Source organism: Loxodonta africana, chromosome 27 (genome assembly GCF_030014295.1).
Source record: "Loxodonta africana isolate mLoxAfr1 chromosome 27, mLoxAfr1.hap2, whole genome shotgun sequence".
Taxonomy (NCBI): Eukaryota; Metazoa; Chordata; class Mammalia; order Proboscidea; family Elephantidae; genus Loxodonta; species Loxodonta africana.
Genome location: NC_087368.1, coordinates 10,019,045 through 10,090,780, shown reverse-complemented (window position 1 = coordinate 10,090,780; position 71,736 = coordinate 10,019,045). Strand labels below are relative to the sequence as shown.

The window sequence follows — 71,736 nt, the reverse complement described above, 5'->3', positions numbered from 1 at the left end:
TCTCATGGACTTGCTCTAATTTTCTTCAGTTTCAACTTGAACTTCTGTATGAGCAACTGATGGTCTGTTCCACATTCAGCACCTGGCCTTGTTCTGACTGGTGATATTGGGCTTTTCCATCACCTTTTTCCACAGATATAGTTGATTTGATTCTGTGTATTCTATCTGTTGAAGTCCACGTGTATAGTTGCTGTTTATGTTGGCAAAAAAAGGTATTTGCATTGAAGAAGTCATTGGTCATGCAAAATTCTATCATGTGATCTCCAGCATCATTTCTATCACCAAGGCCATATTTTCCAGTTACCAACCCTTCTTCTTTGTCACCAACTTTCACATTCCAATCACCAGTAATTATCAATGCATTCTGACTGCATGTTCCATCAATTTCAGACTGCAGAAGTTGGTAAAAATCTTCAATTTCTTCATCTTTGGCCTTAGAGATTGGTGTATAAATTTGAATAACAGTCGTATTAACTGGTCTTCCTTGTTGTTGTTGTTGTTATTAGGTGCCGTTGAGTCGGTTCTGACTCATAGCAACCCTATGTACAACAGAAAGAAACAATGCCTGGTCCTGCGCCATCTTTACAGTCGTTGTTATGCTCGAGCTCATTGTTGCAGCCACTGTGTCAATCGACCTTGTTGAGGGTCTTCCTCTTTTCCGCTGACCCTGTACTTTGCCAAGCATGATATCCTTCTCCAGGGACTGATCTCTCTTGACAACATGTCCAAAGTATGTAAGATGCAGTCTCGCCATCCTTGCTTCTAAGGAGCATTCTGGTTGTACTTCCTCCAAGACAGATTTGTTCATTCTTTTGGAAGTCCGTGGTATACTCAATATTCTTTGCAAATACCACAATTCAAAGGCATCAATTCTTCTTTGGTCTTCCTTATTTGTTGTTCAGCTTTCACATGCATATGATGCAACTGAAAATACCATGGCTTGGGTCAGGCACACCTTAGTCTTCAAGGTGACATCTTTACTTCTCAACACTTTAAAGAGGTCCTTTGCAGCAGATTTGCCCAATGCAATGTGTCATTTGATTTCTTGACTGCTGCTTCCATGTGTGTTGATTACGGATCCAAGTAAAATGGAATCCTTGACAACTTCAGTCTTTTCTCCATTTATCATGATGTTGCTCACTGGTCCAGTTGTGAGGATTTTTATTTTCTTTATGTTGAGGTGCAATCTGTACTGAAGGCTGTGGTCTTTGATCTTCATTAGTAAGTGGCTCAAGTCCTTTTCACTTTCAGCAAGGAAGGTTGTATCACCTGCATAACGCAGGTTGTGAACGAGTCTTCCTCCAATCATGATGCCCTGTTCTTCTTCATATAGCCCAGCTTCTCGGATTCTTTGCTCAGCATACAAATTGAATAGGTATGGTGAAAGGATACAACCCTGATGCACACCTTTCCTGACTTTAAACCAATCAGTATCTCCTTGTTCTGTCCATACAACTGCCTCTTGACCTACATAAAGGTTCCTCATGAGCACAATTAAGTGTCCTGGAATTCTCATTCTTAATGTTATCCATAATTTGCTATGATCCACACAGGAATATGGATATTATCCTATCACTGATAGCATTGCATTTCAGGATAGATCTTGAAATGTTCTTTTTGAAAATGAATGCAACGCCATTCCTCTTCAATTGTTCATTCCCGGCTAGTAGACCATATGGTTGTCTAATTCAGAATGACCAATACCAGCCCATTTCAGCTCACTAATGCCTAGATACCGATGTTTATGCATTCCATTTCATTTTTGACGATTTCCAATTTTCCAAGATTCATACTTGGTACACTCCACATTCTGGTTACTAATGGATGCTTATAGCTGTTTCTTTTCATTTTCAGTCATGCCACAGCAGCAAATGAAGGTCCCAAAAGCTTGACTCCATCCACGTCATTAAGGTCGACTCTACCTTGAGGGGGCAGTTCTTCCCCAGGCGTATTTTGAGCTACTTCCAACCTGGGGGGTGCTCACCTTTCGGCACTATATCAGACAATGTTCTGCTGCTGTTCATAAGGTTTTCACTGGCTAATTCTTTTTGGAAGTAGACCTCCAGGTCCTTCTTCCTAGCCTGTCTTAGTTGGGAAGCTCAGCTGAAACCTGTTTGCCATGGGTACTCCTGCTGGTATTTGAATACTGGTGGCATAGCTTCCGGCATCACAGCAACACGCAAGCCCCCACAGTACAACCAACTGACAGTACTGTGTAATATATCTCTTCCTGTTTCTTACTTTTATAGATTGTTGTTTTTACTAATTGCTATCGAGTCACTTCCGACTCATAACAACGCTAAGTACAAAAGAATGAAACACTGCCCAGTCCTGTGCCATCCTCGTGATTGTTGCTATGTTTGAGCCCATTGTTGCAGTCACTGTGTCACTCCATTACTTTTTTTTCACTGACCTGCTACTTTACCAAGCATGATGTCCTTCCTCCTCCAGAGACTGGAGATAACATGCCTAAAGTACACGACACAAAGTTTCACTAGCCTCGCTTCTAAGGAACATTCTGGCTGTACTTCTTCCAAGATAGACTGTTCTTTTGGCAGTCCACGGTATAGTCAATATTTTTCGCCAATGCTGCAATTCAAAGGCATCAATTCTTCGGTCTTGTTTACTGAAAGTGAAGAGGACTTGAAGCACTTATTGATGAAGATCAAAGATTACAGTTTTCAGTATGGAATCCATCTCAACATAAAGAAAACAAAAATCCTCACAACTGGATCAATAAGCAACATCAGGATAAACAGAGAAAATATTGAAGTTATCAAGGAATTAATTTTACTTGGATCCATAATCAACACCCATGGAAGCAGCAGTCAAGAAATCAGACGATGAGTTATATTAGGCAAATAGGCTGCAAAAGATCTATTTAAAGTGTTAAAAAGCAAAGATGCTACTTTGAGGACCATGGTGCACCTGACCCAAGCCATAGTACTTTCAGTCACCTTGTATATATGCCAAAGCTGGACAATAAATAAGAATAAGGAAGACTTTTATAGATAACACTATATTTTAAGATCTATCCACACTAAAATCTGATTTGTTACTTCTAAGTGCTGCACTGAATATGTAAATAGCATCTGTCACATTTTATTTGCCTATTTCCCTGATGATGGATACATAATTTTTCTTGAAATTTCTGGTACCGGAAATAGCACTGAGAAGATCATCCTTATACATGCACCATTATGGACTTCTATCTTGGGGGTGTATATTCAGGAAGGAAAATAATAGCTTAGAAGCTACATCAAGAGTGAAAGGGATATCACTCAGATCAGACATTTGTTTAGCAATTTGGGGGCCCTGGTTCTATCTGAAGGAGTCCTGGTGGCACAGTGGTTAAGCACTCAGCTGCTAACCATCAGCTGCTCTGTGGGTGAAAGATGTGGCAGTCTGTTTCTGTCAAGATTACAGCCTGGGAAACACCATGGGGCCGTTCAACTCTGTCCTGCAGAGTCACAATGAGTTGGAATCAACTTGATGGTAGTGGGTGGGCTCTATCCTTGGGACCTGTATGTAATCCCCTAAAATGTAAATTCTCTGGGGATAGGGATATTATCTAGTTGGTTCACTGGACTAGTGTTTGGGCTATAGCAAGAAGATAAACAAGCATTTCTAAACAAATGTTTAAAAATTCATGTACAACTGGCCTTCTCTTCCATAATACATCAGTGTTGCTTACCAAAATATTGCTATTGTTTTTGCCAAAGTTTTAAAATTTTAAGTCAAATGGACATTCCTAAAACTCTGTCCTTTTTTCCCTGTGGTTTCTCATACCCTCTGGCCTGCCCATAACCCCATGGAAGCAGGTACTCAGGTGGTGACACAGGGAAAAGAGGGTTCCGCTTCCTGACCCTGGAGGTGAGGGCACCATTTGTTGACTCAACTCAAAGAAGTCCCAGGGGAACCCTCCCCCCACCTCCCAGGCAGCTGGATGCTAAATACAGGGCATCTGGCAGGACTGTGCCTCCCAGTAAACAGTTCAGATGAGTAATTATTCCAAAACGTATCCATTTTCAAGTCTTTCTCCAAAGTGTTTTGGGGATGACTCATTCTGTGAAGTGAAATAGCTTGTTGGGTTTTTCCATGATGTCTCTGTGTGTTTGTTATTATTGTTTTCATGGTCCTTTTGTTGTCATTGAGACGTTATCATCACTGACATGCAACTTCCTTCTTGTCCTCAAAGGGCACAGTTTCTCTTCTCTGACCAAGGAGGGTCTGAGTGTGTGCCCATGTTCTTGCCTTCTCTATGAGTTTGATCTTCCGTTTTACATTTTAACTACGGTGGAGCGGACAAGGCATGGATTTTTGAGACAAGCAGAGCTGGTTTCTGACCTGTCTCTGCTACCACTGGCTATGTAACAGTGTGCAAGCAATGTAACCTCTCCCAGCCTCAATATTGTTGTTAGGTGCTGTTGAGTCGATTCTGACTCATAGCAAACCCGTGTGACAGAGTAGAACTGCCCCTTAGGGTTTTCTAAGCTGTAACCTTTACAGAAGCCGATGGCCCGGTCTTTCTCCTATAGAGCTGCTGGGTCAGTTTGAGCACCTAACCTTTTGGTCAACAGCTGGGGACTTAACCATTGTGCCACCAGGGCTCCTTAGCCTCAATATAAAACCAAAAACCAAACCCACTGCAATCAAGTTTTTTTTGACTCATAGCAACCATATAGGACAGAGTAGAACTGCCCCATAGAGTTTCCAAGGCGGAAGTCTTCACAGAAGCAGACTGCCACATCTTTCTCCCATGGAGCAGCTAGTGGGCTGGAACCACTGACCTTTCGGTTGGCAGCTTTAACCACTGCGCCACCAGGGCTCCTCAGCCTCAATAAAACAGGTAAAAACAGGAACAATCATATCCACTTTCCCGGATGTCTAGAGGACTAAACGAGATTAGGTATGTAGGAGCACCTCACACAGTGACTACTGCAGAGTTGACACTCAATAAATGTGGATGTTCATTTCCTTTCTTCTGCTACAGAGAGCGCTGGTGTAGTTCTGAGGACTGCAACCCTGGCATGTTGTTGGTGTCTAATAAAGAAGCAGGCACGATGAAATCAGCAGATGGCCACTCCTCATTGGACGACCAGGTCTGTGCCTTTTGCGTTGGTAGTTCTAGCTCCCACCCAGCACAGGAAATGGCCCATAGTAGGTATTCAACAAGGGTCTGTTGAATGAATGCATAAATGGATGAATGAATGAACAGATACATTCATCCAGAAGAGTAAAAGATTTGAGGTGAATAAGTGATGTCAAAGTAATCAAATAATTTGAAATATGTGAAACTTGTCTCCAAAAATTTCCCAGACCTCTACACTCTGACCCTGGATAATAACAAGCTGGAAATGAGCATCTGTAACATTGGGGGTGGGGGTGTGGAGAGGGGGTGGACAAGACCTTGAGGAAGTGAAGCGTCCCCTACAGCAAGAGCAGGTGGGCTGAGCAGTCACTCCCTTGCAGGAGTTAATTGTTAGGGCAATTAGGAGTTAGCAGGAAAGGAATCAAGAGGCCTTTCCCTATAATTACTATTGTTTCAGTGTAAATATGTTTTGTTCTGACAAGTAATTGCTGTTTTTCTGGGTTGCAGTGATAGGTCCTAAGTATGGCTATGACTTTGAGGAATGACTTAGATGACTAAGCACAGCCTCGCATCACCAGCTTGTTTGCTGTGGACCATTGTATTTGGCCTCAGCAGCAGCCTCCCCACTGGTCTCCTGTTGCCATGGTTGCTCCTTCAGCTCCATTCTCCATGCCACAGAGACCTTTCCAAACCAGAAATCAGATCTTAGGAATCTCCCCCATGCTTAAAAATTTCAGTTCCTATTTCAATTAGAATAAGAATCCAAACTCCTTAGCACCTACCAAGCCCCAATGTGATCGAGCCCTTGCCTACCTCTCCAGTGCCTCTGTTCCCTGTGCTCTATCCACACTGGCCTTCACATGGTTCTGTGAACACACCCAACCCACTCCTACCTCATGGATCTGCGCTTGCCATTCCTTCCATCACAAGGCTGGCTCTGCCTCCTTACTCAGGTCTCAGGGCATTTCATTTCCTCAGAACATCCTCCCCTGACTTCCTGAGTTAAAGTAGCTCTCCTCTTTCTTTTCCTCTACACTCTTATTTGCTCCGTGCCACGTTGTTGTTATTAGCTGCCCTTGAGTAGGCCCCTGACTCATGGCAACCTCATGCAAAACAGAACAAAGCAGATTTCCCAGGTTTACAGAACTGATCACTGTGATCCACAGGGTTTTCACTGATTATTTTTCAGAGGTAGATCGTCAGTCTTTTCTTCCTAGTCTTAGTCTGAAACCCATTTAGCAACATAGCAACACGTAAGCCTCCAGTGATAGGTGGCCGGTGGTTGCACGTGAGGTGCATTAGCTAGTAATCAGACCTGGATCTCCTGTGCGGAAGGTGAGAATTCATTCTACCTCTGAACCACCACTGCCCCCATGGCATTTATGGCTATATAAAATCACTTTATTTGCTTATTTCAGGGCTTCGAGCTGGTTCTGAATGGCTCAGTCATGGCCAATGGAAAAAAAGGCATCGTGAGCACTGCATAGCTATCAAATCTCTTGGCTTCTGACCTGAGTAGGAAATAGGCAGTGGTGTCCCACTCAAAGATGGCGGCCAACTGCGCTGCTTCGAATGTGTGCTGCTCTCCCCAGACCTGCCAATAATCCAATCTCCTGCATCGGGAGATCTTTGAGCAGGAAACCACTACCCGTATCCTACTTCGGTCAAAAGCCAACGCTCGAGAGATTTTGTTGCTCTGCAGCAGCACTTACGCTGTCCTTGTTTCCATGGGCCATGACTGAACTGTTCAAACCAGTTTGAAGCCCTCATTTATTTATTTAGGGCTGTGTTTGTTCGTTTTCCTTCCCCTGATGGCATATATGGTTCATGGGGTCTACATCCGTCTGATTCTCTGCTCTGTCCCCAGCACAAAGTGTCCCATAATAGGTGCTCAGCAATGACTTGTTGGGTGAATAAATAAACTCTGTTCCACTGAGAATAAACAAGCTCATGCAGCAGAATCTTTGTCAACTTCTTCCCATTCTTTGCTAGAAGATGACGGTGACATTGTTCCTGCAAGAAGGTGAAAGAGTGCTAAGGGAGTGGATGCTCACAGGCTGCCACATCCTTCTCCCAGGAGCGTAACCTCTGGGAGGCAATGACTCTGCACAACACATTTGTTTCCAGGAGCACTTTGGTGATCTCTGAGACCTCCTGGTGACCCTGAAAAGCTGGCAAACTCAAAAGCTGATGATGACCCCACATCCCAGAATCCTACTACAAGACCCAGAAAATGAATTTGTTCAGTAATTGTCACCATGACTGATAGCAACACCAAGTTGGATTTCTGGGTTAGTCATCTCTCTTGGTTAAGGGTAACTGTGTTGCTCAGGAATGGTTTAATAGCAATGAAAATTGACTCTGAATATCTAAGCAAAACGGGAATTTACTGGAAAGATATGAGAGGGTCATACGCCAGTTGGAGGGACTGGCATGATTAAGCCAAGGAATTAAGGAAATGCAGGGCAGAGCAGATGACCCATGGGGGGATGCAAAGACAAGCCAAGAACGTCACAGGGGCAGGAAACTCGTCCCGTTTCCCAGGCACATTAGGTGGGCCGCCTGCCTTCTCTCTTCCGCTCCTTTCAGGGTTGAGAAAGGGCATAACTGTCTGAAGCAGGATATCCAAGAATTAAGGACGCAGCAGTTTCCCTGCCAGCTCTGCCTGTCGAAAAGTGAGGTGACGGTAACTCCTTGTCATCTACCTCCAAAGGCCCTGACCAGGTCTAGATCTTGCAGGGCCACTGGGGCAATGTGATGGACAGGCACATTGTTTATCTGGCACTCAACCTTTCTATATTCAGACCACTTTTGTGATGTGCTCAGCCTTTCTCCATGACCCCTGGGGGAAAGCGATCTTATTAAGACACCAGTGACTGTAGGAAGCCACTAGAGCCCCATTGGGCTGGAAGAGCACAAAGGGGAGAGTGGTTTCACCCAAAGCCCATAAGCATGCATGCATTCGCTACAGATGCTCATGGAGGGTTGCTGCTGTTGCTGCTACAACTGTTAAAATCCCCACCTCCCCACTAAGCAGGAAGACAAGAGCCACCTGTTTATGTCCCTAAAACTGCCGCTTGAGCTGCTGGAGCCATTAGTGACCCATAGCCAACACTGCTGCCCCCGCCCAGTACCCCAACATTGCAGAGCCCATGAACGCCTGCCACAACTGCTGTTAATGTCAAAAACAGGTCAACAACAACAACAAAAAAAATGCTTCTCTCTTCCTCCTGCCTTCCAACCAAGCTCACACAAGAGCCTTCCACTAGCAGAACCTAACTGGCAACAACCCAGCTGGCAAGGAAGTTTGGGAAACACAGTTTCCAGGCTTTCAGCCCCCTGAGATACAGAACAGAAGACGGAAAAGCAGGAACAAGTTTGAGTAGATACTTCTGGGTGTAGCTACTAAGAGGAGAAGGGAAGCAAGAACACAGCACCCAAAAGTCAAGCCTTGGGATTCAGACACATGCCACCAATTAAGTAAGAATCAGCAGCCCTGAAGTATCACAGTGTCCCTCTGGCACAGCCCTTTTTCTCTGCACTTTCCCCCCAAACTACTTAGCCCAGAGGCATTCTCCCTTCCCGGCTTGGGTGGTGGGAGGGGGGGAATGAAAGGAGCTGACCAGCCCCTGAGGAACAGTTCCACATGTTAAAAGTCTTCTGTTAAAGCAGGAAGAATCAGCCGAGAAACCCGAGGTTCCCATAGCCCCCCATTCCAGGTTAGGAGCCAAGTGGATATGACTGACACCAAGAATAACAGAGCCCTGATCAGGAATATGCTGAGTCACTCCTACCCTCCCCCACTGCTAGTAGAAACTCATATTAGTTTGTTTTTCCATTTAGTTATCACAAATATGTGTTGAGTGACAGCTGTGTGCTAGGCACTGTGCTAGTACTGGGGACATGGTTGTTGACATCAGGCAGAGGGTTCCCGTGCAGTGTGCCAGAGACATGCTCACAGTGCTTGAGGCATGGGTGGCCAGGAGAGGGGCTCCCAGCCCAGGCTGTTGGTAAGAGGCACTACAGATGCCAGGAAAGGCTTTCTGGAGGAGGCTACCTGGGCGCCCATTCCTGAGATTTGAGAAGGAATTAACCACTCAAAGAGGGGGTTTGTTTAACCATTAAGCCTCCAGAGGGTCCCTGTTTGCCTAAGCTCATACTGGAGGGGAACTTAGAGTTTATGTAAAACTTTTCTACTTCAAGTATAGTCCACAGATCAGGAGCACTGGAATCACCTGGGAGCTCCTTAGACGGAAATACAGAATCTCAGAGCCCATCCCAGACTTACTGTATCAGAATCCACATTTTACCAAGATTGCCAGATGATTTGTGTGAACATTAAAATTTGGGAAACATTGGTTCAATGCCATCCTATTGTTTCATAACTGGGGAAACCGAGGCCCAGAGGGAGGAAGTGATCCTTCCAAGATGACACAGCATTTAAAGCTAAAAAAAAAAAAAAAAAGTCTCAAATCTAAGTCCCCCACCTACAAACAAGTCTATTTTTTCATAGACTGACACATTTGCCAGTTCACATTATGATGCTGTTCTTTCTACCCAACAAGCCTGCAGGCCAAGCCTGGAGGACTCATTAGTAGCTCTAGCTCATCAGGTGACAACACGGGCCCCAGCAATGACCCCTACTGATGCCATTCTGTCTCCTGTTGTAGATGGTTTTGACTGCTTTATGGTAGGCTCCCACGATTTCTATGTTTTCCTGGCAGTTCAGCATTCTCCCTGCACCTGTTGGCGTAATTGCTGCTGCTGTCTAGAAGATGTTAAGTGCACCCTGCATCCCGGAGCCCCAGATTGCACCCTTGCCCCCATCTTCCATATCAAATGTGTGCGTGTGTGTGTGTGTGTGTGTGTGCGTGTTTTTACCTCTTGTTATCTTTGTTTATTTCTTTATTTGGCAGAGACTGCTAATTGCTTGGGTCAGGGAATATCAACCCATAAACTTGGTTTAAGGTGTTTTATGATTCTTAGTGGCCCCGACACCTCACAGAAGAAAATAAAAATATTTCCTGAAGAAAGTTACCTTCAACATAAGTCTCAATTCATTCTTACACATAATTTTTCAAAAACAACATCCAGCACACCGAGATAACACATAGAGTCTAAGGATGGCAATTAGCTTCATATGGAAGGAAAAGAGGCCCCGGATAAATAAGGCATTACTGAAAAAGAAGAACAAAGTGGGAAGCCCTACTTTACCTGATTTTAGAACCTATTATACTGCCACAGTAGTCAAAACAGCCTGGTACTGGTACAACAACAGATACGTGGACCAATGGAGCAGAATTGAGAATCCAGACATAAAGCCATCCACATATGAGCAGTTGATATTTGACAAAGGCCCCAAAACAGTTAAATGGGGGAAAAGACAGTCTTTTTAACAAATGGTGCTGACATAACTGGATATCCATCTGCAAAAAAATGAAACAAGACCCATACCTTACTCCATGCACAAAAACTAATTCAAAATTGATCAAAGACCTAAATATAAAATCTAAAACGATAAAGGTCACAGAAGAAAAAATAGGGACACCATTAGGAGCTCTAATACATGGCATTAACAGTATACAAAATGTTATAAAGAATGTAGAAAAAAAACGAGATAACTGGGAGCTCCTAAAAATCAAACACCTATGCTCATCCAAAAACTTCACCAAAAGAGTAAAAAGACCACCTACAGACTGGGAAAAAGTTTTTGGCGATGACATTTCTGATTAGCACCTGATCTCTAAAATCTACATGATACTGCAAAAACTCAACTGCAAAAAGACAAATAACCCAATTAAAAAATGGGCAAAAGATATGAATACACACTTCACTAAAGAAGACATTCAGGTAGCTAATAGATATATGAGGAAATGTTCACGATCATTAGCCATTAGAAAAATGCAGATCAAAACTACAATGAGATTTCATCTCACTCCAACAAGGCTGGCATTAATCCAAAAAACACAAAATAAGAAATACTGGAGAAGCTGTGGAGAGATTGGAACACTTCTACACTGCTGGTGGGAATGTAAAATGGTACAACCACTTTGGAAATTGATTCGGCGCTTCCTTAAAAAGCTAGAAATAGAACTACCACACAATCCAGCAATCCCACTCCTTGGAATATATCCTAGAGAAATAAGAGCCTTTACACAAACAGATACATGCACACCTATGTTTATTGCAGCTCTGTTTACAATAGCAAAAACATGGACGCAACCAAGGTGCCCATCAACGGATGAATGGATAAATAAATTTTGGTGTATGCACACAATGGAATACTATGCATCGATAAAGAACTGTGAGGAATCTGTGAAACATTTCATAACATGGAGGAACCTGGAAGGCATTATGCTGAGTGAAATTACTCAATTGCAAAAAGACAAATATTGTGTAAGACCACTATTATAAGAACTTGAGAAATAGTTTAAACTGAGAAGAAAACATTCTTTTGTGGTTACGAGAGGGGTGGGGAGGGAGGGTGGGAGAGGGGCATTCACTAATTACGTGGTAGATAAGAACTACTTTAGGTGAAGGGAAAGGCAGCACACAATACAGGGGAGGTCAGCACAACTGGACTAAACCAAAAGCAAAGAAGTTTCCTGAATAAACTGAATGCTTTGAAGTCCAGCGTAGCAGGGGCAGGGGTCTGGGGACCATGGTTTCAGGGGACATCTAAATCAGTTGGCAAAATAAAATCTATTAAGAAAACATTCTGCATCCCACTTTGAAGAGTGGCTTCTGGGGTCTTAAACACTAGCAAGCAGCCGTCTAAGATGCATCAATTGGTCTCAACCCACCTGGATCAAAGGAAAATGAAGAACATCAAGGACACAAGGTAATTACAAGCACAAAAGACAGAAGGGGCCACATGAACCAGAGACTACATCATCCTGAGACCAGAAGAACTAGATGGTGCCCAGCTACAATCGATGACAGCCCTGACAGGGAACACAACAGAGAACCCCTGAGGGAGCTGGAGAGCAGTGGGTTGCAGACCCCAAATTCTCATAAGACCAGACTTAATGGTCTGACTGAGACTAGAAGGACCCCAGTGGTCATGGCCCCCAGACCTTCTGTTGCCCCAGGACAGGATCCACTCCCAAAGCCAACTCTTCAGACATGGATTGGACTGGACAATGGGTTGGAGAGGGATACTGGTGAGGAGTGAGCTTCTTGGATCAGGTGGACACTTGAGACTATGTCGGGATCTCCTGCCTGGAGGGGAGATGAGAGGGTGGAGGGGGTTAGAGCTGGCGAAGTGGACACAAAAAGAGAGAGTGGAGGGAGAGAACGGGCTGTCTCCTTAGTGGGAGAGTAATTGGGAGTGTGTAGCAAGGTGTATATGGGTTTTTGTGTGAGAGACTGACTTGATTTGTAAACTTTCACTTAAAGCACAATAAAAATTATTAAAAAAAAAAAAAAGAATGGCAATTAGCAGAACAGAAAAAAAAAAAAAAGAAAGAAATAGAAACAGACCTGCAGTGTTCAGATATTGGAACTATCAGATGCAGACTCTTAAAACAAATATGTTGTTTGTTTTAAGACAAATTTGTTATTTTCAGGGAATGAGAAACTATAGAAAGCAATATAATTTGTTTGAAAAAGAACTAAATAAAGCTTCTGGGGAAAAATATAATAACCAAAATACACTCATGCATGCATACATACATATGTGCGTACATACATCGTAACATCAATGGATGGGTTTTAACAGCTGAAAAGGAAATCAGGGGATTGGAAGATTGGTCTGGAAAAATTATCCAGATGTAGTTCCCAGAGATAGAAAGATGAAAAATACAGAAGAGAAGATGCAAAAAAATATAAACATATGAGAAGGTCTAGCATATGTTTTATCAGAGTTCTAGAACAAGGAATAAGAGAGACTGGGGTAGGGGTACTATTGAAGATGTAGTGACTGGAGGGGGCTTTTGCAGCATTGACCATGGGTGAGGGGCCTGTTATAAGAAAGCAGGAGTGGTCTCCATGCTTGTGCTTGCAGGTGGATCCCTTCCCCTTGGAGTCAGAGAAGCAGAATCAAAGCACTGAGTTCCACCCCCGGTCCCATCCTTGGCTACAACATTTCCTTCCCCTCCAGATGTCTTTTTACTTCTTTTTCATCTATTTCTAGTAGCTTATGATTCTATGTGTGAAAATTAAAAATCCGGTGTTTATTTTGGATTTCACACACACGGCAGACATGGTTTCTAGGACAGAAATACATAATTCAGTAACAATAAAGTGTTTTCTTTTTTCTGGCACTGTTGATGTTAGAGGCATCTGGGACAGGAAACAAATCCCTTTGGAGGCTAAGTGGCAGGCCTACCACCTAAAATTGTGTGGTTTGTGCACTGCACAAGGGCCTAAAATCCAGCCACGGCCCTACTTGCCGAGCTGTGCATCCTGTGTGTGTGTGTGTGTGTGTATGTAAGGATGTGTGTGTGTAAGAAGTGTGTATTAACTATGTACGCATGTGTCTATGTAAGCATATATGTGTGTATATAAGTATACATGCCTGCACTATGTACATATGTGTGTTTGTAAGTATGCATGCATGCATATATGTAAATATGTATGAGTATGTATGGCTATGTCTACCAGAAGAGTAGCCTTCACACGAAAGTGCTACACCAAGCTATACACACTACATTTGCCCATAGCTCACTCCTTTTCTATTTTGCCTAAACGTGCTATATCTGCTAGTGGGGTCCCACCAAACCATCCACTGAAGAAGTATCTAACCAAAGACAAATCCATTTCCAGGCACCTCACAAAGGCCAGTCATGACTAGGTAACTGTGTGTGATAGAGCGTGGCTCGCAGGGTGACCAACTACCTCTGTTGGCTAGGACTGAAGGGCTTCGTGGGATCCTGGACTTTCAGGGCTTAAACTCGGACAGTCCCAGGCAAACAGAGATGAATGGTCACGCAATTCTTGGGAACTGCCTAATCCGGGCAACTTTTGACTGTCAGTACATGAAGAACTGAAATTCCTAATTATTTCCCTTTTCTCTCCCTGATGACTCCCTTGCCTCGTGCTGACCTTACGTTTAAAGGGTATAGACCATGTCACAGCAGGAGGAAGCCTTCCTGTACAAAGCATGTATCGAAGTGGGTGTTCCAGCTTCAATTCCTTAGACTTCTTGGCTGACTCAGAAGGTCACTTCTTTCCTCCCCACCCAGCCCTCCCAAAGGTGCCAGCTTGTCTGCTACTCTTTCTCTTCGCACTATTCTTGTTTTTCTAACTCCCCTCTGCACTCCCTCAGAGCCCTATTTCTCTGCTCTCTGGATCCCTGAAGAAAATGGACTCCTTTCCTAAGCTGACACCCAGGTCTACCTCTGAGCTTCCGGTTGCTTTATTGAATCGCCTTTCTCCCCTCCTAATTATGAAAGTACATATATTTTGTTGTAAAACATTTAGAGAGTTCAGAAAAGTATTAATATTTTGTATTAATTAATTTCTTGCCAGTATTTTTTTCTATGCATATTTTTACATAGTTCAGAACAGGCCATAAATTTTATATTTGGCTTTTTAAAAAAATGGACATTCTACTAAAATGTTAAAAAAAACATTTTCCTATGTAGAATGTTCATTGACTATAGAATATTCCATTGCGTGGCTGTACTTAATTGTTTTAATCATTCCCCTACCAGTCATTAGCAAGCGGGGATGAGCAAAATTTTTCTTAAAAGGCCAGAGAGTAAACACTTAAGGGTTTGCTAACGAGTCTTTGCCATTGTAGCGCATAACGAGCCACAGAAAATAGTACGGGGATGTGGCTGTGTTTCAATAAAACTTTATTTACAAAAAACAGGCAGTAGGCTAGATTTGACCTCTGGACCATAATTTACTGACCCCTGGTTGCCATCGGTTGGAATCAACTTGATGACAACTAACAACAAGTATAGGCTATTTCTAATGTTTGATATTATAAATAAAGCAGCTAATGAATGTCATTGTGTAGAAGTCCTTGTATATATGTCAGATTTCCTTTTAGAAAAAGATTCCTGCAAATGACATTACTCGAACAAAAGTATAGCCATTTTTAAAGTCCTCGATAAATAATCTGAGATATGGATTGGAGCAGTTCTCTGAAGAGCGATCTGACTCTGACTCAACATTATTCCTGGATTCTGCCCATTGGAATCCCTGGAACGAAACTTTCCTTGATTCTAAGAACACACAACCCTGAGCTGCCTCCACCCATCCAGATCCCTCAGCCCTTTTACACCTGACAGTCACCATCGTGCCGATCTATTTCCACTCAAATCCCCATCAGTCTCCGTGTGTTACTTTTTCCCTCCCAATCCAGTTGATTAAAGATGACAGACTGAACAGATACACTTATTTCAGGTTCTTCTGGAAACCCCACTCAGATGTCAGTAAAAGGATTTCTTAGGTTATACAGCCACAAAGAAGACGATAAAATTTGGGGGACTAGAAAGCAGAAGGATGAGTAGCAACTAATTTAGCAGACTTGAGAAGCTGAGTCTTCAGCCAGCAGTGATAAAAGACAAGAAGAGCTTCCCAATTTGCCTTGAGAACTCCTCAAGTTTTGGTAGCTCAAGATTTTGCAGCACCAGCTATCTAGAAGTGGTGGTAGAAGATGGGACTGGTTGAAAGTCTTTAAGAAGCAGTTAGACCCCCAAATTGCCTTCGCAAGTCCACACAGTCAGACAACTGTACATCCCCCAGAAGGAGACTAGAGGTTGAAATCAGAAAGTCTCTCGGTATGGGGACACCACGCAACATTGAGGGCGGGATGTTGTTGTTGTTAGCTGCCATTGAGTTGGCCCCTTATTCATGGCGATCCCATGAACAACATTGTTGCGATCCATAGGGTTTTCATTGGCTAATTTCTGGAAGTACATTGCCAGGCCTTTCTTCCTGGTCTTAGTCTGGAAACTCCACTGAAATCTGCTCAGCATCATAGCAACACACAAGCCCCCACCGACAGATGGGTGGCCCTTTAATAAAAAGTTTGCTGACCTTTGGTCTAAATGACAGGTAGGGAAATGATTAAGTCAATTAAGTACAGTCACACAAGGGAGTATTTTAAAGTCGACAAACATTATGTACAGGAAAATACTTTTACCATTTTAATAGGCTGTCCATCCACTGTGTGTGAGGTGCTGAGGAAGGGGCACTATCCTGAAAACTTTCACTGTAACCAACGAAAGCTTGCATACTGAACACTGAGACCCTCCCACCTCCCCACTGGCCTGGCTCCCAGATTGTGGGTAGCTAGGATGGTATCCACCAGGCAGGGGACTGGAAGGTCATTTTCTGGAGCTACCTCAAGATACCAACATGCGGAGCATCCATGCAGCAGCCCAGCCAGATCACCACACAGGGAACCAGCCGTCAGGTGCTCAGAGCTTCCAAGCAGCTTTTAGCTCCCCATTCTTCAGTATTTACAGACAACCAAGGGTCACCACACACCTGGAGAAAGCCCCTAAGAAGAAAGAGAGAGACGGGAGCAGGAAAGAAAAACAGAAGAGGAAACAGAAACTATGCAGAGAGAGAAAAAGTTAAAAAAAAAAAAAAAATCCGTAACGTCCTTAGAGCAGTGTTTCTCGACCATTTTTCATCGTTGCTCCTCTGAAAACAATTAAATTCAAATGAAATTTTGTTTCTATCTAACAAGAGAAATTCAATCCTAAAGAACAAGATTTTGCCAGGTAGAGTTGAGGTTTGAAGGGCCACAAGTCATTGTAATATCTAATATTTTGTCCCCCCCCCACCAAACTCATTTTTGCCCCCCCGAGGGGCAATATCATCCCCCATGGAGAATGCATGCCCTAGAGAGATGAGAGAAGACACTGCATCCACGAAACAAGAGTAGGTTGCTTTTGAAGAAAAGGAACGTTGAAAAACTAAGAAAAGTCTCTTGGAATGAAAAAATATATATTAAAGCAGAAATAAAATGCTAAATAGAAGAGTCATGAGTCAAATCTCGCAGACAGTAAAACACTGAGAGAGATGGCAAAAAAGGACAGAACAGATTATAAAATGAAAGCATCAGTTTAGGAAGTTCGGCATTTTAATATTCAGAGTTCCAGCAGAGAAAGTGGGTGTAAATTTCCCACAACTTGAAGAATATGCATTTCCAAGTTCATAGCAGCCATGGAGGGACCGGCCCCACACGTGAAAATAGCCCAATCCGCAGCACATTGCCATGGTATCCCGGAGCTGCGAGAACATTCTCTTATTTCTAGGAGGTATTCTCTTGCTCTTGGTGGGTAAGAATTTTAAACTTTGAAATGGTATTTGTAGTAGATTTGTCCCAAGGATTTTAGTTCCTTTAACTTACGAGCTTTGAAAAAAAAATTTCAGAGAATGTCAAAATACTTTTTTTCTTCTTAATACTCAGTTTTCTTAAGCTAAAAGTAATACCGGCTCACTACAGAAAAGTTAGAAATTTCAGAAAAGTATAAAGAAGAAAAAAGTATCAGATATAACTGAACAACCTTGAAATAAATACTATAACCATTTTGGATTGGTTCCCTCTTGTGTTTTTTTTTTTTTTTCTTTGCATATCTCATCTATCAATCCTTTTATTTTTATTATAATTAATTATAGTAAATAATTATATACTTACATATAGTTTTATATTCCTGCTTGTTTGCATGACATTATATCATGAACATTTCCTTAACATTAAAAAGTTTAAAAACATTATTTTTAATGACTACGCAATATTCAAACTCATAGTACTATAACTTATATGGCCAATCTCCCATTTTTAGACATTTGAGCTATTGGCACCTTTTCATCATTCTAAATAACACTGTGAAGAAAATCTTTCTATAAACACCACTGATTATTTCCCCAAGTTAGATACCTAAACATGAGATTAGAGGATCAAAGATTATGTATCAATTTAAGGAATTTGATACATGAGCCTACTTGTGTTCTAGACCTGCACCGTCCAATGCAGTAACCACTAGCCACATGTGCCTGTTTAAAAGTAAATGTGGCTAGTGGCTACCATATTGGACGTGCAGCTGTAACACATTCCTATCACGGTAGAAAATTCTGTGATCCAGAATCTTGGATCACAGTATATTGTTGGAGACTTCAACTCACTAACTTTGGATCTGTCATCAGGAGGGCCAGATTGCTGGAGAAGGACATCATGTTTGGTGAAGCGGAGGGTCAGCAAAGGCAAGGGAAACCCTCAGTGAGGTGAATTGACACAACACTCACAACAATGGACTCAAACATACTAACAATCATGAAGATGGCGCAGGACCAGCCCATGTTTTATTCTGAGGTATGTGAGTCGCCCACGAGTCAGAGCCAATTCAACGGCAGCTAACAACAACGAAAAGTTCTAGTGGACAGTGCCATTGTGGAGAGATTATACTTTTTGTACCTCCATAATCAATCTCTCTACTCCTTTGTCAGCATTGCATTTTATCATTTCTTTAAGCTTTTTTAATTTGATAGGTGGAAAAAAGGGAGTCTCAATTTGAGTTATAATTATTTCCAATTAGAACTGACAATTTTGCCCATTTTGTTAGCCAGTTATATTATTCCCTGTGGTAACTGTCTGCTTTTGCCAGAGTCTCGATCATTTTTCATACAGATCTAGGTGTGCTTGGCAAGGTACTCTGAGCTACGTGTCATGTTCTCGTCTCCATGGCTGTGTCCCAAGCAGAGCGTATGACGCCTCTACTGTGAAAATGTGGAAATGTTCTTTTCAAATGATGGTGACAGTTGCCACATTCAGGTTTTCTGTAGCCTTTCTTCCTCTTTTTCTTTCCTCTGGTGTTCCGAGTGTTTGGGTTTCGTTTCCTACCTATCTTGTCTTAGTGAAGACGTTAACTGGGGCTGTTTCCCTACTTTCCAGGATTTGTCCACACTGCTCTCCCCCCTACTCCTGTACACCGTCATCCCAATAGTGCCTTGGCCCAATGGGTACCTACTGAACACCTACCATTTAATGAAATGCCACACATTTGGAAGGGTAGAGAGGAAAGGTGAAAAAATATCTAATTTTATTTTTAATGGAAAATTTGGTTTCAGTAGGGGAGCTAGGTGCCATTGAGTCAGTTCCGAATCATAGCGACCCTATGTACAACAGGACGAAAACACTGCCCAGTCCTGTGCCATCCTCACAATCGTTGCTATGTTGGAGCCCATTGTCGTAGCCACTGTGTCAATCCATCTTGTTGAGGGTCTTCCTCTTTTTTGCTGACCCTATACCTTATCAAGTATCATGTCCTTCTCCGGGGACTGGTTGGTTCCTCCTGATAAGAGGGAGCTTATTTAAATTAACATGAAGTATTTGTTCCCCAACCGAAAACATGGTCTTGCAAAATGCTCTCAACTTCACTCAATGTATTTCAGTTTTCCGTTCCTTGGTTAACAACTGGAAACCAAATATTGTCAAAAATAATTATGAATAAAGTCTGAGGCAGGCAAATATCTGTGCTGCAGTCCCTTCTCTCGCTTTGCCTTAATCCCAAGCAATACTAAAAAAAAAATCCACAGAACCATTTAGGGGTGGGGGAGATGGAATGTAATATTTTATTTACCCACAGGAGAAAAAAAAAGGATCCTTGATTGGTGCCTAGCAAATGTTTATGCTCATCAGTGTGCCTGGGGACCTTCATTCAGAACACATCCCAGAAAACATCCCTTAAAAATGTTGCCCAAATTTAATCGAAAGTAAACAGTCTTCAGTAGGCAAAGCAGACAAACTATGCTGGGTGAAAGCACCGCCCTTTCCACTCCCCACAATGAGGCCAAAACTGATCTTACGAGCTAAAGTGGACCTAGAAGACATGTTTGTAAGCATTTCCCCTCCTTTACAATGACTATAAAAATGGACCTTCTTAGAAGTAGAATTAACACGGGAGTTAAAGGCCAATAAAAACATTTGGCATCTAGCGCCACCCTGTGGCGAAGCATCCACATTCCCAGCCCCTTCAAAGACCCCAAAAATGAATAATGAGCCTTCTTGAAGAGGAATTGGTTTGTGAACTGTCACCACCATTTGGACTTAACAATAATCATGAGAAAGGTTAATTTCTTGGGAAATACAAACTAATAAATCATTGGCATTTGACTGTCGCTTTGCAGTAAACAAAGCACTCCCATGGGAATGGTCTTGTTTAATCCTGGCAGGAGTCCTGTGTTTTGGGTACGAGAATCTTAGTCTTAGAGACATGAAGACTGAGGTTCAGGGGGTTGGTGGGTTGCACTGACCAAGTCCTGGCTTTGAATCTGTATGTTCATACTCCCAATTCTGTGATATAGTATTATTGGTACTAGACTATATAGTCCATAGCACCATTATAAGCCGTAGTATGCAGTATATATGCTTTATAATATGAGTCCCTGGGTGGTACATTTGGCTGCTAACTAAAAGGTTAGAGGTTAAAGTCCACCCAGAGGATCCTTGAAAGAGAGGCCCGGCAATCTACTTTCAAAAGATCAGCCACTGAAAACCCTATGGAACACAGTTCTACTCTGATACACGTGGGGTCACCCTGAGTTAGAACTGTGGTAGTGGTATACCGTATACTATGCAATAGTTCTCCTAGAATTTTCTATAGTGAAGTAATGTTAACAATACTGCTTTTCTGGGGGCACTGTTTTCTGTTTGTGAAGACAAGGCAATATTGGTTGACTCTATCTCTCTATGGAGCCCTGGTGGCACGGTGGTTAAGAACTCGGCTGCTAACCAAAAGGATGTCAGTTCGAATCATCAGCCACTTTTTGGAAACTCTGTAGGGCAGTTCTACTTTGTTCTATAGGATGGCTATGAGTCGGAATCAACTCAACGACAATGGGTTTGTTTTTTTTCTTTGTTTTTTCTAGTTTATATGATTTCACAAATGTGAATTTAATCAGTTTTGCTACTAAATTAACCAACAATGGTCTTGCTTCCCTGATTCTCTGGGCGCCCAAACAGTGGGAGAACCGGCTCTTCTGCTGTCTTAACTGGTGTGCACTAATGGAGGTGTTATGTTTCACACAGTCAAACGCCTTTGCAGAGTCAATAAAACACAGGTAAACGTCTTTCTGGTATTCTCTGCTTTCAGCCAGGATCCATCTGACATCAGCAATGATATCCCTTATTCCACGGCCTCTTCTGAATCCGGCCAGAATTTCTGGCAGCTCCCTGTCAATATATTGCTGCAGCCGCTTTTGAATGATCTTCAGCAAAATTTTACTTGCGTGTGATATTAACGATATCGTTTGATAATTTCCACCTTTGGTTGATCACCTTTCTTGGGAATCGGCATAAATATGGATCTCTTCCAGTCGGTTGGCCAGGCAGCTGTGTTCCAAATTTCTTGGCATCGGCGAGCGAGCACTTCCAGCACTGCATCTGTTTGTTGAAACACCTCAGTTGGTATTCCATCAATTCCTGGAGGCTTGTTTTTCACCAACGTCGTCAGTGCAGCTTGGACTTCTCCCTTCAGTACCGTAGGTTCCTGGTCATATGCTACCTCCTGAAATGGATGAATGTTGACCAGTTCTTTTTGGTACAGTGACTCTGTGTCTTCCTTCCATCTTCTTTTGATGTTTTCTGTGTCGTTGAATATTTTCCCCATAGAATCCTTTAATGTTGCAACTCGAGGCTTGATTTTTTCTTCAGTTCTTTCAGCTTGAGAAATGCCAAGCGTGATCTTCCCTTTTGGTTTTCTATCTCCAGCTCTTTGCACACGTCATTATAATATTTTTCTTTGTCCTCTTGAGCCGCCCTTTGGAATCTTCTGTTCAGCTCCTTTACATCATCATTTCTTCCTTTCTGTTTAGCCACTCGATGTTCCAGAGAAAGTTTCAGTCTCTTCTGACATCCATTTTGCTCTTTTCTTTCTTTCCTGTCTTTTAAATGACCTCTTGCTTTCTTTGTGTATGTCCTTGATGTCATTCCACAATTTGTCTGGCCCTCGGTCATTAGTGTTCAATGCATCAGGTCTATTCTTGAGATGGTTTCTAAATTCAGGTGGGATATACTCAAGGTTGTATTTTGGCTCTTGTGGACTTGTTCTAATTTTCTTCAGTTTCGACACCCAGGGAAGCTGCAGTCAAGAAATCAAAAGACGCATTGCATGGAGCTAATCTGCTGCGAAAGGCCTCTTTAAAGATGTCGACTTGAAGCCATGGCATTTTCAATTGCCTCATATGCATGCAAAAGCTGAATGATGAATAAGGAAGACTGACGAACTGACGCCTTTGAATTGTGGTGTTGGTGAAGAATATTGAATATACCATGGACTGCCAGGAGAACGAACAAATCTGTTTTGGAAGAAGTACAACCAGAATGCTCCTTAGAAGGTAGGATGGCACGACTACTTCTCACATACTTTGGACATATTATCAGGAGGGCTCAGTCCCTGCTTGGTAAAGTAGAGGGTCAGTGAAAAAGAGGAAGACTCTCAATGAGATGGATTGACACAGTGGCTGCAACAATGAAGAGGCTGAAGCATAGCGATTGCGATGATGGTGCAGGACCAGGCAGTGTTTTGTTCTGTTGTACATAGGGTCGCTATGAGTCGGAACCGACTAGATGGCACCTAACAGCAACAACAGTGGGGGTGTGGCCAGGGAGAAAGGACACAAGGACACAGGCAGTAGAGCTGAAGCCATGTTTTTATTATGCTCAGCCTTTTTTTTTTCTATTTCTTTCAAATTTGTTAAATGGGTCCACTTGCTCATAGCTAGCACCTTGATGGACTGTCACTTCATTCATTTAACTAGAAATATATTTTACAACCAATATCTTAAAGTAGTCTCTGGGTGGCGCAAATAGTTAAACACTTGGATACTAACAGAAGCGTTTGTAGTTTAAAACCACCCAGAGACACCTTTGAGAAAGGCTTGGAGATGTGCTTCTGAAACGTCACAGCCACTGAAAATCTCACGGAGTGCAGTTCTACTCTGACACACTTGGGGTAGCCACGAGTAGGAACTGACTTGCCAGCAACTTTTTTTTTAATCCCAGTTACCTTGCTCAGTACCAGAGGTGGGCATGTCATTACCTTAGCTTTACATATTCCAAGTGAAACGTTTGCAGTTAGGTTTTGTGGGGTAAGAACTTGGGGCCATAATTGCTCCTGTGGGAGGAGACAACTCCAAGTTGTGTTGGGAAGAAACTGTTGGCCCCGTCACAGCTATTTCCTCAACCTAGCTCTTGGCAAAGATGGGGAGACCTTCTCCTATGGTCAGGGTCGTCAGCCCCTTTTGATTTCTTTAGAGGGTGTCACTCCTATACCTTGCTCAGGCATATAGTGTGCCCTGGATCAGCAACCTCGAATAGCTGCACTTCTCAGGGAGTGTAACCTAGACTACCTGGTTCCTCGATTCACATCAAATGCTCAGCTGAGGGGAGCACCCAGGAAAGCAAGGCCACTGTGGGTGGAGGATTCCTGGAAGGTAAAACAGTCCATTGACTTTCCAGGGATTCTAATGCCCACCAGGACCGTCTCCTTTCACTGTTCTCCACCTACAGTAAGATAGTTTATTGACTAGGCCTTTGGGGTTATATCTGCATTAAGTAGCTTTATCAGAAACAAGTAATTGTGTTTGTTATTGGTGATGCCATTACAAGTGTGATTTGCTATTTTACAGTGCTCTGTGGGGCGCTGGAGGGAAAGATTCCTCAGATCTAAAGACAAGGAGTAGCTGCTTCAGGTTTATCTTAAGGAGCTTAGACTTGTGTGGCAGATCTTGTCTCTTCTTTACAGACCAGTAGGCAGTCAAATTTGGAATTTATCTCCACGTGTATAAGAATTCAAGTAATGCAGTTTGTGTGATAACCTGACTTTTCATCTTTTTTCCTTTACTTTAATTTCCTTAAACACAAGCATCTTGTAATTTATGTTTTTTTTTTTTTAAGTTGTCCTTAAATCCTTTTGGGGAGAATGAAAAAATAGAAGAGAAAGACTACTCCACAGTGTTAGAAGTCAGGATGGTGGTGACCACCGGGGAGAAAGACTGGGAGAATTCCCAGGAGACTTCCAGGGTGATAGTCATGCTATTTCTTGATCGGAATGCTGGTTACACAGGTGTGCTCACTCTGTGACATCATAAACTAAACATGTGACTTGTACACTTTTCTGCATGTATGTTAAACTTCAATAAAATACCATAAAAAAATGAGAGAATTGAAGGAAATGGCACTATGTGTATTAAGGGTCTATTAAGCCCACCCACCGCCGTCGAGTCGATTGCGACTCATAGCGACCCTATAGGACAGAGTAGAACTGCCCCATAGAGTTCCCAAGGAGCGCCTGGCGGATTTGAACTGCTGACCTCTTGGTTAGCAGCTGTAGCACTTAACCACTACACCACCAGGGTTTCCAGGGTCTACTATGTGCCTCAAATTATATATATTTACTTCCTTTAATTCTCAAAACACCATTAGGTCAGTAGTCATCCTCGTTTTACAAATGTAGGATCTGAGGTTCAAACAGGTTAAGGGATGAGGCAGAGATCCAATGGTGTCTCATAATGAAGCCATGCTTACCCTCCTCCACCATACTGCCCCCACTTTCCTACTTTACATACCCTGCTGTCTTCATTCAGCTCAGCCAATAAAGTCGAAGCACTACCGGTCAGACCAGTGAAGGGCTTCTGTGGAAGGCATTCTGCAGTGTTCTGGGGCTGAGGTTGGATGTGGGTTCATTTGGTGGAGGGGGCTTACAGGAAGGAGCCCTGGGCTGGAAGTGAGAGCCTGGGCAGGTCCTTGCTCTCCCCTAACAGCTCTGGGCCAACACTTAAAGGAATGTTGCTCTGTGAGGAGGCCCGTGAGCCTCCCTCTAGACCCACCTTCTTTACAAGTTGATTTCAGAATAAAAACCAAATGAAAACCACTGCCGTCGAGTCGATTCCAACTCATAGTGACCCTATAGGACACAGTAGAACTGCCCCGTAGCGTTTCCAAGGAGTGCCTGGCAGATTCGAACTGCCGACCTCTTGGTTAGCACCTGTAGCACTTAATCACTACGCCACCAGGGTTTCTGATTTCAGGATAAAGCGCTGCAAAGGACACACTCTACTATTCCTCATCAACGTTGCTCTTCTCTTTTATAGACATCTTCCAGCCCCCAAAGGAAGGGGAGAGAATATACAAAGCAAGAAGTAGGGGTTCCTCTTGCTCACTGTCTCTAACCAGAATAGCCCAGGGGTTCCTCTTGCTCACTCTCTCTATCCAGAACACCCCACCACCTCCTAAGGAGAAGTCGAGGACAGACAGCAGAGAGTTAAGACAGGACATCCAGAAAGCATACTGTCAAAGCCCCTTCTCTCCTGGAGCCAGAAGGATTTATTTCGATTGTTCAGAGCTGCTGTGACTATTACCCAGTCCCCTCCCCACCAAGGGCCCCTTCTCTACAGGTGTGGTTGGGGTGGAAGGGCCCTAGCTTGCAGCATGTGCAGTCCACAACTCAACATACTCAATACTCCCTAAATACATTTCTGCAGAAAGGAAAACATAAAGGCTTATGGGATCAACTTTTGTTCGTAGGCAAACAGAACTTTGATTTTATTTCATAAAGTAAAAGCCATATATGGTGTTCAGTTCAGGAAACAGCTCAACAGAACGATCCCGGGTATTCCCCATTCTCCAACACACCACCAGCTATCTGCTTTTGGCCTCGTCATTTACCACCTAGCCACTGCTTCCTCTTTTCTGGACAGGAAGCTGGGACAGTCCATTCTAATGCCCCTCTCAGTTCTGAAACTCATCTCTAGACATCCACTGTACTGGTGACATGGTATTAGACAGATGGGGGATAGGTGGTGGCCTTCCCCTCCCTCTCCCAGGAACTGGCCCAATTATGGAGGGTCTCAGAATCAGGCAGTGAGGTAAATTCTTGAGCACAGACATAGCAAAACTGGTATTTGTGGTACACTGGTCTTGAAGAGATACATAAGTGAAATGAAGGGGGAGGAAAACAGGCAAATATGAAACACTGGAAAAAGAGAAGAAAAGTGCACATTTTTATCCTATGGGGTAAAAATCCATCAGGATGTGCTATCTTAGGCCATCTGGCCTCACTTCTCACAGGGTTGTCTGACACTCTGCCTCAAGGCACACTTACAGAGTCATTGAACAATGACAGGGCCTCCAAGTCCTGTGGGGCCCTTATTCTTTTCTTCATGGAATTTCACAGTCCAACAACACGGCTAACTTGTGTTATACCATAATGCTTTCTTCCCTTTTTAGGCCTTGCAATTTTATTTGCACGAACATACAACTTTTTCACACAAAAATGATATATGCTCATTTAAAAAACCATTAAAATATAAAAACATACAAAGTAAAAAGACTGATTTTAAACTGCTTCTTCAAATGGAGGCACAAGCGTCTACTTCGTGAAAGATCAGGACTTGTGACTCAGGGCCAGGGCCTGGGGAGGTGGGTGCTGGGTGCTTTGGAGGCTTCCGGAATTTGCTCTGGAGGAAAACTCTGGGCACACATAGGCCTTCTTTTTTATTCACAGTCTCTCGAAACACATACTCGTTTATCACTTCTTCATAACCTGTGTCCGTGAAGAGCTGAGCCAGGAATTCTGGAAGACAAGCAGGTCAACAGTGCTCAGAATCTTAATGACGGGACGTTTGCCCTGCAGTGGGTAAGGGGGGGTAGAGGGCTGAGACTGAGATATATACATACATACATTCATATATATAAATGTAATAGAAATTTCAAAGCTACGATTTAAAGGTTTTGTTTTTTTGGAGCCAGAAACTAACACTCCTATTACTTACAAGTAGAAATCTCTAATTAAACACAATTTAATCAGAAACATTTAAGGACAAAGTGGAGTGTGTGCATCTTGCCCTATTATAAGCCCCAAATACTAAAGTCTGAGTAAAAAGAAATAAAATTTCTAAACTGGCTTTATTTACACAAGGTCTGCATAGGCTCAATTTGTTTACACCGAGGACCTCATTTATCCTAATACAGAGGAGGAAAATCTGTGACCAGAGTGGAAAAACGTCACCTGGTGGTGTTATACCCAAAGTAAACTTTAACTCAAATAATGCCTCACTATGTTTCATGTCTGCGTTAAACTTGGGTGCTGGGTACGCGTGAACCAAAACAAACAGACTAACAGCTATGTGGCACAGACAGACTCTTCCTGAGTCCATTACTCCAAAGAATGTGCTTTGAAGTGCTTTGCAGATCTCATTGTATCTTCTCAATTATTTACTATTGATTTAATCATATTTTATGAATCAGAAACATTAAAACATATTTTTAATTTTCATCTGACATTTTTAAGATCTTGCAGTCTTAATGGCAATCAAGAAATAAAAATGTTTGCAAAAACAGAGCTTAAGAAGGTCCATATTATTAGGTAGACGTAAAACTAATGTTCAAAAGACCTAAAAGGTTCTGAAACAGTGTTAGGCATTGAGATGATTTTCTTTTTTTGTTGTTGCTGCTGTTTTTTAAATTTTATTGTGTTTTAGGTGAAAGTTTACAGTGCAGATTAGTTTTTCATTCAAAAATTTTATCCACAAATTGCTTTGTGACATTAGTTGCCATCCCAGCAATGTGTCTGCACTTTCCCCCTTTCACTTTCCACCCTGGGTTCTCTGTGTCCATTGGTCCCATAAATGGTTTTTCTTAACTGCCTTACCACTACTCTATAACAAATCTGTGTATTTAAAAATCAATCCAAAAGGCCCCAAAACAGTTAAATGGGGAAAAGACAGTCTTTTTAACAAATGCTGCTGGCATAACTGGATATCCATCTGCAAAAAAATGAAACAAGACCCATACATACCTCACTTCATGCACAAAAACTAACTCAAAATGGATCAAAGACCGAAATATAAAATCTAAAACGATAAAGATCATGGAAGAAAAAATAGGGACAACATTAAGAGCCCTAATACATGGCATAAACAGTATAGAAACCATAATAAAGAACGTAGAAGAAAAACTAGACAACTGGGAGCTCCTAAAAATCAAACACTTATGCTCGTCTAAAGACTTCACCAAAAGAGTAAAAAGACCACCTACAGACTGGGAAAAAGTTTTTAGCTATGACACTTCTGAGCAGCACCTGATCTCTCAAATCTACATAATACTGCAAAAACTCAACTGCAAAAAGACAAATACCCCAATGAAAAAATGGGCAAAAGATATGAATACACACTTCACTAAAAAAGACATTCAGGTAGCTAACAGATATATGAGGAAATGTTCACGATCGTTAGCCATTAAAGAAATGCAGATCAAAACTACAATGAGATTTCATCTCACTCCAACAAGGCTGGCATTAATCCAAAAAACACAAAATAAGAAATACTGGAGAGGTTGTGGAGAGATTGGAACACTTCTACACTGCTGGCGGGAATGTCAAATGGTACAACCACTTTAGAAATCGATTTGGCGCTTCCTTAAAAAGCTAGAAATAGAACTACCATACGATCCAGCAATCCCACTCCTTGGAATATATCCTAGAGAAATAAGAGCCTTTACACGAACAGATATATGCACACCCATGTTTACTGCAGCACTGTTTACAATAGCAAAAAACATGGAAACAACCAAGGTGCCCATCAACGGATGAATGGATAAATAAATTTTGGTATACTCACACAATGGAATACTACACATCGATAAAGAACAGTGAGGAATCTGTGAAACATTTCATAACATGGAGGAACCTGGAAGGCATTATGCTGAGTGAAATTAGTCAGTTGCAAAAGGACAAATACTGTATAAGACCACTATTATAAGAACTTGAGAAACAGTTTAAACTGAGAAGAAAACATTCTTTTGTGGTTACAAGAGGGGGGCGGGAAGGAGGGTGGGAGAGTGGTATTCACTAATTAGATAGTAGATAAGAACTACTTTAGGTGAAGGGAAATACAGCACACAGTACAGGAGAGGTCAGCACAATTGGACTAAACCAAAGGCAAAGAAGTTTCCTGAATAAACTGAATGCTTCGAAGCCCAGCATAGCAGGGGCAGGGGTCTGGGAACCATGGTTTCAGGGGACATCTAAGTCAATTGGCATAATAAAATTCTGCATCCCACTTTGAAGTGTGGCTTCTGGGGTCTTAAACACTAGCAAGCAGCCACCTAAGATGCATCAATTGGTCTCAACCCACCTGGATCAAAGGAGAATGAAGAACATCAAGGACACAAGGTGATTACGAGCCCAAGAGACAAGAAGGGGCTGCATGAACCAGAGACTACATCAGCCTGAGACCAGAAGAACTAGATGGTGCCTGGCTACAACTGATGACCGCCCTGACAGGGAACACAACAGAGAACCCCTGAGGGAGCCGGAGAGCAGTGGGATGCAGACCCCAAATTCTCATAAGACCAGACTTGATGGTCTGACTAAGACTGGAAGGACCCCGGTGGTCATGGCCCCCAGACCTTCTGTTGCCCCAGGACAGGATCCATTCCCAAAGCCAACTCATCAGACACGGATTGGACTGGACAATGGGTTGGAGAGGGATGCTGGTGATGAGTGAGCTTCTTGGATCAGGTGGACACTTGAGACTATGTTGGCATCTCCTGCCTGGAGGGGAGATGAGAGGGTAGAGGGGGTTAGAAGCTGGCGAAAAGGACATGAAAAGAGAGAGTGGAGGGAGAGAGCAGGCTGTCTCATTAGGGGGAGAGTAATTGGGAGTGTGTAGCAAGGTGTATACCAGTTTTTGTGTGAGAGACTGACTTGATTTGTAAACTTTCACTTAAAGCACAATAAAAATTATTTCAAAAAAAAATCAATCCAATCGCATTTATAGAAAAAGGGTTCTTACCTTTGTGAATTGGGAAAGTAATCTGAGGGTGTGACACTTAACGTCCTACATGCTTCATTCCTTACTGAACAGTGAGGTTCCTGCACTGCCCTCCCCGCTTCCCCAGCACAGTTCTCAGCAGAGCATCTGTACGGCGGGTCAGAGTCTGTCCACCCACCAGGTTCCCTAACTGACACTGTTGCCCAGAGGAAGCTTGTGAGAGCCTCCAGGCAGGGGCCACACTTGTGTTGTCCCAGAGCACTGGGGAGCTGGTTCCAAGGTCCCGTGCGCGTGTGCTAAGGACAGCGCAGTGACAACGCAACCGAGGAAATGGAAATAAAGAATAAAACATATTCTGGTGAGTCCATTCATCTTACCATCAGTAAAAAAATAGGATCTGGTTCCATCCTGTCTAACATAGAAGTTTTCTCCAAGCTTGCTGCCAGCTTTAAACCTAAGCATAGCATGATCATACAGTCCATAGTCACGAAATAAGACACATTTGCCTGGTTTTAATACCTACAAAACAAAAGCAAATTGCAGGTTAACTATGGGCAATCTTGTCAAGTGAAGCTTACTATAAAATAAAATTTTATTAACTTAGAGAGTAAAATAACTTAGAATTTGTGATTATGAAAGGGGCCATATACTTAGGAAGGATCTGCTAATCAAAGCCCACGGAGATGGTGAAGGACCGCGCAGCATTTTGTCCCATTATACATAGGATCGCCCTGAGTCAGAGCCGACTTAATGACAACTAACAACAGAAATCAAAGGAATAAGTAAGGCTTGGCATGGACCCAATAACCTTGGAAAGACATTTCTTGAGCACCGCCAGGAGCACTCTAGAAGGTTCAGTGTCATTCCACTAAAATGCTAAAGACAATAAATGAAAAAACCTAATCCTCATTAAAGCACATTCAGGGACCTCTATATGGCAAAACATTCTTTCAGCATTTTATCAGCCTTCTCGTAGTAGGTGATCCTGTATCAAACTTCCTCTTTAAAAAACTATTAGGTAATTCTGCTTTTTACTGATTTGGGCTGTTTTCCTCATTCTGAGTCTCAGCTATGGTTTCACTATATGTGGCTACAATCATGTATAGCTCACTCACTATGCTAATAACTAATATACGCCTGACACTCTACAGCTTACCAGACATTTTCTCATCAAATCTTCACCACAATTCTAGAAGACAGGAAGGACGGCAATTGTTATCCTCATGGGGGATAAGGAAATTGACAGTGGAAGACGTGAAATGATTTGCCCATGATCACTCTCTAGCTACTATGTGAGAGTCAGCACTCACACTTAGGTGAAAAGGTCTCACTGTAGAATCAGGTCGCTCCTTCACACTACTGACGAGAAAAAAGCAGCTCAGAGGGGACAGGTAACTTCGAGTGGACCTCGTGTATGAAGAGAAGTGGGTCCTCAGGCCAGAGGGCAGTAATTTAGGAAGGGGTCAGTGTCAGCACCAAGTGGTGAGCCCATGGCAGTGCCTTTCGGAGATAAGATGTCAGAAGAGAAGGCGTTTCAAAGCTCAGAAGGTAAGATAAGCAGTACAGCACGTGTGACTGCTCCATCTTACATAGCAAAGGGTCACGTGCTTCGCAAAATGAAAAGTGGTGTGCATTGTGAAACTGGCTTTTTACATGAGAATTCTTTCAAATTGTGTCCCATACCAATGAAAGGGAGTTTCAAAGGAGGAATTCATTTTATTAAATCTTGTAATTCTGACTCATCAACAAGATGATTTTGAAAATATTTACTTCAAAATGGACATGTGTCACTTATCGTAATAATTTTTTTCTCCTTTGAAAAAGCACGTGCTGTGCTGTGAACTTTTCCAAATGCAGTTTGGGGTACGCTTCCTCTTTCTGAACAGAACGTGGACATGTGGTCCACAATGCCTCCGTGCGTGCTAGCACATTGCCTCACTTAGCTGATTCCTGTCGATACCGGCAGGCGTTTTAAAGGGAGTCAGGAAAGAGCCTGGTGGGTAAAAACAATTTTACTTGTTCAGAAACGCTGTTTTAAAATGTGAACAACTGAGAAGGGAACATTCTGAAATCGATTTAGCTCACATGAGAAAAACTTACTCTTCACTTTAGAAGGAGGGAAAGGCTGCGTGGATAGTGGAAAGAACACTCACTCAGGAATTAGGAAATCTTGATTCAACTCTCAGGTCTTCCATTAACTAGTTGAAGGACCTTTAGCAAGTAATTTTGTCCCTCTGAATCTGCTTTCTTGTCTGTAAAACAATGAGACTAATGCCTTCTCTGACCATGGCGCTGTTATCGTTTAGCAGGCATTTTCCAGTGTCACGTCCTTTCATTCTCTGACAACCCCAAGAAGCGGGTAGATTATGCCCACTTTACAATAAGTAAGGCTCAGAGTAAAAAGAACTTGCCTGAGGTCTCAAGGCAAATTGGTGGAATTGGGAAGATGAAAATCCAGGTCTTCCGATGGCAAATGCAGTCTGTTCTTCACCATTCTATTCCAAAAACCCGAGAGTTCAACTTTAAAGTTGTCTTCCAGTTTAAAATTTGACTGTTATTTAGCTTCTCTAGTCAAGATCTGGAGAAAATTAGAACTGTGTTACAACCGCCTATTACCGTGGCTGTTTGTGCCAGGCTTCAGAGCTGCCCACAGGGTATCTTATTGTCAGAGGCTGAGAGACTGACTCTCCCTTGTGTAATTTCCTGATGAAGCACATGATGTCAAATTAATGAACCGGTCACTATGACAACAGAGAAAAGGTAGTCAGACTGGTGCTGTAAACTCGTTCCAGATCAGCTGAAAAGAGATTTCTAGTGGGGAGCAAAAGCAGGAGGACTGCTGAAATGGAATTTGTTATGGAAGAAAGGTTACAACAGGGGCCGAGTACAGCCTGAGGCAGCTCAATTCAATCTTAAAAATATATACGTATAAAAAACATTTCATACCTACTAACATATACTTAACACGTTTCTGTTTATAGGAAGTTCAAGAAAAAGTGAAATGATTTCACAGATCAGAACAGTGGGCACCTGGGGCCTGGGGTGGGAGAGCACCGGGAAGCCTGCAGGGATGCCAGAACCTATACGGAGGTGGTGTTTACATGAGTGTATGGACGTGCAAAAACGCATCTAATGGAACACTTGGGATTTAGCTGCTTATAACATATATGTTAAACCTCAGGAAAATGTAAAACTATATGTAACGTAAGATGTGAATTATGAACGGAACCCGCCACTCAGCTTAAGAACTAGAGTATTACCGATACTGTTGCATGTCTCTGCATGCTCCTCACCCGTAGCATCCCTCTGCCTTCCCCTAGAACACGGGTCCCTAATCCAGAGTCCTAATCACAGTCCCTAGAGAAGGACATCATGCTAAGTAGAGGGTCAGTGAAAAAGAGGAAGACCCTCAATGAGACGGACTGACACAGCGGCCGCAACAACGGGCTCAAACACAGCAACGACTGTGAGGATGGCGCAGGGCCGGGCAGTGTTTGGTTGGGTTGTACACAGGGTTGCTACGAGTCAGAAACAACCAGGCAGCACCTAGCAGCAACCTAAAAACAATCTAGAGAGTCCCAAGACCCAAAGGGTCTAAGATTAGAATTTAGGGAGACTGTTAACTTAGGTAGGAAAAAAGTTCCCCCTTTAGTTTCACTCCTCTCTAAAGGGAATCTAGCACTCCTTCCATGATAAATGCAGACGGTAAAACATTTCCTCACTAACAGAAGTCATGAAGTGTTTTCACCTCATGGTGCAGTGGTTGGAGACACCTCAATTTACATTCATCACCACTCCCAAATCATGGTTATTTATTAGACTTATCACTAAATCTTGATAAAAGGTGTATTAATAAAAAGGTATATTTACTTCTCATTTATAACAAATTTGTTACCTTATTTCAATATCATTTGCCCTTGTAATCCCAGGTTTATTTCAGGCCATTGAAAGCATTCTGAGAAGGGATCCGTGAGCTTCATAGCCTAGCAAGAGGGTGAATGGCACAATTGTGGTACGAAGCCCTGCCCTAGAGATCTACCGGCCTGGATTTGTATTATCAGTCCACTGCTTTTTTGGGGGGGGGGGGGGCAGTGGAGGTTGGCCCCAAAATGGTATCATGCTGTAAGTAGTCTTCAGCAACTTGCTTTTCAAAAATCAGTCCGTGTTCTTGTGTGCAGCTGAGGTCATTCTCTCTCAGTGCTTTAACCATTCTACTGCATGAACACAGCACACTTTATGGATCCTCTATCAGTGGGACTTTTGAGTTACTTTCAATTTTTTGGTGTTATAAACACTGCTGTCATAAACACTCTTCCATATGTCTCATGGTGCATGTGGGTAAGAGTGTCTTTAGGAAATATATGTAGGAGTGGAAGCCTGGTTCATATTAATGAAAGTGATCAGCTCTGTAAAATAATGTCAGATTGATTTCCCAAGTGGTTATACCAGTTTATATTCCACCAGAAAAGTATATGGGATCCTACAGGCCCCTATCCTCACCAGTACTTGGCTTTGTCAGATTTCTTAATTTTGTTCATCTAATAAATTACTTTGCCATACCTGGGCTCTCTGCTATAAACCGACTAATCAAGTCTGCCCATTTTTTTAAATGAGTTGTCTTTCTTACTGATACACAGGAATTCTTCATATATTCCGGGTATTAATCTTTCGTCAGTTGTACAGCTTGTAAAAGTGCGTAAATTTCTTTTCGCAACTTGCCTTTTTAATTTCTTTATATTATGTTGTCTTTTGAAGAACAGAAACTCTTGATTTTAGAACAGTTAATCATCTTTATGTTTGGAATGCTTTGGGTCTTTGAGAAAATTTACCCCCTAAAGAAGTTATAAAGATTTCTCCTATATTTTCTTTTGCAAGTTTCAAAATTTTCTCTTTTCATCTGAGTCTTTAGTTTACCTGAGAATGACATGCAGGTCTATTTCTAAGCTCTCATCTATCTCCCAATCCTCCGTAATTCCTGAAACCTTTCGTCAGTGAAATCACTGGTATCCACAACCCCTTCAGAATGTTCCCTTCACATTCCTGTTCCAACAGAAACCTGGCTATCCCCTGAGGACAGTGTTTTCTCTGCAATCTCTCAAGTTATGGCTGTTTTCTTCCACGAACCTTGTACCGTTGGGCCTGAATGGGGGCTGGTGTTCTCCTTGCTTCCCTCAGCTCTGAATCTCTTTCATCAGGTTACATCATCCACCATTCCTTCTCATTACCATCATCTATCAGTTCCAGGGTCATTTCTTTCCATTTCATGATGAGTTTACCTTCTGGCTCGCTGTTCTATCATCAGTGCTACTCCATTCTTAATTCTGGGCAAGTTCAATACACAAGTGCACTGTCCTTCCAGACACGCTGGTCTCTTTATGATTTGAGTTTCTCTCTTCAAAAGATTGTGTCCTCCACCCTTCAATCACGGTCACATCCTAGACTTTGCCAACACTAATAAGTATAACCCCTCCATACTCTCAATGCCATGCAAGTTACTCTCTGACTACCCTTCCACCCTTCCAGCTTTCTCTCTGTAGTTCCCCACCTTTAATAATCCTTCACACTCACGTGGACCTCCAAATCACTGACCCTACCATCTCTCCCCTGATGACCTCCGTGATGGTTAGTTTTAGGTGTCAACTTTGCTAAGCTACAATACCCAGTTAATCAAACACCAATCTAGGTGTTGCTGTGAAGGTGTTTGGTAGACGTGGTTAACATCTGCAACCACTCGACTTTAAACGACTACCCTTGATAATGTGGGTAGGCGTCGTCCAGTCAGCTGAAGGCTTTAAGAGCAAAAACTGAGGTCCCCTGGGAAAGAAGAAATTCTGTTTCAGGAGCACAGCATCAAATCCTGCCTGAGTTTCCAGCCTGCTGGCCTGCCCTACATATTTCAGGCTTGCCAACCTCCGCAACTACATGAGCCAATTCCTTAAAATCGATCAATCTCTCCCTTTACACACACAAACGCACACATTCATACCTGTATGCATATATATGACACACGTACACCCTCTATTGGTTGTTTCTCTGGAAAACCCTGACTGATACACTCTTCCGTCTCTACCCAGCTTAAGTATCATGCCCCTTTGTGGGTTCTGTCGGTTCTGATCTGCTCAGATATTAGGGGCAGGAAGAGAGAAAGTAAGAAGAAACCTCTCCAAACTTCACAAGCAGAGGGCTAAAACCTGTGTGGTAATATATGAATTACCAAACAGCAGTATTTTAAGTAAGAATAATTACCCAATAGGTTTCTGGTGTCTGGGAATTTCTACCTCAGTACTTACTTTAAAACAAAACCAGGGGTAAATTTTGATGTATAGCTAGCTCTAAATACAACAGAAGCTCTTTTAACCAACATCTACTTTTTCTACTTGCTGCATGCTCTGCTCTCCCTCTGTAAGGCAGGACTGAAGCCCACGAACATTTGAACATTTGAAGGTCGTAGGCTTTCTAGATCACGCACGCTTATAACTTGGTGACCCCCACCCTCCATGAACTGCATGCTCACCATGAGTCACTTGGGTTTGCTCCCAAACCTACTTACGCTAGCTGTACTTTGTTTTATAATTAATTATAAACTTTATTAAGAGAGTATATAAACAATAAAATATAAATGTGAATAGAAAGCATTTTCATTTTCTATGAAAAGTAAATTGAACTCTTTCCTTGATAAAGAAGGACTGAACAAAGTGCTGTTTAATTAGGCGCAAGAGAGTCAACTATAAAAGTCTCGGTCAAATCATAAAGGACTCTGCCCCCTGATTACTTTCCAATCGTCTTTAAGTTCTTGCTCCATTTTAAAGAGACCAAAACTACATCATGTGTGTGGTTATGTATGAAAGATCATCAGTGGTCTCATATCCAAGGAAAAGGACTTAGTCTTAGTCAAAAAAGTGATGAATGAACATTTGCTCATGTATTTTAAGTTATAATAAAATGTTTAAGATAAGAATGTACCATTTTTAAGAACTTCTTGGTTTAGCTGGTTTTTTAATTAACTGACACTGTTACCAACTGTTTGTGTAAATAAGGGGGCTTCTGCTGTGGCTTACAGAACCCCCTCGCACACATGATTTCGCCTGCGTCTCACAACCACCCTGTGAGAGGTACCACCAGTTTACAGACAAGGAAACTGTGGCTCAGAGATGGAAGCTGAGGGGGCTTATCACAAGACTAAAGAGTGAAGCTTTACTTCCTGTGTGCTAAGGCAGCCTCCTGGTGGCCACAGCAGTTTGGGTTCTCCCCACTCCAATAACAACAATGATGGCAGTAACAATAACCATAACAACAGCTGTAATGATTGACTTTTAATCAGCACTTACCATGTTCTAGGTGTTGTGCTAGCCCTTTACACATATGTCATTTAATCTTGCAAAACTCTATGATCTAGGTATTATTATCTCAATAATAAGCTGGCCAAGCTCTGAAAAGCAGCCCTGGCCACTGCACAGACCAGCATTTAGGGTGGACCTTTCGTGCCCTTTCCACACGCTGACTGCACAGCCTACCTGGTGAGAATGGCAGGACTCTGTGACTCTACACAGAACATAAGCCTCGGAAGGAAGAGAAGCAAAAGGATTGGGAGGGCCAATCCTCAAGTGCAAGCCCCAAATTACTTACCTTGTAAACATTTTGTAAGACAAGCTGCATCCTGTCAGGGTGAATAGCTGAGAGCACAAATATCAACATGACGACATCCACAGACTCTGAGGGCACATGTTCCAGAAGGTCATCTTTAGTCAGATCACACTGGAATACCTTGCATCTTTCTGTGTTATATGAAGGATTTTGCTAGAGAGAGGGAAAAAAAACACAAAAGAATTTTAGTCTAACAACCATGTCGATATACAAAAATAGAGCATCAAAAAACTCACTGCCGTCGAGTCAATTCCGACTCATAGTGACCTTACAAGACAGGGCAGACCTGCCCGTTAGAGTTTCCAAGGAGCATCTGGCGGATGTGAACTACAGGCCTGTCGGTTAGCAGCCGTAGCACTCAACCACTACACCGCCAGGGTTTCCAGAGCATCAAAAGGAGACCCCATTTCCACTTGCGTACTGCTGCACAGAAATGAATGCTTGCTTTGTTGCTGGGTAAAACTGAGTACTGAACCATTCTCATACAAAGCATGTAATATCTGCTATTGCTACAAGTGGTAAGATTTCATCTCAACAAATCATTTTTAACTGGGGAGAGAATATAGTCTATCACGTACTCAAAACTTAGCCTTTTAGAATCCTGTATTTCCAAAGAGATGATAATCCACGGGAGGCCTCTGCCTCCTTAACCCACCTCTGAACCGTCCAGGATATGCCCCAATCCTATGAGAAGCCCTTATAACTCCGCTTACTGAGATGTTCCCACGATATGCTTAGGGAGTTCTAGGGTATATTTTTCCTTGCTGCAACAAGCTAAACAAGCCTAATGTTTTTGACTACAAGTGGATTCCTGGTGCATTCCGTTTGGTGAGCTTTGACACACGTATAAGAGTATTATAAAGAAAAACATTAAACTTTTCTTTAATGTAAATGATAGTGATAAACAAGATATTGGATGGAAAGCGTCAATATTGAAAAGATGTCATTTCTCTGCTCTGACAGGGAACACAACAGAGGGTCCCAGACAGAGATGGAGAAAAATGTAGAACAAAATTCTAACTCACAAAAAAATAAAAAACCAGACTTACTGGTCTGACAGAGACTGGAGAAACCCCAAGAGTATGGCCCCCAGACACCCTTACAGCTCAGTCGTGAAGTCACTCCTGAGCCAAAGATTAGACAGGCCCATAAAATAAAACAAGACTAAATGGGCACACCAGCCCAGGGGCATGGACGAGAAGGCAGGAGGGGACAGGAAAGCTGGTTATGGGGAACCCAACGTCAAGAAGAGGAGAGTGTTGACATATAGTTGGCAACCAATGTCACAAAACAATATGTGTATTGTTTAATGAGAAACGTGTTTGCTCTGTAAACCTTCACCTAAAGATTAAAAAAAAGATGTCATTTCTACCCATAATTCTACCGATAAATCCAACGCAATCTCAGTTGAATCCCAACAGAGATTCAAAGTTGACAGGGTGGACAATTTATCTGAAAGAGAAAATCTTTAGGAATAGTCAAGTCAAATTTTAAAATGAAGAACAAAGAAGGGGGAGGTACCCTACCAGACATCAAAACATTACAAAATGTAGTATTGTAACAATGTGGTTTGGGAATGTGACAAAAAGATCACTGGGACAGAATAAAAAGTCTGGAAACGACCCATGCACGTATAGGAGGAAACCCTGGTGGCACTGTGGTTAAAAGCTACGACTGCTAACCGAATGGCTGGCAGTCTGAATCCACCATGTGCTCCCTGGAAACCCTCTGGGGCTGTGCTATTCTGTCCTACAGGGTCACTAGGAGTTGAAATCGACTTGACAGCAATGGGTTTGGTTTTTGGTTTTATATATAGAAATTTAGCATTATATGTGATGAAAAACAGGTGACAAATGTAACATTTAGATTAAAAAGTAGATAAAAGTGACAATTATCAGTGAGGGAAAATGGGCTTCTCATTCAATTTATTATGTTCAGACAACTAGCTACCCATCTGGAAAACTCATTAAGAAATAAGAATTCCAGATGAATCAAAGGAATTCCAGATTTACTTCAGAAACGCAAACCAGTTCATCGGTTGCCATGACTCCGACTCGTGGTGATCCCCTCTGTGTCAGAGTAGAACTGTGCTCTACAGGGTTTTCAGTGGCTGATTTTTTTGGAAGTAGACTGCTAGATCTTTCTTCCAAGGCATTTCTGGATGGACTTGAAGCACCAGCGACTGAGTTTGTTAACCTTCTGCACCACCCAGGGACTTGGGGGTGTAGAGGAAGTGGAAAGACATAGTCTCTCATCCTCACAAAAAGAAAAAAGCTAGACAGACAGCCCGGTAAGGAACCCACCAGCAAGCACTAAGGCCACAGGACAAATGGCAATCCCAAAATCTGCAGAGAGACAGGAGCTAAGCACTGGCTTACCTGAGGCAGAAGCCTCCTGCCTGGGAAGATTACATTAGAAATTTGACAAAGTTCTGGAGGCCGAATGTGGGCTAGCCGTGAGTGTGAAGGTACCTCAGGAGCTCCTGGAGACAAAGTCTCAGGATGTTCCCATGTTTTGCAGGTGTTTTCTCCAGGAAGTCCACCAGGCTCACAGGGAGGGTGGTGAGATTCTGGAGCTCTTCTTGGTGTTGGCCTGTCTCCTAATCTCCCATAAGGAAGAAGAAGTTTAGGCTTAATCCACAGGGGAAAGATTGTCTGAGGCCTGTAGCCTAAGGGCACTGGTGGCATACCGCTGCAGGTGGGGAAAGGAACTACTCTGTCCAGACTCAGCCTTAATCTGCAGGGGGAATGCCTCAAGACCATAAAGAGGACACTGGTGGATATACCCCCACAGCTGGGGAAAGGTGGGCAAGGAGAGAAAAACTCTACTCCTGGAGAAGCAGAAATACTTGAGAAGGCTACACCCCTGAGACCCAGGCTCACTGTGCACTTAAAAACTGGGGCTTGATCAGAGCTTTAGGGAGTGCTCTCCTCCCCTCCATCCCACCACCACACCAGTGTCTCCAGTAATAACAGCAGTGGATTACAGTGGGGAGAGTTGCAAGAGACATACTCTCTCTGGGGAACAGCACAAAGGGAAGACCCTAAGGCAAGAAGGGAGGCAAAAATAAAGTCATTAGAGGAGTATGAAGTCTCTGGTATCCATAGCAACAACAAACCTCAACACTGGTAACTATAGCAACAACAAACTTCAAACAGAGCCCAACTCCTACGTAGATTATTACAAACCCTATTACCTAGTACCCACTGCCCTATGTAACACGTCAGAGCCCTGGTGGCGCAGTGAGTAAGGGCTTGGCTACTAACCAAAAGGTTGGCAGTTCAAATCTACCAGCCACTCCTTGGAAACCCTATGGGGCAGTTTTATTCTGTTCTATAGGGTTGCTATGTAACATGTCAGGCTTTCAACAAAAAAGTACCAGGCATATCAAAAGCCAAGAAAAAAACACTCTGAAGAGAAAAAGCAATCATCAGAACCAGACTCGCATATGACAAAAATGTTGGAACAATCAGACCAGACATTTAAAACCAAAGATTAATATGTTAAAGGCACTAGTGGAAAAGGGAGACAACATACAAGATCAGATAGTAAATTTCAGCAGTGAGATGGAGGCTAGAAGTAAAAGAAACTTTAGTAATAAAGAATGCTTTTGATGGGCTGATAATGCCTAGAAAAGAATCAGTGAATTTGAATATAGAACAATAGAAATTATACAAGCTGAAAATACAAAGAGGAAAAAGTAAAAAGAACAAAACAGAGCATCCAAGAGCTGTGGGACAATACCAAGTGGTATAACATAAATGTTAACTGGACTCCCAGAAGGAAAAAAGAGAGAACGGGATCAAAGAAATTTTAGAGAAATAATGGCTGAAATTTTCCAGATTAAAAAGTATAATAACCAAACTTATAAAAATACATTGATAATTATGTCTAAATTCTTGGGGTAAAGAACTCTTAAACAAGAGATAAAACCTTAGTACCTCAAAAGGAAAAGATTAATAAATTTGACATCATAATTTAAATTCTGTGTAAGAAAGAGATATCATAAACAATTCTGAAAGGGGATAAAAGAAAATCTTTGCAATATATATAACAGAAACAAGAATATACAGGATACATCCGAAGAATAAAAGAGAAAGTGACAACCAAATAGAAAAATGGGCAAAGGTACTACTATAACTTAAGTTCCACACGGGTGGGGATTTTTATCTGTTTTTGTTCACTGCTGAATCTCAGTGCTTAGAACAGTAACTCGCAAATATTAGACTCTCAATAGTTGCTGAATTCATTGAATAAAGAAACTGACAGCCGAAGAAAAACTAATGCTTATTTACAAATGACAAGGTCTTCAACCTCACTCGTAATCAGAGAAAAACAAGTTAAAATACAGAGACAAAATTTTTTTGCCCATAAAATGAGGAAAAATAAAAGCCTGAGAATAATGAATGTTGTTGAGGAAAAGAAGAAAAAAGTAGTTCTCTGTTATTGGCAAGATCTTTTTGGAAGACAACTTGGCCTCGTCTATTAAAATTTAAATGTGCCTTTTCTCCCCCTCTGAGGAATTCTACTCTTCCATTTTTCACCATAGAAAAACTCTTAGACATGTGTTTGGGGGAGCATGTACAATGAGTCACATTAATACTATTTATAAGAGCAAAAAGTTAGAAATAATTTAAATGAATAACAATAGGGTACATGTTAAATTGAGTATGGTATAACCATTCTACGGAGTACTATAACAGGTAAATTAAAAATGTGGTAGATCATACATACGAACATGAAAAACCCTGCAAGACGCAATGTAGAGTGAAGAAAGCAAGTTTCAGTACAATGTGTTAACTTTTTTTTTTTTTAAATTGTCTTTTGGATGCTAAAACTGTAAAAGGTCGATGGGGAAATGGATATTTGCGTGTTGCCAAAGTATCCCCATGTATTTGTTAATGGCACAAAGTTAATATTTTTACAATGACGGAATCAGGCCATTATGACCTTAACCCACTGATCAAAACTAGCATTACTAACAGTGAGATTACCAGACATTACTGCCTCCTGTGTTTCTATATGTACATATAAAAAAAACCAAAAAACCAAACCCGTTGCCATCCAGTCGATTCCGACTCACAGCGACCCTGTAGGACAGAATAGAACTGCCCCATAGAGTTTCCAAGGAGTGTCTGGTGGATTTGAACTGCCAACGTCTTGGTTAGCAGCTGTAGTACTTAGCCACTACACCACCAGGGTTTCCATATGTACATATAATGTACCCAAAAAAACAAAAACCAAGCCCGTTGCTGTCAAGTTGATTCTGACTCACAGAAACAGTAAAATTAAAGCCCATGGTGCTAATAGCTAGTGAGCTCTGGAACAGAGGACTGGAATTGGGCACATGGGTGAAGAGAGGACAAACAAGCCTAAAAAAAGGAGAAGCATAACAGAATACATGGATGGCGCACCAACCTTAACATACTCAACCGCTCTTGGAGAAAAATCACAGGCATAGGCAAAAATGTTCAGATCTTCTTCTAAAAGTGGAAATAAACAGTTCCCAACCCCACAGCCAGCTTCAAGCACAGTAAGTTTTTCATCTTCAAACTGGGGAAGAGAACTCAAAGTTACAATATATTTATACTTGCATAGTGAAGAAATAAACCAAACTAACAGGCGCAGAACATGACACAAGGTCTCTGCTCCCAAAAAATGGACAATAAACAAGTGAACTAATAACTCAAAGCTGATACTGGTACTTCATTTGTCATCTAACTATTCAAGCATTGGGTAGTTTCCTGTGGAGAAAAAACAGCATAACGGCTAATAGAAAAGCTTCTGGGGCTAACTTGCCTGCATTCAAATTCCAACTCTCCATTTGCCCCCCGCAAAGGTCAGCGGTTCAAACCCACCAGCCACTCCTCAGGAGAAAGATGTGGCAGTTTGCTTCCACAGAGATTCACAGCCTTGGAAACCCTATGGAGCAGTTCTACTCTGTCCTTTAGGGTCACTATAAGTCGGAATCGACTCAACAGCAATGGGTTTGATTTTATTCTATTCTTGGGCAAGTCATTTAAATAGCTTTGTGACACAATTTCACCTGTGAGTAGGGATAATAATACCTACCTTACAGAATTATTATAAAGTTAAATGAGAGAACACATGTAAAGGTCTTAGAAAAGGGCCACGGTCAGTGTTCATTAACTTTGGCGTAGTAGTTAAGTGCTACAGCTGCTAACCAAAGGGTCAGCAGTTCAAATCTGCCAGGCGCTCCTTGGAAACTCTATGGGGCAGTTCTACTCTGTCCTATAGGGTCGCTATGCGTTGGAATTGACTTGACGGCAGTGGGTTTGGTTTTTGGTTTTATTATTATTCTAACTCTGTCATGAAAGTCACTCAGTATAAACTTAATGTTTATAATTTTCAGGTTAACTTTAAAGGAATAGAAATAGAAAATACCCATTAAATTCCCTCTCCTGTGTATTATACACCCCAGAAACTGCTGAAACCACTTGAGACCAAACTGTATGTTTCTCTTCAAGGTACACAGCATTTTAACAAGCTTCATAAATTCTCTGCTTCACATTCCTCACATGAATGAAATAAGTCATCACTCTCTATACATTTTAAATGGAGAACAACTCAAATAAGGTGCTAATTATTAGCTCACCTCCCTACATGATCTTAGCTCCTCAAACTCTCTGGTGGTCCAGTGCCTATCTTTGAAGAAATTAGTACTGTTTCTTTTGTAAAACAGGTCCCAGTTCTTCTGAGCTTCTTTTTCCAGTTTTTGCTGTTTAAAATCAGACACCAAAGCTTGGTCTCTTTTTAGTTTCTCCTCTTCTTCAGAGCTGAGCATCCTCGCTTGCAGCCCTTTCCTTTGCAAAGACGCCATCTCATAAGCTGACAGTCGTACACTTAACACTGTTGAAGGTTCTCCATCCCTGCATAGCCTGAGAAATCCATGCTGACACTGCAGACACAGCTCTTCTCAGATGTGTTTCCTCCTGTCAGGTTCCAGCCTCCGGCAGCATGGGATGCTTCTGCTGAAAAAGAATGAGATCCTGGTTAGTGGTTCAGTTCAGATGCAGACTCTACACTAAACTCTGCCTGCTACAGGAGGGGTCACAAAGAAGACAGAGTCTTCGTATAGCACCTATTGCACCCACTTGTTTGTGCTTGCTTGTCCGTGTCTAACACTGCTCCTTAGAACTCAGACCAAAAAAAACCAAACCCACTGCCGTCTAGTCGATTTCCACTCATAGTGACCCTACAGGACAGAGTAGAATTGCCCCATAGCATTAGAACTCAGAAGTGCTTCAATTTAGGACACACCCTGCACCGATATGTCTCCATTAACATAACCGAGAAAACCCTATTCCCAAAAGGAATTACATCCATAGGTCTAGGGGTTAGGATCCCAACACATATTTTGGGGGGATACAACTCAGTCTGCAACAGAGACCAAGAAAAAGTCCCTAACTCCAGAGAGCTTACATTCAGTGGCCGGGACTGTCTCAAGCACCAAACTCTAATTCAAAGCATAATGAGTCAACTATTACAATAAATCTTTAGAGTTCAGAAAAAGGAACTCCGAAAAAATGATTGTCCGTGAAAGGAGTAACTTAAAAACAATCACAACGGTAAACGCTGCAGGAACTGGAAGCGGTCAACGGCCAGACGAAGGGCGGCAATCGTGTCCCAGAGCCTGCAGGATAGACTCCGTTTGGTCTGGGGAGTCGGAGCTCGCCCCGGGTGGCCTGAGTCAGTATGACAAGGTCAGCACTCACAAGGGGCTGTCGCACGAGCCAGGGGGGCGTCGCTTCCCAAGGACTGAGGCCTTCCCAACCCTGTCACGACGCTAAAGGGACAAGAGGCCAGTGACGCGTGGTGGCGGGGTCTTTGGTGTCCCTCTAAGGGCACTCCGGATATTCTAGGCCCCTGCGGGCCCCGATGGCATGCAGAGAGCAGGCCACACTGGCTGTCAGATCTGGGTCAATCTAGTCCGCCGCGCTCTGGGACCCATCCTTACCCGATCCTGGTTTCTCCTGCAGGGGCAGGGCCGGGTCAGACCCCTCAGCCAGGCCCCGCCCTCAGAGGCAGAGCTTGGGAGCAGCCGCCGGGAGCCACGAGCTTGGTCAAGACGGTCTCGAATTGGGATTCTCTGGACGGAACTCTCGTGCCATGGCGCCGCCCCCATGACTTCCGCCAGGAACCCAGCAGTTCCTCCCCGACGCCGGAAGTTCCGCGGCCTCACTTCCTCAGAGTCTTCCCCCACCCCGACGCGTAGAGGGGAACTTGGTTCCGGCCCCTAGTGGGCGCCGGCTAGGCTCTCCGCGCGCCCCGGAGCGGTGTCCCGGACCCACTGCTCTTCCGGACGCCGGCGCCGGAAGCTCGGGCCGCGGCTAGGGCGCCGCGCCGGGCGCGAGGGTCGCGTGGGGCCATGAACGGGACGGCGAACCCGCTGCTGGACCGCGAGGAGCACTGCCTGCGGCTCGGGGAGAGCTTCGAGAAGCGGCCGCGGGCCTCCTTCCACACCATTCGCTGTAAGCCGGCTCCCCCCGCGGTCCCCTTCGGCCGCCCAGCCCCCTGCAGCCTCGACTCCCTCGTTTCCTGGCCAGCCAACGTCCAGGGAACCCTGTGCCTTCCCTTTTCAAAAACCCCGGGACCTTGGCTTTTTCCTTTTTTCAGCCCTCTCCTCCTGAACCAGACTCTTCGTCACTCGCAACTATTCTCCTACCTCATAGTCCCAAACTCTTCTTCCGAACGTCATTGACCTTTTTCTGTTTTCATCTCTCCACCTAGCCCTTAAGCCAGGACTCACCACTCCTCGTTCCCGAAAGGCCGTGACCCCACATCAGAACCCCGTTCTTCTCCTTCTAATCCACCCTCCCCACGCTTTCTGATTCTGCCACCAGGATTCTCTACGTTTAAAGGATTCTCGGCCCGGTTGTTTCTGATCCTCACCCGCTCCCCTTCTGCTCCTGCGCTGTCTTTGCCCCCGTTTCCTCAGTTTTCTTTCCTTCCTTGCCCATCTTGGTTCTGGCCACCCTGACACTGCTCTTCGTCCCCTCTCCAGCCAGAAGATCCGCATTCTTTGCACCTCATGGATGTCTTCCTCTTCTAGCTTTCCGTGCCTTACTTGACTTTGATGTCTTTCGAAGCCATTAGTACTACCCTGACTTTTCCTCTGTAAAGAATAAAATTAGAATTTGTAGACCTGGGATAGGTTAAAGCCTGATCTATATTTGGAAGCAGAAGAGAGCGTAGGGCATAAGGAATGTCAAAACAGTCATTATTCTGGACCTTCTTTTTCTACATGATTATAGACTCTGTTGAGGGAGGCTCCTTTCCACTCTATGCCCTGGCTAATGATTTGGCTGGTAGATATTGGCCGACTGAGCATCCCTGAGTGATTCACGAGCTCCTGGTTTCCTGTCTTGGTAGTGCTAACTCTGGTTAAGACTTGTTTTTGTCAGAGGAGATAGTGTGACTCAACACGTAGGAAGAGGGCGTGTTAAATAATGAAGTCCCATCTTTGTGGGATCGCCAGCCATGCCATTACTATGCTTCCTGCTGACAGCAGGTCCAGCTCTTTCAGAGAGGATGTTAGGAGTGTGATAAGACCATTCCCTGAACCGTTTACTAGGCTGATGTTTTCATGGGCTGAAGGGCAATGTGAGATTTAAATAAGAAGATTCACTTGTCCACCTGCCCTGCAGTTTGAGGCAGGCGTGGTGAAATACGGAGTGAGATGGCTGATGGTGTACCTTAACTGCAGTTCAGACGTATGGGCAGGATAACTTCAGGAGATAGTTTGACTATCTTCTCTGAACATCTAGAGTAGCAGCTCTGTCAAAGCCATGAAACTCGGGCGTGGCAGATCCTAACTTTGACAGTTCCTGGGTAAAAGGAAATCAGCTCGTATGATGCTGTGGCCTTTTATGTTTTGTATAGGGCTTTTTAGTTGCAAGATCTTTGTCATATGTTCTGTTGCTCTTGATCCTCACAACAACCCTGGCAAAATATGTTGTTATGGATAGCGCAACACTAATTTCCATCTGTCTCTTAGGAGAAGGGAGTATCCTTGCTTAATAAAATGGCATTTAAACTCTAGCTTTTCTTCAGGATAATCCAGAGGGGATGGGGAAAAAAGTCTGTGGAGGTGTAGATGAAACAAGGTTGTCCCTAAGTTGGTAATTACTGAATCTGGGTGATTGTCCATAGGGGTTCATTGTTCTGTTTTCTCTACTTTTGTATATGTGAAGTTTTCCGTAATGAAATAGTATTTAAAAGTTGTGTATATCTGCCGTTTATCTGAGTTACAGAAAATTCTTAAATAAGAACGCTTTGGAAGCCCTGAGTGTAAGTCATTTAGTAGGTAATGCTTTTTCCTATCTCTTTAGATGATTTTAAGCCAGCATCTATAGACACTTCCTGTGAAGGAGAGCTTCAGGTTGGCAAAGGAGATGAAGTCACAATTACGCTACCACATATCCCTGTAAGTTTACCCCATTATTGTTGTTTTTAAATGTGGGATCACAGTGAATCCTTATATTTTGTTATTGCAATTTCAATTTCCTATTGTTAAAATTTTGAGATTTCTAAAGTGCCAGCATAAGGGGAAAAGGAATTTAGAGGGTTGGGGGATGAGATTCATGTTTCCCAGATGCTTGATTTTAAATGATTCTTTGGCACCCTCCCCTCCCCTACTTCCACCCAACGCAATTTGCTGCAAACTAGACAAGGTTCCTTGTTGGGCACCTAATCCTCCTTCCTCCTTTTGCACACGCATAGCTTTCTTCCAAGCAACTCCGGAGGGGAGTCCTAGGCCCATGCTGATATATAGCCGCAACGGTTCAGGAGGGCAGGATGGCCAAGCCAGGAGATAAGGCGTGCCAGAGCCAGGCTGACATCTTTCAGATGTCTGAGAAGGGATCAGGTGCAGGCTGATAGTCTCAGACATGATCCAGAGGTTCAGAACATTCAGCTAACTTAGGGACGAGGAACTCAGTTAAAAGCTGAATTGGGAACCTTGCAGAGAAAGACCTTTGTGAAACCCTGCCTGAGGGTCAGACGCAATGCTGTTAATGAACATGTGTCATTGCATGCTGTAGCCCTGTCCTGGGTTGTAGTAAGTTCTCGGTAACTGGTGAGAGAATGAAAAGGGAAGGCTGTAGACAGGGAGACCTGGAAAGCTTTGTGCTGGGGAACAAACAGTTACTTGCCTGGCAATTCAGTTTCATTACTGGTTGCCTGGGGCAAGTTACATCACCTCCCTTTGGACCTTAGTTTCTCAAATGTAAAATGAAGGGATTGGATAAATGATCCCTAAGGTCTCTTCTCACTCTAAATTTTCTACTGTATGAAAAAGGAGCCAAGGAGCCAAGTAGTTTTTTTAGTCTAAGCAAGGTATTATCTTCTGTATTCAGTATTAAATACTGAACAGCTACTACGTGCTGGCTCATTACTAAAAAAAAAAACTTACTAGGCACTGAGAATACAACTGTGAACAAAAACATTTCTCACCCTGGGGAGCTTATGGTTTGGAGTTTAAATAAATACAAGAGAAAATAACACTTACTGTAGACAATCAGGGATCTGAAGGTTGAGTAGGTAAAGGGAGGGAGAGGCAGGATATTGCAGGCAGAAGATGTAGCTTCTGTCAAAGCCTCGAGGCAAGAAAGAGCATGAGGATGGGAGAGGCCAGCCACCCTCAGCTCTGGAGTCCACAGAGCCAAGGGGCGAGTGGTGTGTGGAAGGCTGGAGAGCTAGGGAAGGGCCATGTGGTACAGGGCCAGCTAGCTGCTCTAAGGGTTTTATTTGGGGGCCTAGAGCAATGGGGGAGCAATTGAAGGATTTCAGCAGGTGAGTGACATGATGTATTTACTCTATGCTGCTTGTGATAATGGCCTACCCTTGGAGAATGTGCTTTTCTGAGGGGGAAGGAAGCTCTGGACCCTGCAAATTACAAGAAACTATAGTGATCACTCCCACAGTGACAGCTCGGTGGAGTACAAGTAATGGCTAGTTTATTTTTCTTAGCTCACACTTTGCCATTATTTGTAACATTTTCCCAGTCCATGAAAAAGTGGACTGTAATTGAAAACATTTACGTTACCTTTCTTGCTAGCTTCGAATCAGTTGCCTAGGCATAGATTCTTGCTATAGTATTATTTCTCCTTTCTTTTTGCCTAGGAAACCAGAAGATGTTAAAAATAGAAGTCATTTTTTTCTGCTCTTTTTGGGTAGCTCTGATAAAAGATTTGATGTGGTAGAGACATCAGTAAACTCAGTTTTGATATGTTTAGCTGGTGTGTTTTACCTCATCATCTCATACTTCTGTGTTAAATAGGGGTCCACACCGCCAATGACTGTGTTCAAAGGGAACAAGCGGCCTTACCAGAAGGACTGTGTGCTCATTATTAATCATGACACTGGTGAATACGTGCTGGAAAAGCTCAGTAGCAGCATTCAGGTCAAGAAAACGAGGTATGTGAATTACTAGATGCAGACATGTACAATGTTTCTATGCCTTTGTACTGTCCAGTTATTTTAAAAGGATGTGATGGTCATCTGCTTACTCACTGTGTTCTGTCAACACTCCATCTACATAATCTAAGTCAAAGAATTAAATCTTTTCTTCAAACGCAATAAGAATAAATATGGTTTTTAAGCCCTGAACCATAGAAACTGTTTGTAGCTGTTGGGAAGGGAGGTACTTTATAATTAAGCCAATTTTATTAACTTCATGAGTGTTCGTATAGTATCATTAAGGATAAGATTTAAATTTACAAACATAATTTTAAAAGAGTAATTGAAGAATGTGTTCTTGTTCGGGGTGAAAACATGGATTTTTTACAAGATACATTCGCCATCACTGTAATACCAAAACTAAGTTTTGCTTGTTTTCTTGAATAGTTAACTCTCTAGTATATAATCTGGCAAGCCTTATATGTCTGCTGTGAAGCCAGTTAGTGTTTGAAAGTAAAAATTCAGCCTAGATTGGCAATAACCGAGCGGTTCTATTTGTAACATTGTAATACAGTGATTATTGTAAGACAGTAATGAAGTTTTAAAGGGAGTGTTACTGCCTGATCTTTCAGTCTGTGCTTCCTGAAGCGGTTTTTCTTCATTCACTCATTCCACAAAAAATAAAAATAGCCACCATTTATTGAGCAGTTACCAGGTGTCAGGTGCTGTGTTAGATGTTTTATGTGCATTATCTAATATTTGCAAGTTACTTTTAGAAAGGTGCTGTTACTTTCCTTTTTTTTTTTTTACCTTTTTTAAGTGTCTTTTATTATAAGGTGATATATTCTCTAACTTTGTGTTCCGTACATCCCTACTAAATTGAATATAAAACAAATGTTCATAAATCCAATCATTTAAACATTTTAATGGAGCTAGTTTATGATGAATTAATTAGCGATGAAATGAATGTTCATCCCTCATTTTTTAATTCAGATTTTAGCCTGTTGGATTTAAAGAGTAGTACACCTGTATATTAACCCACCCTTGTCTTTATATGCTGTTGTTGTTAGGTGCTGTTGAGCCTGTTGGATTTAAAGAGTAGTACACCTGTATATTAACCCACCCTTGTCTTTATATGCTGTTGTTGTTAGGTGCTGTTGAGTCGGTTGGATTTAAAGAGTAGTACACCTGTATATTAACCCACCCTTGTCTTTATATGCTGTTGTTGTTAGGTGCTGTTGAGTCGGTTGGATTTAAAGAGTAGTACACCTGTATATTAACCCACCTTGTCTTTATATGCTGTTGTTGTTAGGTGCTGTTGAGCCTGTTGGATTTAAAGAGTAGTACACCTGTATATTAACCCACCCTTGTCTTTATATGCTGTTGTTGTTAGGTGCTGTTGAGTTGGTTGGATTTAAAGAGTAGTACACCTATATATTAACCCACCCTTGTCTTTATATGCTGTTGTTGTTAGGTGCTGTTGAGTCGGTTCCAATAAATTTTTTTGCTCATTTTTTAAATTGTAAAGCTATATCTAATAAAGTATCTGCCATTTCAACATTTTTGACAGGAACAATTCCATTATCTAAAAAGTACAACAGATGAGACGGAGGATTAGAAAGGTTGCGATTTACCTGAGTTCACATGGTCGAGCTGCTACCCCGCCCGGGCAGTGTGCTGCAAAGGCCTCGCTCCTCCCCTGCTGCTCTGGTCATTAATTAGGTGCAGGGAGCCAGGTGCCACTGTTCCTCCTCCCATATCTGACAGTGGCGGCCTGTTCTACTACTACTTAGTGAACTGGGGACCAACCATATTCTGTCACCTGGCAGCTTGTTAGAAATGCAAAAATCTCAGGGCTTCCAAGTCAGAACCTGCATTTTAATGAGATTAAAGTTTGAGAAGCGCTGGGCTAGTCCATTTACAAAAGAAGTTTTTAATGGATAGAATTTTCTGCATTTAGGTTGGTGCCCTTTGCTTGTCCACCAGCAAGATCTGGCAGGTGACAGAGCAAGCAGTAAGTAAATAATGGGAGAATTGGCAAACTGGCCTGTGTTTCAGGAGCTCATTTTATTTAGGAAATCACGCACTTGTGATTGTAACTTTATGTGGCATACAAGTGAAATCATATTTTTCATTAGTAAAATGGGCTCTCATAATCCACTGTAGCCTACAAACCTATTTTATCTGCTTCTCGCTGTGAAATGCGAGCCCCTGAGGGAAGCAAGCCTATCTTATCCATCTCTGTGTCCCTGGGGTATATTGCATTACGTAATGCATTCAGCACTCAGCTGTTGAACGAGCAGTTTGTGTAGTTCATGTGATAAAATGACAAACGCCAGGTCTCTAGAAGGCAGAGGCTTCTGCAGAGGCTACCAGGTGCTCTGCCACCTGACGTTGGAGAGCCCTCCGAATTTTTCGCTCTTCAGAATTAATTTCTATACCTGATTTCAGAGCTGAGGGGAGTAGTAAAATCCAGGCCCGCATGGAACAACAGACCACTCGTCCCCCACAGCCACCACAGCCGCCACCACCGCCTCCTCCACCACCACCAATGCCATTCAGAGCTCCAATGAAGCCGCCAGTTGGACCTAAAACTTCTCCATTGAAAGATAACCCCTCACCTGAACCTCAGCTGGATGACATCAAAAGAGGTAGGGAGCATTTTCTGGGACCATGATAGCAACTTGGAGCAGTGTTGCTGCTCCTGGGCGGGATCACAACGGATGGGCGTTCACTGCCATCAAAAAAATTCTGCAAAGCTTAGGGTTCCAGAGAGGCTGAGGGTGGGGACCTCTACCACTTGACACATCTGACAGGGCTAAGTCCAGGAAGACCACAACTTGAGTTGTGACTGTCCATGCAGAATTCTGCTCAGAGGTCCAGAATTTTAACAGGCATGACAGCCATCTGAAACTCTAATGTACACCGTTAAGGCTTTGGGAAATGAAAGGATTCCAAGTGTGTGTGTTGAGGTGGGGTGAAGACCAAGTGCTCCAGTGTTTCTGTTTTCTATGTTAGTGTAGTATCTGGTTAGAGGGACATGTAAAATACCGTGATCAGACGTTTTCTGCTGACATAACATGTGAAACATGAAAGAGGTAATGAGGACCAGTAGAATTGTATACTGGCCTAGAAAGACCTAGAGGTCTGGCCGGCCTCTCTGCAGCGCACACCTGAGACAAAGCAGCTTACCTCACCTTTCTCCGCCATATGGAGAATGGGTGAATCTTAGGAAATTATGAGACTAGGTATCATGTTTCATATTTGTAAGGTTTTATGAGACAAAATGAAATCCCAAATAGTAGTAGATAGGGAAATACAAAGAATTGTCCTTGGGAAGTCTGCTTTTCTACCCTATAGAAATGCTGCCTTTCAGTAAGTGAAATCACCGTCTGCAGGGTACACAGTTAAACCTCTTGACGTTTTTTTTTTTTCCTTGTGAATATTGCTGTGTTGATGGAAGTCTTCACTTTAGTTGATAGGAATTAGAGCATGAGTGATTAGATGTTGACAGTTATATTTAGTTATGAACCCTCACCGTTTAATGCCACATGGTTTGTTTAGATAGGAAAATCTGGCAGGTTTCTTCATACAGCCTAATGACATGGAAACGGTTAGGTAAAATGTGTTTTTCCTTCTCTGCTTTACATCTGTAAACAATGCAGTGCTTGCCAGGCATGGCTGTCAGCCAGGCATGTTGAGAGAGGAGTGCTCCCTCCTTTTTTTCTCGGTCGCCATGGGTCCTCCTACAGGCTAGCTTTCCATCGTGGGACATGCAAGCCAGGAAGCACCTCAGAAGTTGTCTGCTCTGGCCCTTAATTTTTCCAGAGTGGCATGGAAAATTGATTGGCTTCCACCTGGGCCCCTCATTGCTAGGTAGAAGTGGATCCAAAATAAGCACTCAGACCTTCCACCTCCTAATCATATATTTTTCAACACTTTAGCATAATTTTTCTCTTATTTGGCATTTAATCTCATAACTCACTTTGGAATTATGAGAAGGTCCTGGGGCAGGGAGGGCTTCCCATCTTTTTTTAAAGTAGATAAAGGGAAAATAGACTTAATTCATTTCTTACACAGAACTGTCATTATCTTCAAACAGTTTATTTTTTGGTTATTTTGTGTGAATTTAATAATTTCATTGTCTCTCTGGAGGTTGGATTTTTTTTTGTTGGTTTTGGTATTTTTATATCTCTTTAAAAATTTTTACATTTATTTATTAAACATTTTATTGTTGTTTAGGTGAAAGTTACAGAGCAAATTAGCTTCCCATTCAACAATTTATACACAGCCTGTTTCCTGACATTGGTTGCAAACGCCTGAATGTGTTGGCATTCTCCCGCCTTGCTCTGTAGGTTCCCCATGTCCATTCATCCAGCTTTCCTGCCCCTACCTTCCTTCTGAACTTTGCTTTTGGGCAAATGCTACCCTTTAGGTCTTATATAGTTGATTGTTCTGAGATGTACATCCCTCACTGGTATTATATAGGCCTGTCAAGGAAACCCTGGTGGTGTAGTGGTTAAAGAGGTACGGCTGCTAACCAGAAGGTCCACGGTTTGAATCCACCAGGTGCTCTTTGGAAACCACATGGGGCAGTTCTACTCTGTCCTGTAGGGCTACTATGAGTTGGAATCAACTCGACACCAATGAGATTATATGGCTATAATGTGATCTCCGGGAGTGATTTCAGTTCCAAGTTTGAAGGGTGTCTAAGGGCCATAGTCTCAGGGGTTCCACCAGTCTCTAACAGACAAGTCTGCTTTTATTTATCAGTTTGAATTTTGTTCTACGTTTCTCTCCTGCTCTGTCCATGACCTACTATCGTGGACATGGTCAGAGCAGTCGGTAGTGGTAACTGGGAACCATCTAGTTCTTCTGGTCTCAGGCTAGTGGAGGCCGTGGTTCATGTGGTCCATTAGTCCTTTAGACTAGTTGTTCCCTTGAGTCTTTGGTTTTCTTCACTCTTTTGTGCTCTGGATGCGAAGAGACCAATTGTATCTTAGATGGCCAATCACAAGCTTTTAAGACCCCTGTCACTATTTACCAAAGCAAGATGTAGAGCAATGTCTAACTGGATTATAATATGCCAGTTGACTTAGATGTTCCCTGAGAATATGGTCCCTAGCCCTCAAGCCCAGTGTCTCAGTCCTGGGAGGTATATGGTTATGGCTAAAAAGTTTTCACGACCGTGTTTCTGTGCACGCTATTGCATACATGGGTATATTTACAGCATGTACGCATGTGTACGTGCGTGGGCGTATTTCCATACGCCCTCTCACCGTGTTCGGCTTACATACCTACCTGTGTATTCACTCGTACTGTTTGTGTCTTTTTAAGGAATTGAGAAGTGGGGATTCGCTTTAAGTTATTCATCATTGCTGTTGAATTTGTCGGTTTACTATTTACAGAAGGTTCAGTGTGCTGCCCTAAGAGTGGTTGCTGTGCTGCACAACTGGACTAAACCAAAAGCAAAGAAGTTTCCTGGATAAACCAAATGCTGCAAAAGCCAGAGTAGCAGGGGCGGAGGTTTGGGGACCATGGTCTCAGGGGACATCTAGGTCAGCTGGCATAATAAAATCTATTGAGAAACATTTTGCATCTCACTTTGGTGAGTGGCATCTGGGGTCTTAAACCCTAGCAAGCGGCCATCTAAGATGCATTAACTGGTCTGAACCCACCTGGAGCAGAGGAGAATGAAGAACACCAAAGACACAAGGTAATTATGAGCCCAAGAGACAGAAAGGGCCACATAAATCAGAGACTACATCAGCCTGAGATCAGAAGAACTAGACGGTGCCCGGCTACAACCGATGACTGCCCTGACAGGGAACACAACAGAGAATTCTTGATGGAGCAGGAAAGCAGTGGGATGCAGACCTCAAATTCTTAAAAAAAAGACCGGACTTAATGGCCTGACTGAGACTAGAAGGACCCTAGAGGTTATGGTCCCCAGACCTTCTGTAGCCTAGACCATTCCCAGACAGAGATTGGACTGGACTATATGACAGAAAATGATACTGGTGAGGAGTGAGCTTCTTGGCCCAACTAGATACATGAGACTGTGGGGCCAGCTCCTGTCTGGAGGGGACATGAGAAGGCAGAGGGGGACAGAAGTTGGCTGAATGGACACGGGAATACAGGGTGGAGAGAAGGAGTGTGCTGTCTCAGTAGGGGAAGAGCAACTAGGAGTACGTAGCAAGGTATGTATAAATTTTTGTATGAGAGACTGACTTGTAAACTTTCACTTAAAGCACAGTAAAAATTAAAAACATGAAAAAAAGAATGGTTGCCTGTGCTGACATTTGTGTGTTGCCGTTTTGTTCCAGAACTGAGGGCCGAAGTTGACATTATTGAACAGATGAGCAGCAGTGGGAGCAGCTCCTCAGACTCCGAGAGCTCCTCAGGAAGTGATGACGACAGCTCCAGCAGCGGAGGTGAGGACGATGCCCCGGCCTCCCCGCCACAGCCTTCACACCAGCAGCCCTACAACAGCAGGCCCGCTGTCGCCAACGGGACCACCCGGCCACAAGGCAGCAACCAGCTAATGAACACCCTCAGTAAGTGTGCTCTCCTTCTGTGGCCCGGAGGGGTGGCATGTCAGGCCTGAAGATCAGCTTCTCTTTACCTTGTATTGGAATGTATAAACCTGAAGCTATTTGAGGCATAAGAAAGGGTCTTGGCAAAGATAATTTGAAGCAGAAAGGAGTGAGCTACCAAACAGTAAAAAAAAGGATACACAAAACTAGAGGTCTGTTCTTTCTCTTCTCTACTCCCCACTGTCAAAACTGAGTTTTGTGAATTCTGGAAAATGCTGAAACATGAACAGGTAGGCTCTCTGACTCTGCATTTACCACCAGGCTTTAGGGGCACTACCTGCCCCTACATAGTGCCCCCCTCCCAAGTCCTTCTCACAATTCCAAGAACCTGGTGCCTTCAGACAGCCCACAGACTTGGCAGCCTGTGCCATCAGTGTGTATTTGCGGACCTACTACCCTCTCTTGCACGGGGCGGGCGGTGGGGATACCTGAAGATACTGTGATGTCTGGCTCACTTTTAATATAGCTGAGACTCAAGCAGACAAAAACAAAAATAGCTTTGGAGGCGGGGAGGGTGCCGATTATTTACTCTCTTTGCTCTCTGGAACCCGATGAATGTTCTCCCCTGGGGTAACTTCCTTTGAGGAAGATTTGCCAGCAACAATGGGGAAGCAGACCTAGTTAACCCTGCTCCTACTGTAGACTAAGTTTTCTAACCGTGGACCTATTGGGCTGGGTAATCCTTTCTTGTCCAGTGTATTGTCAAATGCTTAAGAGCATCTCTGGCCTCTACTGCCCTGAAGCCAGTAACACCCTCCTCCCATTTGTGTCAATCAGAAATGTCTTAAAAAAATTTTTTTTTTTTTGCTGTCAAGTTGATTCCAACTCATAATGACCCTGTAGGATGGAGTAGAACTGCCCCATCAGGTTTCCAAGGAACAGCTGATGGATTCAACTGCCAACCTTTTGGTTAGCAGCCAAACACTTAACCGCTCAAGGCATCGCAAGATGTCCTCTGAAGGGCAAGAGCGCCCCTACCTGAGAACTACTGCTCTAGGCTCTGTTCTCCCACCTGAGTGAACGCAGTACTGGCCCCAGATTCCGGGTATACTTCGATGCACTTCTCAGTTGGCTGGGGATAGATAGTAAGCTACACATTGGGAGTTTGCTGTTTATAGTGGAAAAGTACCAGATATCTACTGTGTCTTTAACTCAGTTCTTCATTTTGCTTTAGGATTGGTGGCATCATGAACGTGTTTTGCTTGCCTTCCTAGCCCAGGAGAGCCTTGAGGGAGACAAGGTTGAAAGGGAATAATGTGAGAGGCCTGTGGGCTTGAGTAAAGCAGTCATTGCTCAGTTATTCCCTTAGAAAGAAAGAGGAAAGAGCAGCACAGTGGGGATGACCCACCTACCAGTGTCTTAAGCACTTGCGTTACTTAAACTAGGATTTTCAACTGGAATCAATTTATAAACCCTGAAATCACAATAAATTGCACAAATTTGCCAAACCCTGCTGTGAAAGTAAGAAAAATAATGATGATGTTAGTTGTTTTTCTGAATGGTAACCTGAATCAAAATCTTACCCCAAAAAACAAATGGATCAGTTTGAACCTGGATCAAATCAATTGTAACAAGAAATTTCAAAGGGATTTTTGACTCAGTCACACCAGTGTGTTAACTCACATGTCCCTCAGGTTACTCTGTAAGGGACCATGCCCAGATTAGTTGATTGGGGGTTACAAGCTGTTGCTCTGCCCCCATCACCTTTTCTGAGTCTAGATTCCAACTCATAGTGACTCATTGCGACCCTGTAGCTGTCGAGTCTAGAACAGCAGTTCTCAAATATTTTGGCTTCAGGACTTTGTTGTTTTTAGGTGCCATCAAGTCAATTTCGACTCCTAACGACCCCATGTGACAATAGAATAAAGTGACAAGCATTCTTAAGGCAGTACATCAAACCTTCGTAAATAGTAAATTAGCAAATCCGATAGCAATTATTAAGTCACTTAAAACGAATCCCTGCTTAAGGCAAACGGTTCTATTAAACAATGAATCAGTTATTTAAAAATGATTTCTTACTGTTTATTAACACATGTGAAAGCCGTCTAGCCTCCTCTTCCTTTGCTGTATCCTGGTAAGCAGTACTGTCATGCTTTACAGATATTTAAAATGGAATTGCTTTTAAGATGTTGACTGCATCAGTTTTTTTCAGTAAGCCAAAATTATTTCCCCCCGTAATTAAGTTGGTTAGGAAAGCTTTAGTGTGTAGCCAAGGTAATCAACCAGAGTCATGAGAAAATCATTTTTAAACTCCGTGCTTTTGGTTTGATTCTCTTTTCTTTTGTAGGAAATGACTTGCAGTTGAGTGAATCTGGCAGTGACAGCGATGACTAGAGCCGAATCTTTTGAAATCTACTTTTTTGGTGCACAAATAATGCTGCAAGACCAGGCTACTTTAGTGTGGAGTCCATTGCCGAGAGGAAAACATTGTGGAGCAGTGACTGTAATAGGAGTTTGAGGCTCTGGAGCGCTCAGATATTCAAGTTCTTAACTTAGAGGTGACGGGTGATTTTCTCATGTACTTTTTGAACAATCTCATGTTTCAAAGTGTAAGTAGATCTATAGAAGAACTAACAGGATTATATTCTGATTTGGCTAACATTGTTAATGAAAAACACAAATGTGCACTGGTCTAGGTTACCCAGAGGCTGTCTTCACCAGGGCAGTGATTCGGTTTTCAACCCTAGCAGTCACCAGTTTGGTCAAACGGTCTGTACCAGTGAAATGAAACACAGTCTTTGAGATGTAGGAGAGGAAGAGAAACCTCAAATTGCAGCATAAAAGTATGTGAAAACCACTCTAAATTGTTGCCATAAAGCGGTAAGGAAGTTCTGCCTGACGCAGCCTGACAATCCTGTGTAGAACCGGCCTCCAAGCCTGAGTCCTAGAGCGTCAGCTGGGCAGGACCCTGGCTGCGTGCTAGTTCAGCCCCTCAGATACAAACAGGAGAAGGAAGCGTACAGCTGTTGTATGGCAGGTCTCCCACACCCACTCCAGGCGTTGCCCACTCTTCTCTACCTTGAATCTTATTTGTTGGAATCAGAGATTTTTCTACTTAGACTTTAAATGTACATTGGAGCTTTTACTGGGTTCCAAAAGACAAAAGCATTGGGTACTTCCAACTTGAATTTAGATCTAGACAGCCCCTAAATGTCTGAGGCTGGGTGAACAAATCAGACCAGCAGCCATTGGGCTGACTTGTATAACTCAATTAAATTGGGGCTTTCTTTCCATGTAGAGCCATACGAAGTGTCTTTCCTTCAGTGGATTTTAGGGAGGGGAGGTATAGGGTGTGGGATAGAAGTGAAGAAACCTCTTGAACAAACCAGCAGTAAGTTTCCAAAAACCTGAATCTAGATAGGAGTTTCGCAGTATGAAATGTGCACGTTCTCTGATAAGGTGTTTCTGTTCGTGCTTTTGTCCCAGTGTTTGTGCTTGACTCCCAGACCAATTTGTATTTTTATAGACAACTGGAAGAAAGTCCTAAGATTGCCTTTTGCAGTGTGCAGTTTCTGAATGAATCTGTTGCAGGAGCCTGGTCTCTAGTAAATGTTCCGTGTTGAGCGAATGTGTGATAAATCATCCCGTAATCAGCATGGAGTATCCCGCTTCTGTAGTTTGAATGAATGTGTCCTGAGAAATTTCCATCTGCGTTGGTTCAGTGGGCATCAAGACGTTAAAAATGGTTTTCCTTCCTCGGGTTCCTCCACTTGATGGCCCTCCCTCCCCAGCTGTTGGAAGGAAGCAGTCTGGACTGAGGAAGGAAATCAGCGGTCCATGGCGGGAGCTTTGGTTAGAGTCGCATCTCTGTGTCCGGGGGTTGGACACATGGGCAAGGAGCGGGGGGACCCATTGTCCAGTGGCACACTCACGCCACTCAACCCAAGGGGAGGTCAGAGGTAGCTCTCGTGCCCTGTGGTGGGTTCGCAGCTCATCGTGAGTTGTCAGTCGATTTAATGGTATGTAGGGCCTTACTTATGATGAATTAATGATTTATAACTCTTCGGTAATGATGACAGCTCAGGGAAGGTGAAGGTCATGACTGGGAGACTTGAATTGTTACTGGATGTGGGAATTCTTTCACTGCTCTTAACTTGCTCAGGCTGGAGCAGGTTTTAGGAACTTGAACTAAAAATACCTAAGCCTCTCTTTTCTTATTTTTCCTTTTCTTTCCCAAAGTCTTGATTTATGTAGACAGAGCTGTGGATTTTGGTATGTCGGGTCAGGACGTTTGTATAGGAAGTGCCTGCGTGCAGCTCTGGGCTTGGTGAGTCGGACTCTTCCCACTCAGACCCTCTCCACCCTCCTCCGTCCTACCCAGCACTCCAGCACAGCTCCAGCATGGGTCTCTGCACCAAGCTGCCAGTGGTTCCCTTTGCCCCCAGCCCCAGCTTTACCCACCAGAGTAAGGAATCTTTTCTTTTTGGAAATCAAGAATTTGGCCGGACAGACTGCTTTTGGGCGAGCCAAATTGGACTTCTTGTTCTTCCTGCCCTGTGCCTTCTTTTCAGCTTGCTCCCTCAGCCTGCAGGACCCTCCCCTTTACCCTGCTCTTCCCCCTTGCCCCTGCAGACTCCACTCCTGAGGTTTTGTAGGTGCCATCCTCATGGATTCTTCCTCAGTTTCTTTCAACCCACATGGAGTGCCCTCTGTGCATTTCCTGACTTTCCTCTTCTTTGAACCCTGGTTGGCGTGAACTCCTTAAAAGCAGGGACTGTCATTTTCATCTCTGTACTGGAACTGGGGTGTCCACAGGAATAGACATTCAGCTGCTCATAACCTGGTGGGGGAGGAGGAGAGAAAACTAATGGTGGAGTACAGAAGACAGAGACGAGAGAAAACTTTCCTAGCACTTGGAGACAGCTGAAAACCATCTATGCAGGTTTTCACAATTTGGAAGTCTCTAGTTGAATTATTAAAATTGCCTTTTATTTGCTGTATACAAGGTCTGCCATCTTGTGAGTCGTGTAGGCGAGGTGTGAAGACTTAAGTCTGAATTGTCCAAGGCCCCGTGGCAAGCCATGGTAAAGAAGTAATTTGAGGAAACAAATAAACTAGAGATCTGTAATGACACCACTCATTATCTACTCCTTTATTGCTGTAGCAGAACCATTTTTTCTGTTTGGTATGAATTTCTGTGTGCTTTGATGGTGGGAAAACTTGAAAATTTTAAACTCCTTACTTCCGTATTTGAGAGGCTGGTGCACTAGGAGGTGTGTGTATGTGTGAGAAAGAGAGAAAGAGAAAAAAAAAGATGTATTTATTATGTGATTTCGAAAGAGAAATAGTCTGTTATGTGGACATGTGTTAGGTACAGCCAAATTGGATGTTTCCATTTGGCAAAGAAGGTAGGATTCCTGAAACTCAGGCCTTAACCAGTAGGTTAGAAGACAAGACCAACTGAAGCGTTATGAAATGTGTGTTTTTGTTGCTCCTGTTATTTCTGTCTTGGTTTTATTGTCTTGTTCTTTAATGATTTTTAAAATCTTGTGCCTAAAAGTTTATTTTGCTTAATTATGAAGTAGACATGCATATTTACATTTATGTAAAATATTTGCTGTGTAAAGTGTTTTTTTTTTGTTGTTGTTTATTCTCTTAAAAGATTATTATATTTAAGTAAAAAATGAAGGTCAGCAATACATATAATGTCTTGGTAGCTTTTATTTTCTTATTGTCATGAAAAATCAATGAGAAACGGAGGGTTCTTTTAAGAACTCCTTGTCCATAAGCCAGATTAACTGACTAAATTGATTCCTTTGTGATGTGGTGTTTATGATCATTAAGAAGAACAATTCAGTTTTAAAAGGTGCAAAATTAGAACCTAAAGGATGATTTCAGCAAGCCACACGGCACCTGGGGCCATTTTACTTGGTCTGGAAAGGCAAGATTAACTTTGGGTCTGAGAACCCTGCAGAGGTTAAACTGAATCCCTGGACATATCCTTCCATCATTCTGTTGTTGTTCTTAGCTGTCATCAAATAGATTCCAACTCATAAGGACCCTGTGTGTGCAGAGTAGAACAGCTCCATAGGGTTTTCCAGTCTGTGACCTTTTGGAAGCCGATCTCCAGTCCTGTCTTCCAAGGTGCCTCTGGGTGGGTTCGAACTGCCACCCTCTTCGCCAGTAGTCAAGTGCTTAACTGCCGTCATTTGTTGTTGTTACGTTCCTCAAGTCGGTTCCCACTCAGCGTTCCTGTGTACAACAGAGCAAAACACTTTCCATCCCTGCGCCATCCTCACAATCGTTGGTGTATTTGAGCCCATTGTTGTAGCCCCTGTGTCAGTCCATCTCGTTGAAGGTCTTCCTCTTTTTTGATGACCCTCTATTTTACCAAGCATGATGTTCTTCTCCAGGGACTAGTTCCTCCTGATAACATGTTCAGAGTACTTGAGACGAAGTCCCGCCATTCTCGCTTCCAAGGAGCACTCTGACTGTACTTCTTCCAAGACAGACTTGTTCATTCTTCTGGCAGTCCATGGTATATTCAGTATTCTTTGCCAACACCGTAATTCAAAGGCATTAGTTCTTCCTCGGTCTGCCTTATTCATTTTCCAGCTTTGCAATCACTTAGCTCACCAAATTCCTTCACCTGGAAGGCCACGCAGGACACACACAGACGCGCGCACACACACACACGCACACACACCCTCTGGCCCCTGATTGGCTGGAAGTGATCCTACCCACCTGCTTCCGTCTGCACCGCTGATAGAGCAGTGCTCACATCGCTCACCCCTGCGTGTGGCATTGCCCCCCCCCACAAGACTGTAAACTCGAAAGGGTCATGACCGTATTTTTTTTTTTAATTCTTTGGTGTCTTTCACCTAATGGGTGCTCAATAAATTTGTTTTTAATGAAGTTACATGTTACGAGAACTAGACTAGGAATAAGAGTACTTGCCTGGACTACCCTCTGCTCCTTATTCTGCACCTAGCTTCTATTCTCTCAGGTGGAGATGGGCTTTAGACTTGAACCAGGGGTCTCACCTGGCAAGTAGTGGTGGTGTGTTCATCACCTGGGGAGTTTTATCCACTGTGTTAGTTATTGTCACTGCAGTGGTATGTCACAAACCATCCTAAAATTCAGTGGCTTAGAACAATAAGCATTATTTTACCCACAAGTCTGTGAATTAGCCATCTAGACTGGACTTGGCTGGACAGTTGTGGTTTTGGCTGGCTCATGTAACCAGCAGCTAACTGAGGGTTAGCTGATTAGGGGGCCTTGGCTGGGACAGAGGGGACAATCAGCTGAGCTCCCTGTGTCTCCTCTGCAAGCTATCCTGGGCATGTTCTCATGGCAAAGGCGGAGGTGCCAGAATGAGAGCAGAAACAGCGGAAATGCTTCTGTTCGTGATCCCATTGGCCAAAGCAAGACACGAGGCCTAGTTCAGAATCAAGAGGTGAGGAAATACACTACCAATTGATGGAGGAGTCGCAGAGTTACATTGGAAAGGGGGTGGATCCAGGAGGGAGAGGAATTTAAACTACTAATAGGATCAGTCTAATCCATGCACATACCTCATGTCTCCAGCGCAGCTGAGAAGTATTTCCAGGCTGTGACCACATAAAAAGAAGTCCCGGGAGGAGTCGCTCATGTTTCCTGCAGAGGGCGCCAAAGCCAAGCCAATGGCTCCTCTTGGCTTGGCCACAACCAAGCTAAACCCAGTGCCCTTGAATTGATTACAACTCATAGTGACCCTATAGGACAGCATAGAACCGCCACATAGGCTTTCTAAGGCTGTAATCTTTATGGAAGCAGGCTACCATATCTTTCTGACGCAGAGTGGCTAGTGGGTTTGAACTGCCAAACTTTTAGTTAGCAGCTGAGCACTTAACCACTTTCCCACCAGGGCTCCTGCCTTGGCTTGGCACATGTCCCTTTATTAACTGTGGTTTGATTCCCTCTGACTTGTTCTTACTAAGAGCACTGTTCCATTTACCTATTGCTGAATAACAAACTACACCCAAACTTTAGTGGATTAAAAGAACAACCATTTTATTTTATCTTATAGAGTCTGTTGGTTAGGAAATTGGACAGAGTTTGGCTGGGCAGCTCTGACTGGGTGTACTAAAAGGTTAAAAAAAATTAGCTTAAGTTTTAGCCTTATAGATGTATTTTGTAAGCTGGGCTTATGAAAAATGTTGTTAAAACTACAGGGGTGTTTTTATAAAAAATAATGAATTTCTGCTGAAACACGGCGCAAAAATTTTATAGACTGTCATTTTGGTGTCACCCCCTCTGAGAGTGTCAACCTGGTGTAGTCAGCACCCCACCCCCCACAGTCCGAAGTGACATCACTGGGGGCCTCTCTAGCATGGCAGTCTCAGGGTAGCTGGCCTTCTGGCATGATGTCTGGCTTCCTCTGGAACAAGTGTTTTGAGAAGCTACATGGCATTTTATGACCTAGCCTGGCAAGTCATGTAGCATCACAGCCCCTAGATTCTGTTAAGGCAGTCAATAGCCCACCCAGCTGCAAAAGGAGGGGACATAGGCCCCACCTATTTAATGGAAGCATATCAAAAGCCACCCACCTGTCCTCCCTGTGTCCTTGGACTCTGGTCCCTGTCATGGTTCTCAGATGAGACATTTCCCCAGAGCAGTGGTCTTAAAGTGCCGTCCCAAACCAGCAACGTCAGCATCCCCTGGAAACTTGTTAGAAATGCATATTTTGAAGCCTTACCCCAGACCTGCTGAGTCAAGAACTCTGGGACGGGACCCAGGAATCTTTTTGATAAACCCTTCAGGTGATTCTGAGAACTCTGCCCTGGAGCAAAAAGGTCTCTCTTGGTGAGCCTCAGTGATGACCCCTTACCATGGTGACTCTCTTCAGCTTCCCATCCTAGTTTGATGAAGGGCTGAGGGTAACTGGAACCAGGACATACAATGGAGTGTGGTACTGTTTATGAGTTGGAACATCAAAGACCAAAATGTAAAAAAGCTGGAGGGAGGCGGGGGGGGGGGCGGTTTACTCATTGTCTTTGAAGAAATTAAGGGGCCAAACCAAGTCCATTGCCATCAAGTCGATTCTGACTCAGTGACCCTATAAGACAGGGTAGAATTGCCCCATAGGATTTCCAAGGAGCAGGTAGTAGATTCGAACTGCTGACTTCTTGGTTAGCAGCCAAATGCTTAACTACTGTGCCACCATGGAAAGGGCCAAATAACCCCAAATGAAATTCTCTCGAGATAATACTAGAGTCTCAGCATCAGAATTTCTGTGTTCATATGTGGCCCCTTTTCATTTCCTTAAAGGGAGTAGGTGGTAGGGCGAGGGAACAGCCTGTTGCCCTTGAGTCGAATCCAACTCAGCGACCCTATAGGGCAGAGTAGAACTATAGGGCAGAGTGGAACTGCTCTGTAGGGTTTCTAAGGCTGTCATTTTTACAGAAACATACTGCCACATTTTTTTCCCCTGCGGAGCCACTGATGGGTTTGAACCACTGTCCTTTTGGTTAGCAGCTGAGCGCTTTAACCACTGTGCCACCAGGACTCCTTAATGAACACAGTGGGCAGAGGAAAAGCCAGTTTTGGTTTTTTCCATTCAGTAAGGTCGTATGTCTTACAGAGTTGCCTTACCCCAAAAGTCAACTGTTTGGAGGTGAAAAGAACTCAGGGTGAGGCCCCGAGAGAAAGTCCCTCTGATGAAGCCAGTGTTGGTTCTGTTTCTCAGGTAGGGCTGAATGAGAGGGGGTGGGTAGTCTTTAGCCCACCACTTTTGGGAGACTTACAGCTCCCTCTCAGTCCAAGTGAAGATCTGGGAGAACACATGTTCCTGGAGCCTCTGGGCCCTTGGGTGTAACTGTGGCTTGCTCCAGTGTAAAGATCTAGCTGAGGCACCAGGGTCCTTGATCCATGAGCTCGCTGTTACTATGTAAGTGGAAAGACTAAGTTTCATTTCAAATTTAAATTGGCTCACTCTGCTGTGGGGATGGAGGCGGCAGGACAGCTCGGGAAGGGCAGTCACCGGGCAGAGGTTGACCCATTAATCACAGTGAGGTCTGGAGGTTCTTCAGCAATTTACCCAGTTGTGCCCTCTGTACCTGAATTAGTGATGGGTGCCCTGTGTGTCTGTCCCAAGAGGCACTCAGCAGGTCCTATTAGTTCCTAACCTGTCTTCAAAGGACTTGCTTTGCTTTTAAATGTGTCGCTCAAACAGCTTTGCAGGTAGATAGAGTCCTGGGACCAATACTCATCCCCAAAGCTCCCTGGTTATCATGGAGTGCTTCTGGACTGGCCAGGACATTCCAGCCACAGGCTGTATCCTTGGGTGTCAGTGAGCAGAACTTGGGCCTCTGTTACTGGTGAAAGAGTCACACCCAGGCCAGGCCTGAGAGGGGGAAAGTCAGTGCTGGGCCCTGCCATTCAGTCAGGCTTCCATAGGAGACACAGATAAAGGCCGCTGCGAAGTTACCAGGAAACAGTATTTCTCCCAGTGTCATCACTGCAGCCGTAAAGTGTCATAACCCTTTCTTTGAGTGCCTACTGCTTTCTTACCGACGACATCCCCCACCGTGCATGCTCACTTCTGCCACCTGAGCAGAAATCACTGAGGAAGCCTTATGACTAAAATCATAGGCTGTCAGAACTCTGCGGTTTGGGATCACGTCAGTGAGGACAGAACACTCGCGTCTTGCCTGGACAAGCCGAGCCGTGTGAGTTGCTTTGACATAGAGAAGCAGTGTCAAGTTCAACCTAGCTGCTGAGCATCAGACATGGGTGTTCAGGCACAACGTTCCCTGTTTATCTTAACTTTGTAGTTTCCAAGGAGACAGGACCCTGGGTCCACTTCACAGTCCAGGCCTGAGGCTCGGAGCCCATCACAGTGCTGCTTTGTTCATGCTCTACTCCAACTCCATGTCTCCCTATAGTAACCGTGTCTTCCGTGATGCGACGCCCATTGCTCCTCTTGTATGTGGTCTGCCTGCTGCAAATCAGGAGTCTCTGGGTGGTGCGAATGGTTAATACTTGGCTGCTAACTGAGAGGCACCTTGGAAGAAAGGCCTGGCAATCTAATTCTGAAAAATTAGCCACTGAAAACCGTGTGGAGCACAGTTCTCTGACACACGGGAGGTCGACTTGGTGGCAACTGGTGTACTGTTATTAGTTGCTGTTGCGTTGATTCCGATTCCCAGCGACCCCACGTGTGCTCAGTAGAACTGCTCCACAGGGTTTTCAAGGCTGACCTTTTAGAAGGAGATCGCCAGGCCTGTCTTCCGAGGTGCTGCTGGGTGGTGGGTTTGAGCCGCCAACCTTTCAGCTAGCACTTGAGCACTTAACCATTTGAGCCACCCAGGCGCACCTACTGGTGTACTACAAGTCAGTAAACCTGATTTTACTGGACTACAGGTTCATCCTGGGGCTGTGTATCAGGTGGGCTAGTGTGCACCTGAGTCTGAGAACAATCACTCTTTTTGACTCCTTTGCCATAAGGCTGTGGCCCAAACAGCTGTCAAAGCAAATTCATGCAATCTGCCTCAAAGGGAGAAAAAATATTCCGAGATCCCCAAAGAGGTGAGTGATTAAGCTAGACCGATAAATAATAATGACACAGATAAAATCCAGTACTTCCTAAGCAATTTCTAAGTGTCAGAAACTTTAACCATAAACCCACTGCCATCGAGTCGATTCCGACTCATAGCGACCCCATAGAGTTTTCAAGGCTGTAAATCTCTACAGAAGCAGACTGCCACGTCTTTCTCCCAGGGAGCTGCTGGTGGTTTCGAACCAAAAGCCTTTCAGTTGGCGGTTAATCACTTTAACCACTGCGCCAGCAGGGCTCCTTACTTCAACCATATTATCTCTGTAATTTCCCAAACCCATTGCCATTGAGTTGATTCCGACTCACAGTGATCCTATAGTACAGAGTAGAACCGCCCCATAGGGTTTCCAAGGATGTAATCTTTACAGGAGCAGACGGCTACATCTTTGTCCCATGGACCGGCTGGTCGGTTCAAACCACTGACTTTTCCTTTAGCAGCCAAGCACTTCACCACTGCATCACCAGGGCTCCTTTAGAATTCCCCACAGCCCTGGAGTAAAGTACTGTTACTTTCATTCTGTAGGTGAGAAAACAGAGAATCAGGGAAATGAAGTAAATCAGAATAATTGAACAGCAAGTTAGTGAGAAAGCCAGGCTTCAAATCCATATCGTGAACCCAAATCCTCTGCTTTTTTTTTGCAAGCAACACCGCATCTCTCATGATCAGCGGTGACCTATCAGAGTGACCTCTCCGAATAGACCTACTAGAATCAACCAAGTGCTTCTGGGTATGGGCAGCCTTCCAAAATGTTTGCTCCAAGTGGCCCAGCCCTTAACACTGCCAAAAGGAGAAGCAACACCAGAGAAGTGGCCACTCTAATGGACAGTGTATGTACCAAGCATCCATTTCCCCATTCTTGCTCCCCAGTTTTTGGTCCAGTAGCCATGCCTCTACGCAGCCCAAGTGCTTCTGGGGAATTTCCAGAGGTGGGCTAAGGGTACTATAACCTTTCCCACCATGGGTTCAGGAATCCAGCTCTAATCCAGTCAGCAGATGAAATTGTCCTGATGAAAGAATTGGTTCAGGAGTGGGCTTGTAACTCAAAACAGGCCAAGGAGGCTTGAAGCAAGCTTTGCTGCAGGCTTCTGGAAAAGGGGTTTCCTGAGAGTCACCAGAATAGATGTTCCCTCATCCTCCGAGTATTGCCGGGTGCAGATAGGAGCATAAAGCTGCAGGAGCCAGCTTACAACCAGCTGGAGGAGTAAACTGACAGATATAAATAGCCTAGAGAATAAAGAAAAAATGGAGTGTGAACCTTGATTGAACTATGCCTAATCTCCACTCTGCCACTGGACATTTTTTTTTTTTTTTTAAGTTATATGTGCCAATACGTTCTAGTCTATGGTTTATATCCAAAGTAGATATTATGTTAACTTGCCAACAAAAGCATCAGATTGTCATAGCCTCCTTTGGTGACCAACTGTACCTCTGAAGACCTGCCCTATTCTCCGCCTCCCCTGTGTGATAGCCTGAGAAGCTGCTGACAGAATCCATCAGCATCCGAGGGCATACCTGTCACAGCTGAAGGGCAGAGTCCACACTCACAAGCTATTAGAGTTGGAAGAAAATTGAACCCTAGTTTAAAGTCTCTTTTAGGTGAGGAAAGAAACAGGCTATGAGAAGTTATGAATCCTGGTGCCTGGGATTCCTCCACACTGTGGCACCTCAACTTCCCACTGACCAGCAGATGACCTCAGGAAACATTTACCTGGCACAGGTGAGCTTTTGGCCACCTATTCTGTTTCTGCCTCACCTCCCTACAGGTGCTCCTGGGCAGCCCACCCAGCTCTGTTCATGGGGAAGCTGCCCCCTCCACCACAGTTAGCATTTCAGGGAAGGACCCAGAGACCACCATCTTCCCTGGTCTTTCATCTTTCTGTTTCTACATACCAAACAGGTAGAATTACTCTTATTACATGTATTCTTGAAACACATGATTTTAAATCCTTTCATTTCCTAAGCCTTGCAGGACCCTTCCTGGAAATAGCTGGAGAGAAGCCTACCCCCAGTATTGCGGGATCCAGAGACAAGAGCCCAGATGGAGGCTCACACACCAGACGTCTAAACATTTAAGTTATAATCAAACTGACCAACTATTAATTAAATATATTCTATTTGCTTACCTTGGCAAATACATTTTCATAATACCTGGAAGGCCAGACCTGAATTGGGAATTTTTAGATTCCTGAAAGTTCTGTGGCAGCGTGTGGGGCTGTGGGGAGAGCAGGGCCCTGTCCCAGCCCAACCCCCTTCTCTGTTGAGCCCCAGGCCCACCCCATACAGCGAGGGCCCTCGTACACCCATGTAGAAACCTAGCCTGCACGTCCAGGCTCCATGCACAGCTCTCCAAACAGCTTTTCTCTGGGCCTAGAGGTGTGCACAGGCCACACTCAGGAGGATGGCCATGGGGAAGAGGCCACAGGCCCTGAAAGCAGGCTCAGGGCCATAGGATAAGGGTTTGGGGGCCCTGGGCTTCTGGAGCATGGTCTGGGAAGGCAGAGTGCGAGTTCTAGGTGGGCACGTCATCTTGGCCCCACAGACTCCTTGCCCTGTGGGGAGGGTCATGGTCAGAGGAGAGCAGGGTAGTGCCCTCTAAGGCACCCAGGACAGGGGCCCTCCTGCCCAGGTCCAAAGGCAGTTCTGCAGCTTTATCCAGTCCTAAAAAGCAAAACAAACCAGTTGCCATTGAGTCAACTCCAACTCGTGGCAACCCCACGTGTGTCAGGGTAGGATTTTCCAAGACTAATTTTTTAGTAGATCTCTAGGCCTTTCTTCCAAGGTGCCTGTGGGTGGGCTTGAACCACTAACCTTTCGGTCAGCAGCTGAGTTCTTAACTGTGCCACCTAGGGGCTCCCTCCAGTCCTAGACAAGGTCCTGACACAAGGTTGGGGTTGGAGCTGGGTTAGCAAGACCAGGTTTTGTGATCTTGGGCATATGCTGCCGCTCCTCCCGACTTCAGTTTTCTCCCTTGTCCCTGAGGGAGCTGGACTGCTTCCATGTTCTAGAACTCTCTGCAGAGTCCAGGAAGCAAACTTGAATTCAGCCCCAGACCCCATCCAGCAGTGCTGGGACACTGGCCCCTACCCCTCAAGGAAGAGAGAACCATGGTGGGGAAATGAACTGCCTTTATTTTTTGATTTCCCACTGGGGGCCCCAGTGTGGTGGTGGTGGCTTTGCAGCATAGAAGTAACATCTCCCAGGAGGTGCGCCAGAGCCTCAGGGAACTGGGCTGGCCAGTGTGACCACCTCTGGGGACACCACTCGGGCTGACATCCACCTGGGAAGACATGGTCCACCCAGAGACCAAACCACCAGCATAATGCCCTGCACACTTCTGCTTGCCGAGTCCCCAAGATTCACTCTGTCCTAGGCACACTGGATAGCATTGCACCAAAGCCTGGGGTGTCTGTCCATCTGGTAGCAGAAGGCACATCCCCATCACGGCTGTGGGGCACATTTCACCTTGGAGGCATCTTTCCAAAGCTAAACCAAGCCCCACTTGGGAAAGATGGTAGTGGCAGGCAGCTCACAGATAGGCAGGACTATGATCTTGTAGAAAGTGAAGAGCTTGGGCACACAGACATAAGGACAAGGCTGTGCAAGGCCAAGACACAAAGGGAGGCCACAGTCACTCAGAGGAGTCAGCAGGAAGCGAGAGATGGCACTCAGGACGGAAACAGTCTCTGCCTGCATTGTGTACTCATCAAGG

The 71,736-nt window shown here is 43.7% G+C and overlaps 2 protein-coding genes across 11 annotated transcripts; one reads left to right on the top strand and one right to left on the bottom strand.

The window, feature by feature from the left end:
* Positions 1–25,571: 25,571 nt before the first annotated feature.
* Positions 25,572–45,567, bottom strand: METTL6 (methyltransferase 6, tRNA N3-cytidine). 10 transcript variants are annotated; one of them, XM_064277319.1, is made up of 8 exons: positions 45,453–45,566; positions 44,091–44,466; positions 42,893–43,027; positions 37,457–37,627; positions 32,242–32,325; positions 30,208–30,349; positions 29,466–29,610; positions 26,485–26,631 (listed from the first exon to the last, which is right to left on the bottom strand). In XM_064277319.1, the coding sequence occupies exons 2-8, from the start codon at positions 44,313–44,315 to the stop codon at positions 26,595–26,597; spliced, it is 939 nt and encodes a 312-aa protein (XP_064133389.1). In that variant the 5' UTR covers positions 44,316–44,466; positions 45,453–45,566; the 3' UTR covers positions 26,485–26,594. The 10 variants fall into 10 exon arrangements, 9 of the variants coding, with proteins under 9 accessions (XP_023395796.1, XP_023395795.1, XP_003420974.1 ...); XM_023540028.2 differs by lacking the exon at positions 29,466–29,610 and having other exon boundaries at positions 25,572–26,631; positions 44,091–44,463; positions 45,453–45,567; XM_023540027.2 differs by lacking the exon at positions 29,466–29,610 and having other exon boundaries at positions 25,572–26,631.
* A 22-nt stretch (positions 45,568–45,589) lies between these two features.
* EAF1 (ELL associated factor 1) lies at positions 45,590–62,012 on the top strand. Its single transcript, XM_003420925.4, is given in 7 exon segments — positions 45,590–45,822; positions 45,824–45,966; positions 47,827–47,921; positions 49,776–49,912; positions 52,346–52,545; positions 56,221–56,451; positions 58,778–62,012. Coding segments are annotated over 7 exon segments (1,071 nt in total). The 5' UTR covers positions 45,590–45,604; the 3' UTR covers positions 58,825–62,012.
* Positions 62,013–71,736: the final 9,724 nt, after the last annotated feature.

Coding starts and splice junctions, on each gene's coding strand:
- METTL6 (XM_023540028.2), bottom strand. CDS start 44,315: ATGGCGTCTTTGCAAAGGAAAGGGCTGCAAGCGAGGATGCTCAGCTCT. Junction 43,028..44,090: donor AGCTAAGATCATGTAGGGAG/GTGAGCTAATAA, acceptor TCTCTTCCCCAG/TTTGAAGATGAAAAACTTAC. Junction 30,350..32,241: donor AATTTGCCTTGAGACCTCAG/GCAAGTTCTTTT, acceptor TTTGTTTTGTAG/GTATTAAAACCAGGCAAATG.